The 72,089-nt window shown below is 39.6% G+C and overlaps 6 protein-coding genes and 2 pseudogenes across 6 annotated transcripts; 7 read left to right on the top strand and 1 right to left on the bottom strand.

The window, feature by feature from the left end:
* The first annotated feature begins 3,124 nt into the window (after positions 1-3,124).
* LOC142851288 (olfactory receptor 52H1-like) lies at positions 3,125-4,075 on the top strand. Its single transcript, XM_075975168.1, has one exon. The coding sequence runs from the start codon at positions 3,125-3,127 to the stop codon at positions 4,073-4,075; it is 951 nt and encodes a 316-aa protein (XP_075831283.1).
* Positions 4,076-8,616: 4,541 nt separating this feature from the next.
* LOC142851289 (olfactory receptor 52H1-like) lies at positions 8,617-9,531 on the top strand (annotated as a pseudogene).
* A 5,358-nt stretch (positions 9,532-14,889) lies between these two features.
* On the top strand, positions 14,890-15,843 carry LOC142850841 (olfactory receptor 52D1-like). The gene has a single exon (XM_075974742.1). The coding sequence runs from the start codon at positions 14,890-14,892 to the stop codon at positions 15,841-15,843; it is 954 nt and encodes a 317-aa protein (XP_075830857.1).
* Positions 15,844-19,946: 4,103 nt separating this feature from the next.
* On the top strand, positions 19,947-22,975 carry LOC142851291 (olfactory receptor 52D1-like). Its single transcript, XM_075975169.1, has 2 exons — positions 19,947-20,072; positions 21,980-22,975. Exons 1-2 carry the CDS (start codon positions 19,947-19,949, stop codon positions 22,973-22,975), a joined length of 1,122 nt encoding a protein of 373 aa, XP_075831284.1.
* Positions 22,976-29,532: 6,557 nt separating this feature from the next.
* On the bottom strand, positions 29,533-30,459 carry LOC142850842 (olfactory receptor 52P1-like). The gene has a single exon (XM_075974743.1). It carries the CDS (start codon positions 30,457-30,459, stop codon positions 29,533-29,535), a length of 927 nt encoding a protein of 308 aa, XP_075830858.1.
* An 18,534-nt stretch (positions 30,460-48,993) lies between these two features.
* Positions 48,994-49,983, top strand: LOC142850843 (olfactory receptor 52P1). Its single transcript, XM_075974744.1, has one exon. The coding sequence runs from the start codon at positions 48,994-48,996 to the stop codon at positions 49,981-49,983; it is 990 nt and encodes a 329-aa protein (XP_075830859.1).
* Positions 49,984-58,428: 8,445 nt separating this feature from the next.
* On the top strand, positions 58,429-59,370 carry LOC142851292 (olfactory receptor 56B1-like; annotated as a pseudogene).
* Positions 59,371-67,326: 7,956 nt separating this feature from the next.
* On the top strand, positions 67,327-68,292 carry Or52n4 (olfactory receptor family 52 subfamily N member 4). The gene has a single exon (XM_075974745.1). The coding sequence runs from the start codon at positions 67,327-67,329 to the stop codon at positions 68,290-68,292; it is 966 nt and encodes a 321-aa protein (XP_075830860.1).
* Positions 68,293-72,089: the final 3,797 nt, after the last annotated feature.

The following is a 72,089-nucleotide window of genomic DNA, read 5'->3' on the forward strand; positions in this document are numbered from 1 at the left end:
TTTCCTTCACTGTGTGGGTTATAGGGATCTAAGGCGTGGCAGCAAGAGCCATTATCTGCTGAGCCATTTCCCTGGCCCCACACCAATTTACTCTAGGTTAAGGCAATATCATAATAGGAAGCTACTGATTTCAAGTTAGAACAGCTAGTGTACTCAGAAAAAAATATTCCGAATATCTCAGCACAAGTCTTTTGGCAAGAGAATTGAGTTTACAGTATGTTCTGACTAAACCAAGATCACTTGGCACTGATGCTTTGACCCTTCACAGTTTCAGTGATGAGTTGTTGTTTCTTTTTCTCTTTGATGTATTCCCCATGACTCTTCCTTGCGACTGGAAAGGCAAATCTATGCTCTGATAGGCTGAACTTAAACTTCTTAAATTACTGAGATGTTTTGACTTTGTGGGTCTTCCAGAGTTTACTTGTTTATGAGTCAAAGGAGATCACATGGCCATCATTTAAGGGAGAACATTCTGGAGTGTCTGCTGTTGCACATTGTTCAAAAAAAGTTCTGTGCTTTTGGCAGTTTATTCTGCACCAGGCTGTGGACTGGGACTTAGAAAACTCATTCACAGGGCCTGTGTTTGTCAATGGCCACCTGCATTTCTTCAGGTGGTCATAATGTGGTCACCTCGGCTGCTCAAGGCAAGTGCCAATGACAAACTGTGAAAGAGTAACTCACTTATGTAAAGCATTGACTGGGGACCTAGAAGACACGTCACAAGGCCTAGGAGGCCCCAGGTTTCCTTTTACTGGGCAGAAGACTACAGATCCTCACCAGGTCTTAGTGCAGAATTGTTATGAATTTCTGCCAAGTCACCGCCTGCCCTTGGAATGGCTTTGAAACTTTACTCTGGCTAATTGCTTAGGTCTTGGATAAGTGCCAGCCCTCTCTGACCTTTGCCTTTGTATGACTCAGAAGCTGTAGATCTTCGACAGTGGGGGACTTCCTGGTATGGATGGCGCGATTATCATTCACTTCTACCTGAAAGAGAAACTGTCTGAAACAGATGGCAGAAACTGAGTTAGAATTCACAGGGCATTTTCCTAAGTGTGGGCTCTGTTTAGTGCAAAGCTAGATTCTCACAGGTAGATATCAGCAGACCAGAAACGAAAACTGTGGGGCAGAACTTCTCTATGATTCTTTACTTTTGCCCTAGGAGATGAGGCTCAGCAGACACTTTGCCTGGACAAACTCCTCTGTCGGATTTTTGGTTATGGAGGCTTCCTCCACACCGGCAGTGGAAGTGTCTCTCCTGCTAACCACAAAGAGGTGAGATCACTTAATACTTCGCAATAGGTTCTCGGGGCCTAAATTTTAAGACTTTTCCAAAAGCATCCTTGGGTTCATGACTTTCTCCTAAAGGTGGGTTAATAGTGCTTCCCTCTGTGGGTCTTAAATGATGCACGCTCTTCTTGTATTTGCATGCTCGAAACCCATAAATTAAATCCAACCACATTTCAGTCACTAAAGTGGAAGCTCCCACAGCACCAAGCATGAGAACCTGCTCTTTCATTCATTCATTTTAAAATTTATTTAAAAAACTATCTTTTTTAGCTCCATCCATTTTCCTTCAAAATTCAAAACATTGTTTTGAGTTAGGTAATCCTGACACAGAAAGACAATTATCACATGTTCTCTCATAGGTGGTTTTTAAACATAAAGCAAAGAAGACAAGCCTACAAACCACAATCCCAGAGAACTTAGACAACAGTGAGGACTCTAAGAGAGACTTACATAGGTATAATTTACATGGGAAGTAGAAAAAGACAAGATCTCTTGAGTAAATTGGGAGCATGGAGACCCTGGGAGAGGGTTGAAGCGGGGAGGAGAGAGGCAGGGAGGGGAGCAGAGAAAAATCTAGAGTTCAATAAAAATCAATAAAAAACTATCTTTTCTCGTTTTAAATGACAAATCCATTTCCTCCTCCTGCTCCCTCAACCTTTGGCTCTCAGCCCCATCCCACACCGCATCCACTCCTCAGAGAGAGGGAAAGGCTCCCCATGGGGAGTCAACAAATTCTAGCACATTACTTTGAGGCAGGACCAAGGCCCTCTCCCCTATATCTAGGCTGAGCAAGGTATTCCTCCAGAGAGAATGGGTTCCAAAAAGCCAGAACAAGCAGTAGGAATAAATCCTCCTCTCACCACCAGTGGCTGCACAGTCTGCCCCAGCCATACAACTGTCATCTGCATTCAGAGGACATAGTTTGGTCCTATGCTGATTCTCTCGCTCTCAGGCCAGACGAACAGTTTCATGGGTGTCCCACCATGGTCTTGATCTCTTTGCTTGTATTCTCACTCCTCCCTCTCTTCGACTAGACTTTGGGAGCTCAGCCCAATGCTCTGCTGTGTTTATCTGCATCTGCTTCCTTCAGTCACAGTCATGCATTCTTCTTTCATGAGCTTCCTCTTTGAGCACACAAACCCTTCACTGATTTTTACAAATGTTTTGTCTGAAGCACAGGATCTACCCTGGAGAAGGCAGTTGTCTTCTTTCTTCACAGATCATCTCCATCCAGTACAGCATTAAAAAAAAACCTTAAGATTTATTTTAAATTCTCTCTCTCTCTCGGTGTGTGTGTGTGTGTGTGTGTGTGTGTGTAAGTGGTATATAGACATGACTGCAATTACCTGTGGAGGCCAGAAGAAGTCAGATGCCCTGGAGCTGGAGTTACAGGTGATTGTGCTCTGTACTCCGAGGGAGTGAGCACAGAATTCTCAGTACTGCTCTGGAGAAAGGTACTCTATCGTCATCTCTGAGTCATTTCTCCACTCCCAGTATCACATTTTTAATGTATGTATTTTTATTTTTTCTCTATCTTTTCTCACTCCATTCCATTTCCCCCATCAGATGTGCATTTCCTCCTTTTAAATTGACCTATATTAAAGAGTTTAATTTAATTACATGCAATTTCTGACTCACATAGTGACCTTTTATAATATTTACTAATTGATATGAATACATTCTGAATGAAGTGAAGTCATTGGCAAATAGAATGGCAATGAGTACTTAGTCTCCAGGCATTTCTTCATCTTGATAATAGGAAGTGCTTCTGTGAGGAATGCTGTTCTTAAAGAATCTCTGTCCTCAGGCTCAAGAACCAGCAGGTCCCACAGAGGCCATGAACAACCTAAGCTGTTACAACCCAACTTCCTTCATCCTTGTTGGGATACCCGGGTTGGAAAAGTTCCACATCTGGATCGGGATTCCCTTCTGTGTCATCTATGCTGTGGCCATTGTAGGCAACTGCATCCTCCTCTACCTGATTGCCGTGGAGCAGAGCCTCCATGAGCCCATGTTTATACTCCTGTCCATGCTGGCCAGCACAGACCTCATCTTGTCCACTACCACAGTACCCAAACTGCTGGGGAACCTCTGGTTTGGCTCCCAAGAGATTACCTTCTCTGGTTGTCTCTCTCAGATGTTCTTTCTACACTTCAGCTTTGTAGTAGACTCGGCTATCCTGTTAGCCATGGCATTTGATCGCTATGTGGCTATCTGCTCGCCCTTGAGGTACAACACCATCCTGACCCCACAGGTCATTGTCAAGATCATGGTGAGCATCATTGTGAGGAGCTTCTTGGTCATCCTGCCAGTTGTTTTCCTTCTGAAGCGGTTGCCATATTGCAAGACACTTGTTATCCCTCACACATATTGTGAGCATATAGGGGTAGCCAGGCTTTCCTCTGCAGACATCTCTATCAACATCTGGTACGGGTTTTCAGTTCCCCTCATGATTGTCGTCTCCGATGTCATCCTGATTGCTGTATCCTACATCTTCATCCTCAGGGCAGTTTTCCTGCTCTCCTCCCAGGGTGCCCGCCAAAAGGCCCTGAGCACATGCGGGTCCCATGTCTGTGTCATCCTCATGTTCTACACACCTGCCTTCTTCTCCATCCTTGCTCACCGTTTTGGGCACAGTGTCCCTCGTAACGTTCTCATCTTATTTGCCAACCTCTATGTGGCCATCCCTCCTGCTCTAAATCCAGTTGTTTATGGAGTGAAGACCAAGAAGATCCAGGACAAATTCCTTCTTCTCTTCTCCTTCAAAAAGACACTGAGTGGGCTCTGAAAACTAAAGTTGGCAACATTGGTCTGGTGAAGCTTTTATTTCCTATTTATTTGAAATGTGATTGATCATTCTATCCATGTACAAAGAACAGGTGAAGAGGAGAGGAAAGAGACTTACCAGCCCTGTGGAAAAATCAAGGCCTCTTTTGCTTTAGCTCATACACTTTGGTGGATGTAGTTGATGATCTCTGAGTTAATTGAGCAACACCACAATCGACGTTTGCATTTCTTACTGATACATAATTTAAGGACTTGCATTTCCTATCACCCTTGAGTTTCATAGCTTCTGAACAAGGGCAGTGTGCTGTGCTTTTCCTTGTTAAGTACTTAGCAATTCTAATCCTTTCTGGTATAAATAATAAGTTTTTTGCTTACATTGTTCTTTATGTTTCCTTTACTTATTTATAAAATGAATAAAAAATACAAGCATCTCACTTTTATTCCTTTTTTTCTGTGCCCTTGTTGAATTAAATAAAATTGTCCCTCTTTTATTCCTAATTTTATTAATTGCATGTTTGAAGAAAAATCAATTTTTTTGGCGTATTGTAGCCCAGCATTTGAATTGGTGGTAATGGGGGCAATCACCAAGATGCCTATCTTCTCTGGACATTATAGAGTAGCAGGCATAGCTAATGACACTTGATTTCTGGAACAGGCCTTAGTACCTTAGGATTTTGAAGGTGAATGGATAGGGTGATACTTTCCCATACGAGGTGAGTCACTTTGTAACTTATCCTTTAGTGAGGCGTAGTGGCTCTGGTGGGTTCCTTGGTAGTACTTTTCCTCCCGTCCAGGAGTATTTAAATGTGGGGAGGTAATGTTTATGTCCTTCCAAATCTTGCAATTCCTAGAGGTAAAATGCCCATCTTGTTCTATTATGGTGAGATGCTGTGATCCAAGATTAACGGGGAAAGATGGGTGACTCTCATCGTTGGGAACAAGAATAACTTTACTCATAACATAATTGATTGTTATTGTCTGGTCAAATTAGTTACTGTGGTGTGTCAAGAGCCCGCCTTTATGCTTTTATACTATAACACTTAGTAAGACTGCATTAAACACCGGCCTAAGGATATAATTAAGAATACCCATGATTTCTTCCTTTTTAAGATTTATAGCTTTCATATGGTGAGAAAAATGTTGGGGATAGTGGATAAACACAAGTTTTCATCAAAAGAGTGGCATTTGAGCAAATCAAACAGGGACAGAGGGACATAGTAAACTATGATCTCACTTGTGGTGTGGAGAAGGGCCATATGAACTTTTCTCACCAGGTCTCCCCTAGGATTGTTGCAGCCCTTCATCTGGCAAAGGGAATTATTGGCTGTCTTCAGATCACTATCTAGGAACCACATATCTACAATGAGATCAGTCACACCTAGGATCTGGCAAGGTAGGGGACTAAGAGATTTACGGAAATTCTTCACTGTGTACTGCAGAGGGGATATGCACAAGAGAGGTAAGAGTGTGAGTAGAATTCATCCACTCAGGAAATGTGGCCTTAAGTTAGCTTGACCTTGTTGTCCTTGGCAGATAACAAAGAAGTGAACATGTTTTTAATAACTATTAAAATTACTTTCTATAAGTTTTCAGTTGAGGTGTAAATGCATATCATCTGAGCAATGCTTGTTTTCTACATTATAATTTTACTTGAATTTTACACTGTAATTACGGTCACAGGATAGCCTTGTCTTTTATTTTTTATTTTTGGATATGTATAACCACATCTTCAGGAATGTTTTTATATTTGAAGTCACTGGGAGAATGTGTATTTCTTGAATACATACCCTTAAATTAATCTTCAGGAATGATTTATGGTAAATACTTTAAAAAATGGCTATAACAGCTCCTTATAGCACCTGACACTTCCTAGGACTGGGTATCAATCAACCTTTGAGGGTCTTTGTTAAACTGACAATTGGCGCTGTTCATCTGTTAGAGAACACATTTAATAAAGAGATCGAATTTTCTTCTTTTATCTATTATCATATTCATATCCATTTTATCTAAGTTTTCTTTGGATCAATGGGCCTTACTTTTATAATCTGTAAGAATATTTTGAATATTAGTAGAGTCATATGCCTTCATTTGAAGTCAGCATTGGTTGCTGTACTTTTGACGTGAAATCTGTTATCTCATTTTCCTTACAGCAGCTGAACCATCCCATTTCTTTTCCTTTTTCTCCATGTAGCCAGGCTGTCTTTGAATTGGGGATCCTCTTGACTCAGTCTTCCAAGGGCTGGGATTACAGGGCTGTACTACCACATCTAGGCTTTTCAAGTTTTCTACTCTTTTCCTAGACACCATGTAGGTGTACATTTGATAGATGTGAGACACGCAGATAGTGCAGTTTATGCACAGCATTGGCATATCCAACAGGAAACCTCACACTTTCTTCTGAACCCTTTTGAAAACACCTTTGTATATCAGAATCTCCTGCATCTGGATCTTCAGATAATGGAGATACTGCCCAGAGTTCAGCATAAGTGAAAACCACTGTTGACACCAACCTCTTGTATCTTCCTTTTTGGAAGTGATTGGCTTCCCACCTTCTTTATGCAGTGGTTGGGAAAGATAGACCTTAGATCATACCTTTTCTCCAGAAACAGTAAGCTCCTGCTTCCACAGTCAGCCTTGATGACAAGTAAACTAGAGGGAGTAAACTGGGAGATATTTTAAAAATATGTTTTGCATTTTCTGAAAGTAATTTCTGCATCTTTTCCAAAATTTTAATTTAAAATAAACTAGATGAGTTTATATTAGGAAACAGATCTTGGCAAGAGTGGATGGTATGTGGGATGGAGCCATTGGTGTAGCGTTAAGTAGATGCTCGGAGTGAGCACTTGCAATGTTGGAACCATTTAGAGACGAGGAGGGTTCTTGTGTGTGAGGGAGATATAATTAAGATAATGTGTAGGGATGGAAAACCTAATTATGTTCAACAGTCTTTGGAAAATATCACAATAGAAATGGGTTGTGTCAATAGAAAGACCAATAAGGTAGTTTAGATGAAGAGGGCAGGCAGGAAATACTTAATCCCCAAACCAAGGAGGGACAGCTATAAGTCAGAAACTTCAGAATGTTCACAGTAGGGGCCCGGTTAATGTCACCTCATTAGTAGAGATCACTTTGGTGTAGTTTGCACAAACAATAGTTAAGGATAGAGTACTGTAGAATTCTAATACTAAAGGAGAAAAATAGAAATAATTAAAAAGGAATGGTACAGAGATGGGAGCAAAAGGGTTGTGTATCGGATCACAAATGTAACAGTTTTAAAAGATAAACTTGCAGTTACAATGAAGTTACACGAGGACGAGCCATTAAAAAGGTTAGACAGGGGCAAGAGTAACATTGTGTTGTGTTGCCAGGAGCCTGAGTATCTCTTGCTGGAATTTGCTTTGGTTGTAGGTAAGGGGTGGCTTCCATCTTCTTTTCTGAGACAGACCTGGCATAGTCACTGTCAGACTGTCTTCTTTTGAATAAACTCCTGTCTAGGAATATCTGAAGGGAAGAAGAAGCCACTGACACCTGCAGTTTGATGGAGGAAGCTTAGCAGCCTGCCTCTGCTTTTGGTCTGAATTCTCTACAGCACTGAAGAGAACAGGGCAGACTTAGAGGATATGGTACAGTTGAGTGTGGAGAAGTAGGGAAGAACAGGGACCGTATGGCCTGCTTTGCTTTCAGACCTTGAGCCTATCTTCATGAAGCCCGACTAGCAACTGAATAATTAAACGGACCTCTGACTAACATTTAACCTTCTTTTATAATTTTTTATATTTGTAGTAATTGGACATAGGACCTCATACATGCTAGGCAAGGGCTCTACCACTGAGCAGCCTACCTCATTTGTAACAATGAGGGGCCTGCTTGTTGAGGTTTCTATCCCTCCCGATACCCCACAGCCAGCAAGCCCCAAAGAAAATCACACAGAGATCTCCATAAGTTATAAAACTGATTGTCCCATTAGCTCAGGCTTCCTGTTAACTCTTGCAGCTTATATTAACCCATTATTCTTATCTATGTTAGCCATGTGGCTCAGTACCTTTTTCAGCCAGGCAGATTACATGCTGTTTCTTCGGTGGTCTGAACAGGAGTAGGAGGAATGGGCTTCCTCCTTCCTAGCATTCTCCTGTTCTCATCACCCCGCCTCTACTTCCTGTCTGGTTGACCCGCCTATACTTCCTGCCTGGCCTATCAGTGTTTATTTAGAACATGATTAACAAAATACAAACAATTCTCCTGCACCACTCTTTCAGTCATTGTGTGGTGTTATTTCATACATAAATTTCCCAAGGAAACTTTCTTGGGTTCCAATCAGTAGTCAGGATTGGATTCAGTCATACAACTTAAGTTTCTGGGAAAACATTTTAATGATGCATGTTAGATGAGTGAAAGTTTGGCAAAGGTTAATGAATAAAGAGAAAAGAGTGAGAGATTGAGCATTTCTGAAAGGAAAATGTATTGGGGAAGTTTGTGTGGATCATTGTAACTATAGGCCATTTTTGTTTTCAGTTTATGACAGTCATTTGACCCATGCCCATAATGGCCACATTAAACCTCAGCAGCTTCAATCCAGACTTTTTCATTCTCCTGGGAATCCCAGGGCTAAAACTGTTTCTCATATGGATTGTGATTCCCTTCTTTATTATCTACCTTGTGGCCTTTGCAGGCAACAGAAACCTTCTCTAACTCATTTTTTGGAGCACAGCTGCAGGGGCCCATGTTCTTTTTCCTTTCCATGTTGGCCGCTACAGATCTATGTAATACATGTGCTCCCCAAACCTTCAGCATCTTTTGTCTGGGTCTTCAGCGGGTCATGTTTTCTGGATGTCTTACCCAGATGTTTTTCCTCTACTTCAGTCTTGCTATGGATTCTTCTATCCTGTTGCCATGGCATTTGATCACTATGTTGCTATCTGCTTCCCCCTAAGATACACCACCATCATCACTCATCAGATTATTACTAAAATTGTAGTGGCAATTGTCAGCAGGGGTTTTGAATCATCTTCCCATCAGTTAAAGTGGTTGCCTTTCTGCCGAGTGCTCATCGCTCCACACACATACTGGGAGCACATAGGCATTGCTCGTCTGTCCTGTGTCAACTTCTCCATCAATATCTGCTATGGCTTTGTAGTACCTATAATGACTGTCATGTCAGATGTGATCCTGATTGACCTTTCCTACACTGTTATTCTTCATGCTGTCTTTAACCTTCCCTCCCGGGATGCCCACCAGAAAGCCCTTAGCACATGTGGTTCCCACGTTTGAGTCATTCTTTTATTCCACACACCAGCCATGTTCTCTGCACTTGCCCACCATTTTAGTCACAATATCCCCCACTATTTCCATACACTGCTTGCCAGCCTCTATGTAGCCATCCCTCCTGCCATCAACCCCATCCACTCCTTCTCTCTTATTTGCTCAGAAAGGGGGCAGGCCTCCATCTGGGTCTCTTAATGAGCTTGGTTTTACTAGATTCCCTTTGGACCCTAGTCACAATGACATATACATCCCAAGCAACAAGAGAAGCCATTTCTAAACATTCTAGTGAGTGATCACAATTTTGATTATAACTGTCAGCCAGTAACAGCTGCCATCTGCATTAGTGACTCAGCTTGGACATTAGTTCAATTGAGACTCTAGATAGCTATAGTAGATTATGGAAGACGGATATGTACTCAATTCATTGCTACACTTGGCTACGGCATATTGTTGTACTGAATTATTTTACCACATGTGATAAAATTAGGAGATAAGATAAAAATGAAATTATTTATTTTTCACCAGAGTAAGTACAAAGGTATCATGGTTGGCTAGGTTCAAATAAAACTTCTTCCCTCCCAGCAGTTTCAAATGATAACAGACTCTACATGTCTGCAGGGGATAGTATTATCTCTACCAAAGGCTGTGGGGATATTCTTTGTTAAAAAACAGAGAACTACTAAAAATGTATCTAATACATCTTTTCATCTGGAAAAGAAACTTCCAGGATTCTTAAGAGACATTTCCCTGTAACATTATAACTCTTTGCCCAAACTATACAGTAGACAATTTAGAAAGTATTTCTTAGGTGGAGACAACCCTAAAATACCCAAAGAGACTAGAGTTTCTAGAATTGCTTATGAACATAACATTATCCAGTGACTACTTAAAGGAGCATTGATAGGTATTATTCAATGAACAGAAAGTTTTGAGCTCATAACTCTCCCAACAGCAGAGGGAGGGCTCAAAAATAATTTACTAATGAGAACCCCACATGCTGCCAAAGTCCTTTTGAGGCACCACCAAGTAAAAGGCTCATGAATTGACAAATGCCAGAATCACCTAGTATCAGGCTCTGATACTTGATCTCCTGAGAATCACTTTTACTAAGAATGAGGCTTTAAACCCTACCAACTGTTCCCTGACCTTAAGCCTTGTTCTCAGTCAATACCTGATTGTCTGGAAACAGTTGAAGCAACATCGGGGTTGAGGGATGACTTAAAAGATGTGCCCATTCCATGTTTGGACAACACTGTCTTCACAGATGGGAGCAGTTTCATGAAGCTCTGCTATGCTGGAGCTGCCGTCACACTGGTTGACAGAACTGTCATCTGGTCCCAGCCATTACCAAAAGGAACACCCGACTAAAGGGCCAAACTGATAGCCTTGAACAGGCACCAGTAGAGCTTATCCAAATCATAAATCATGACACCAATGTAAGGGCTTTTTTCCAGCATAAGGGCATCTTGGCAGTTGGGAGCCAAGGAATGCCACAAAATCACACCAGACAACAAATCTCATGCAAAAGATGTAAATCTTTTATAGAGAAATGGGGAGAAACACAGAGTGACAGCTGCCTCTGACTGGAAAGAGAGACATCAGAGGTTTTCACAGATGGGTAGGAACTTATAGGGTCCTTGGAGCATGCACAGTGAGCTAGTGGAAAAGTACAGCACAGCCAGAAGTAAGTATTGCTTGACAATTAACTCTGAAACAAGGCCATTAACACTGAGTCATGGGGGCAGGAGTTTCCAAGTCTAGGAGCTGATGGTCATCTCTTCTTGAAAATAGCTAATATGAGGGACGTGGCCAAGCAACACAACAAAGCTGCAAATTCAACTCATTATCTATCACTTTGAATTCTCCCTGTACTCGGCAATTCCTTCCTTTTTACTAAGTCACTTTCTCCAGTAGTCTGGCTCATTCTGGTTACATTATTTATCCAAAGTCTGTGAATCTGTTTTCCTTTTAGTGTAAGGCTATAGTAACTTCTTCCTTTGAATTAGAAAAAAAAAATCATACTTTGAAAGAAAATCTTGCCGTGGCTAGTGTGTATCCCCTGAGATCATTTCTGAAATGTACATCTATTTTTAGCATCTGGGGCCATCAGTGCTTTGAGTCAAGCTCAGCCTCTCTGGACCAAGAACGCCATCACAATTTAGGGGTAAATAGGACCAGAACTCACATTCCAGGAACTGTTATTTGTGCTGCATCGACTTTTCTGTTGAGCGTTGAGACTGGGGTGAGTGTTTAATAAATACAATGGGCTGTAAATAAAGTCAAGAATAATTCTGTGAAAGCAGTAGGAGAGGTAGGGGAGGGCAGAAGAGATGACAGCCATGCAGAAATACTGATGCTATTCCTTTCTTTTCACTCCTCAGACTAATCCCCATTCTAAAGAAACTAGTTCCTTAAGCTCCTCAGTATTTGGGTAATTATAACATGTAACATATATCAACATTTCATAAGCAAGTGATGTATGTGTGTAGACACATGCACACATGTATGAATCCTTCATGTGGCTGTCTGAGGATTTAATCTCTGGCTGTCTTTCTTGTGATCTCAAGATAGGGTGAATGGATCTCTAAGAGAAGTCATCCTTAAAACAACGAGGTGAGTATTTCTGGAGTCTTTAAAAATCTTCATTGTACATATCATAATTCCTCATGATGTTATGAGGAATTACAGGTAAGAAAATTGTCTCTAAAGTGGAAAACCTTAGTCATAGCTTGCTCTCACTCACATCAGACCAACTGGATAAAAATAACAACTCTCATATTTTCTAATGGGTAGCATTGTTCTCGAGTTCTTAAGGCTCCACACAGTATCTCCAGAAATTCCAATTTATCTATGCAGTATTTAAACACAGATGATACCTTTTAAATTTAATTTACCTTATGTAGATAGCCCTGGAATATCATGTGTATAAATTTTGAAGTTGTGACAAGCAAATATATCCTTGCTGCAACATTTTCTTGTGAAAACTGCTGATTAAACCTACCAATAGAAAATTTCCTTTACTAAATTGTGTACTCATTCTTGCAACCTTGCTCTGCTCTTCATAGTGCACAAAACATGTTTGCTCCTTATGTACGAAGGACCTCAAATGCTGCAATCATTCTTTGATCCCCAAGAAAACTGAGAAAAACTCAGCAACTCTGGAAACTTGTTGGGGAGCTTTCTCATTTCATATACTGTGGGCATTTACGTAGCCCAGTTAAATGAGGACCAGCCTTGAATATGTTCGAAGTGAGACCTTGATTTGAGGAATAGTGAAACCATAGGTCCTGACACCCAAGGGCACAACTCAAGAGAGGACATACACTTTTCAATGTGAGCTTTACAAATGAAGTTATCTCTTTTTAGAACTAAGTACATAAGCCAATGAATCACACTTCCAAATCATAAGAAATAATAGTGAACATTTTAATTAATGTGCATCAAGTTATTTAGGCTACATTATGGATTTCACACACCTTCTGAATTATTAATATATGCATGAAGGACTATTATCTGTATTTTACTAAGGATAGTTGGCAATTTTTAAAAAGTTAGTACCATTAGCAAGTAACTGTAGCAGAGACATATTTTCACCCAGGCCATCTACATTTAGGCTCTAGTTTTCAGCCTGGACTATAGAACAAGAGCTGCTGAAGTCAAGCTGCCTGAAAGATGTTTAAAGAACTTGAAGATTTGGATTTGAAGAATAGTTATCATTTCTTCCAGGAAGACTTCTGTGCGTAGAAGCTGGCTGTGATATGTCTTTACAGTACACACCAAAGCAGCATTCTCTTCTCAGACGGGCATTCCTTGTTGCTTTAGTGTGTTTTCTTACTGCAGCTACATGTTGAATGTAGCATCAAGCTGTGAAATATCTGAGGCAGGCTTTCTCAAACCAACATGCCTTTCATATGGCATATTTCCCACACAAGTCTGTTTCTTTTTGTTTCGTTTTGAAGATCAGGTGTCTCTGCCTAACAGGCCAGTCACAAGTCTGTTTCTGTTTGTTATCTGACAGCTCTCCCACAGCACCCATCTGTCAGGACTGAGTGGCTCTGACATATTCTGCATTAAGTCAGGAAAGTCTAGAGATAGTCTATAAGCAAACTCATGCATATGCCATATCTAGAAACAGACATGTATTAGATAGATTCAGTTCAATTAAGTTATGTATTATTAATCTTAAAAGTTAATTAATCTTATATAAGCTATAGTATATTCAAGAAGAGGTGATAAAGAGCCTTTCCTGAAATATAGATATATACAGTGAAGAGAACATGGCAGAAACCACACATCTGAGGAAGGAATGCCTTATGTTGCTCTTAGAAAGCGTTCCCGGGAAGCACTTACCATTTTTCAGCAATAGTCACTTTTCCAAGTCTATTAGAAAATGTAACTGCTGAGCTCAAGGATTTTCTCATTGGTTATTAAGAATTTATTGATCTAGTGTCAGTAAGGCACTCATGCCGGACATGAAGAAAAATTAAGACTTTGAAACTTTACAGTGTAATGAAGTGTGTGTGGGGAACATATGTGTGTGTGTGTGTGTGTGTGTATTAAGCAATTAAAAATTTTTACAAGTGTGTGTGTATCACTATGTGTGAGCAGATGCCATCTGACTGACAGCAGGGTTAAATGACAGTGGAAATAGTCTTTGTGTAGAAAGAACGCCACATGAAAGGCATGGGGTTTGATGTTTCATAGCTCTCATGTATTTCATATCACTCGATATGATAGAAATATGAAGTATCTGGTAAAATGTATGGTGAAATATGCTAGGGAGGAAGGCAGAAGGGAGCATAAGAAGAGCCTTGCATGCCTTGTGTTAAAATCCTGAAAGACAAGATATTAAATATTCTATTTAGATAATGCATTTAGATTCTATTTAGGTGAATGTAATCGAGAAGCCATTTACAAAGTGGCATTCCATAGGTAACAGCAGCAGAAACTACGACAATCTTTGGATTGAAGAAATAAAAGGAAGATGATATGTTCACCAGAGATAACTAGAGCCAAATATGACAGTTTAGCTAAGGAAGCCAAAAGAATTAATAACACTTCTTCAAGAGAGAAGGAGAAATAAATGCCTACCCTTCATCTCTTTCCTCTCCAGCAGAGGGCTGCTATTTCCTGTGGTCAAATCCTTCCTCCAGTAAGAAACTGAGGAATGTAATCCATGCCAGTGACTCAGGGCCCAGAAAACAATACAAGATGGCAGAGGGCAAGCTAGAGAAATGGAATACAAAGTACCCTGCACAACATGGACACACTAAAAAAGGTTAAGTCTGCATCAACATTGACTGTATTCATGTTATAATGTTTGGGACATGATGTAGAAGTCTTATTAAAAGATGGAGATCAGAGAAATGAGATAAACATTGTTACTCAAAGCATTATAATAATATATAAGATGCAGGGAAGGCATGAATTTGAGCAGTATCCGTGAGAATGAAGGACAAGAAGTTGAAGGGCATTTAGTAGGCATAGATGGCATTTAGGATAACATCTGTTCATTTTCTGATGCTTTTAGGAAGAAGGTCTGTTCCCTGTATCATGATGCTCTCTGCCTCTGTCCCCAATGGCACTGCCTTCCACCCTTCTACATTTGTTTTGCTTGGAATCCCTGGGATGCAGGACCAGCATGTGTGGATTGCCATTCCCTTCTGCTCCATGTACATCCTTGCTCTGGTCGGAAATGGAACCATCCTCTACATCATTATAACTGACAGGGCTCTCCACGAGCCGATGTATCTCTTCTTATGCCTGCTTTCTATTACTGACCTAGTCCTATGTTCGACAACATTGCCTAAAATGCTAGCAATTTTCTGGTTCAGATCCCATGTCATTTCCTATCATGGCTGCCTCACGCAGATGTTTTTTGTTCATGCAGTCTTTGCCACAGAGTCAGCTGTTCTGCTGGCCATGGCTTTTGACCGCTATGTAGCCATCTGCCGACCACTTCACTATACATCCATACTCAATGCCGTTGTGATTGGGAAGATTGGGCTAGCATGTGTGATACGTGGCCTTCTTTTTGTCTTCCCCTTTATCATTCTCATTGAACGCTTACCTTTCTGCGGACGTCACATCATCCCTCACACCTACTGTGAGCACATGGGCATAGCCAAGCTGGCCTGTGCCAGTATTAAGCCTAACACCGTGTATGGCCTTACTGTAGCACTTTCAGTCACTGGCATGGATGTGGTCCTCATTGCCACTTCCTACATCCTGATCCTGCAGGCAGTGCTGCGACTGCCCTCAAAGGATGCCCAGTTCCGAGCATTCAGCACTTGCGGAGCCCACATTTGCGTGATTCTTGTCTTCTATATCCCTGCATTCTTTTCATTTTTCACTCATCGCTTTGGCCACCATGTGCCTCCTCAGGTACACATCATACTTGCAAATCTTTATCTCCTTGTGCCTCCTGTTCTCAACCCCTTAGTCTATGGCATCAATACCAAACAAATCCGAATGAGAATACTTGACCTGTGTGTAAAGAGGAGGTAACAATAATCTCTACATGTACAAGGGACAAAAGAGTTCTGGGCTTGAGGTTGCTGCTTCTGTTAATCTTACTTAGTAAGCCAGTATCATGTAATATGTGAGATTTTGAAGAGCAACACCTTCATATAGATGGATCTTCAGGTTTTGAAAAGAAAAGGAATAGATCAGGAGGAATATAGAGCACTTGAAAAAAGAGCCATGGAGATTAACTGTATCTCTATACAGAAGTTCGTGTGTTAGAAATAGAAGGAGAGTAGGGTATTGTAGCCTGTGAGATCAGCTCCCAGAACTGCACCAGCGTGGCAGTCAGAATGCCTTTAAAGTCGTGAGGAAGAATTTCCCATCTATCTACAGAGAAAAACATATACGTGCCATCTGACGGTTATGCTTTCGTTATTTCCAGCTCTTGTTCTCTGCTTCCATTCTCTCTGTTCACACAACCTATATACACATTCAACCACAAATGCTAGGCAGGAAAAAAAAAGAATCCTCAAGCAGATGGCCTTCCTACGCATTTCTTTGGAGTGCTGGAACTGAAGTAAAAGTGGTTGTGAGCTGTGCCACATGGAAGCTGGGAATCGAACCCAGGTCCTCACGAAGAATAGCCAGTACCTTTAACCACTGAGCACTGTAGTACCATTACCAGACCTTCTTGATCATCAAGGACATCCATCCTACTTTTTAACTTCAGTATCTTTCTTTTCCATTGGTGCAGCTTATCCATAGGTAGTTTAATTTATTCTGTGATGTTTAGTGAATAAGAAATATATCAACAGAGAACTTAAACTCTTACTTCAGTATCATAAAACTACTCATACCATGACCTTTGCCATTTTACCCATTTTCAGCGTTACAATGCAGTGACTTATGCTTACTATGCTGGGAGACCTTCAACTCTGTTTAGCAAGCTTTTCTTCACTACAAGTAGAAACGCTATTATCTGTCAGCAATAGCTACCCGTTCTTCAGTCTGCTCTGCCAATGAAGTTCACAGAGGACAATCTGTTGGAAGAGCTTTAAGAGAGTATGACTTATTTATCGGAATTGGGTTTCCATTAAAAATACTTATTAAGGAGCAACTCTATACTGGGTATATAGTCAAGTTTACAGGTAAACAGGTTTAAGTGCCAGACTTGAGGAAACTCACACCCTGGCTGGGTGGGGAGACAGTGATGTGATCTATGGAGAGCATGTCATTTGTAGTGATTTGGTATAAGAGGCACGAGCGTCTTTTATACTGTCAGCCATGTGGCGATTCAGTAAGGAGTTCCATTGATTACGAGTCAAGATCCAGCACTGAAACACTGAAAGTCATGTTTAACAATGGAAGGAACAAGTGATTAAGAGCATGTGAAAAAACTCAAACAATTAAAAAAGTTAGTAATATGCTAAGTGAGATTGTATGGGCTCTCTCTCAAAAAGCAAACACTCATCAAAATATATTTCTCTCTCTCTCTCTCTCTCTCTCTCTCTCTCTCTCTCTCTCTCTCTCCACACACACACACACACACACACACACACACACACACACCCATGATCAAGAGTTGTAGTTTACATTAGATAGCAAAGAGATACTTAATGAAATTAGGCTGTGATTATAGTAAACATGTTTCAGTGAATTGGACAACCCTCAGGCACTCACTAAAATATAATGAAATAAGATAATAAACAATATTAGTCATGAAACAAAGAAAAACAGTGATACAAATCTTAATTGTTCTGTTGTCTTGCCCAGAGGCTGTGTGTGTCATTGGTATGCAGAAAGGTGGCTGTGTTGTGCCTCTCTCAGGAATCCCTGCTTCTGAGGAGCCTTGGTTGGAGATTTAGTATAACACACACTGGAAAATGGACAAAGGTGTTGTCAGCTAAAACACTGGTGCAGGAATGAACATCTCAGAAAGAGGCTGATTGTCACCTGCACTTAAGAAATAATCTCCAGTAAGGATCAAGAGCAGCCCTTTCGTTTCTTGGTTTCTAACATAGTCAATACTCCTTTTTAAGATTATTTGGTAGAAGAAAAGCAGGCATTTGGTGAAAGGAGGTGGCGCTTACCTGTTGGAGATAATTTTAAATAACATCGATCAGTTTATCATATCTACCAGCATTATCAAAATAGTACAAAAAGAGACCATCCAATTTAAGTCTAAGATGAAATTAAGTTTTAAGAACTACCAGTGAGTGATTATTTTGATAACATAAATGTTTAGAGACACTGAAACCTTTATTAAACCATTGAGGCTTCTTATTTATCTGGTGATGTGTTTGATGAATAGCTTCTGAGTCTCAATTCACAGTAACAGTGGAAACAAACGCTTCATTAAAATTCAAAAAGCAAACACTCATCAAAATATATTTCTCTTGTACTGTAGAAAGAACAAAACTCTTATGATAGCATTACTTGAATTTGGAGAATGTAATGTTTAATTATTTCTACTATCATTTAAAAAATATGATTTTAAAATTAATTTTTTAGAATTTCATAGATGCATGTAATATATTTCGATAATATTCAGCCCATCTGTTGACCTTTTTAAACACACAAACAAATCTTTATGACATGCAGTCATCAAGTAGAGATCCTAAAGTTTAAATGGAAAAGACATCTTAATGGTTTTTATTATTTTGAACTAATGCCTTAGCGAAACCAAGAATAAACAGAACACTAGAAATGAATAAAAATGCAGTGTGTGAAGTCAAAAAAGAGTTGTGAATCGTGTTAAAAACACAAAGTCACGAAAATTTGTTTATGAAAATTTTACTTTTTTAAACAGAGTTTTGATACAATGATTCAGTATGGCTAAAGCTAAGAAAAAAATTTAAAGGTCCATATTTTTTAACTACTAAATTGCTTTCTTCACTAACTTGAGGTTCTAAAATTATTTTAACATGCACTTATAGAAATAGAAGTATATAGTTAGAAAAATAGCAACATAAGAATATAATGAGAAAATTGTAAATTCAGATTCATATTGATATATTAGTTTTCAAAACATGACCAATTATAACAATACATTACTAAAAGGGCTGGTATATTACGTTGAATTTGTAACCTCCATAAATTTTAACAGCTTTTATAATGAACATAATATTTTGTAGGGAATGTTCCTCTTTAGTTTAACTTTTCTCATTCATCTGACTCTTTAATGTGTGTATAAGTATATAAGTATGCTTGTGTGCCCATGTGAGCCATGGCTTGTGTATGGAAGTCAGAGGACAACTTCCAGAACTATTCTCTCCTTCTACCCTGTGGGTTGCAGGGATCTAGCTTGGATCATGAGCAGTGGCAAACACCTTTACCTTCTGAATCACCTCACTGGTCCCTAAATGTTTATATTAATTCTGTTATTTTTTTTTGATGTATGGACACACGTTATGGGATGTGTGTATGTATGTGTGTGTGTGTAGATCAAAAAACATCTCAGGTCATTAGGCACAGGCCTCTGTAATAATTCCAGTAAACAATTTGGTTCACTACATTGGAGTTGGGTACAGTTTTATTCTAGTTCTATTTTAAGTGTTTAGATATCTAAAATGAATAAGAACTCACAAACTAGGATATACTTTTAATTAATTTATTTGATATTAATCTACTTATTGATTTATCAGATGCTTATTATATTCCCATTATGTGCCAAACATTTCACAAATGTTTGGAATTATCAAAAATGTGGAGAAATTAGGCTTTAGTTTCTATTCTATTGTGATTATCCAGAGAACGAGGTTAATTTTTTTTTTCTGAAGAGGCTAGAGTCTTCTGGCCTATGACACTGGATTTTCTATTTAAGCTGCCTTCAGGAGTATGATGGGCCTCTGGATGTAAATGTGGGAAAGCAAAGCAAGGAGAAAGGATTCATTTGGTTGCTACCAGCAATCGGTACCTACCTGCCACTGTCACTTGTCAGGATCACCTGTAACACACAGGAGATTCATGGCAGAAATCAGGATTTCTGGATATTATTAAAACCACGACTTCCTTGAGGAAATTATAGCTGCTATGGCACATGATGAGGGTATACGTTCACAGTTAAGGCTATCTGCACTGCTCTATTGAAGGATGTCACGGGGACTTGATTCTAGTCCCCCTTTTGTGCCCTTGCTTCAATGTTCATGTCAATCATCTCTATTGTCATCTTTCTACTGGATCTGTCTGCAAGCAGGGCTTCATCAGAGTTTGACCGAGTCCAGCTTTTGTTGAGTTTTCCTGACTTTGTGATTTTGATTTTGTCCAATAGTGTAAGGAACAAATGAAGCCATCCTATCATCTTAATTCCTCATAGCTCCTTTCCAGGGTCACAAGAAGCTATAATCTACTTCTTCAGCAAAAGTCTTGAACACAGTGCACTGGATCAGCTGCAGCTCTCACTGTAGCTGGAGCTTTGCAGATCCCACTCACCCCATCTGCTCTGTTGGAAACTTTCTCCACTTCCTCCCTGCACCTGGCTTCACAGGAAGTATCCTTTATTTTCTGTCTGAATTCTGTATGTTTTCCCCCAGATTCTAAATATAGGTAAGAGCATTAAATAGGTTTTTCCCCATCTTATTTTATTTAGTATAGTCTCCCCCAAATCTATCTTTGTTGTGGCAAGAGTTAAGATTTTTTTCCCTTGGGACTGACAATGTTCTGACACGAACACACTCATGGTTTCTTTCACTAGTCACTCATTGACTCATTGTTAACTTTGATCTCCCTCTCTTCAATCAAGACTGAGCATTTCCAGAATTCCTAAGATCAACCAGCTTTGTCTTCTGGGAGTTCAGTCAATCTCCAGGTCAATTTTACCCATAACAGCTATGGGGCCTTGTGGTTCTGTGTTGCAGGATGGGGTTGTCAAGGAGCTAATTCTGGAGACCTTGGGGGCCTCTGCTTAGGTGGCTTAAAGAGGCAAGTCACAGCTTCTGTGTGCCCAAGCAGAGAGTGGAGAGATGCAGGGCGATGAGTGTGGATGCTGCTTAAAATCTTCCTCCACACGCACGCACACATGCACCTCGGAATATTTGCTGGAGACGGCTGAGACCAGCTTCCCAGGTTCTCACGGCCTCACACTCAGGTAAGAGCGTGTTCCTCACAATGCTCTGCACAGCAAGTTTACTGAGCTTCACTGCCCGGTCACCCAGGACCTACTTCCTCCCTCATTTCCATTGCCAAACTCTCTCTCACACACAAAACCTCCCTTATTTGCTAGAAATGAACATTCTTTACTTTTCAGATGTAGAATTTTCTATAAATTTGGAAGTATTCTTTAAACTATATTTTTTCTTGCTGCATTTTTTCTGATTTTTCTGGAAGTAATGTTTATTCTTTTTTGCATTTTTGTTCATTTTCTGACATGCTTTTTAGCTATGAATCTTAGTGATGATGTATCAATTCCATCATATACTCACCAACATTTAAGAATATTTTGACAATGAATCATCAATAGTTTTTCCTTATTAAAAGAATTTCTCACAGCATAGATTCTCATGACATTGATGCTGTCATATTAACACTGCATCGTTCCTGCACTCCACAGTATAGTACCATGTTACATAACATACACTATTATCATTTCAGATTACTGCACTCCGTATATACTTCATGGTATACTCCACAGTATAGTACCATGTTACATAACATACACTATTATCATTTCAGATTTCTGCACTCCGTATATACTTCATGGTACACTCCACAGTATAGTACCATGTTACATAACATACACTATTATCATTTCAGATTACTGCACTCCGTATATACTTCATGGTATACTCCACAGTATAGTACCATGTTACATAACATACACTATTATCATTTCAGATTTCTGCACTCCGTATATACTTCATGGTACACTCCACAGTATAGTACCATGTTACATAACATACACTATTATCATTTCAGATTACTGCACTCCGTATATACTTCATGGTATACTCCACAGTATAGTACCATGTTACATAACATACACTATTATCATTTCAGATTTCTGCACTCCGTATATACTTCATGGTACACTCCACAGTATAGTACCATGTTACATAACATACACTATTATCATTTCAGATTGTTTTGTGGATTTTAATATTCCACTTTTTTTCCTTTGCAAACATCTGATTTTTGCTTTTTGAAAAATTAAACCCAGGTAGCTTTTCATTGTTCTCTTCAGGTACTTCACCAGTGTGCCACCATGACACCTTGTAACAGCACTGGCCACCCTTCTTTCTTCATTCTCCAAGGCATCCCTGGGATGGAAGACAAGCACAGATGGATATCCATCCCCTTCTCCTCCATGTACTTCATCACTGTGATGGGGAACTGTACCATTCTTCTCACCATCTCCACTGAGCGCTCCCTGCATAAGCCCATGTTCCTGCTTCTCTTCCTATTGGCTCTCACAGACTTGGGAATGTCTACAACCACCATTCCTAAGGTTCTCTGCATATTCTGGTTTGGACAGAGTGAGATAAGCTATGAAGGCTGCTTGGTCCAGCTGTTCTTCATCCACTCCATCTCAGCCATGCAGTCATCTGTCCTGATGACCATGGCCTTTGACCGTTATGTGGCTATCTGCAAGCCCTTGCGTTATTCCACCATCCTATCCAATAGTCGCATTGGACTCATAGGCTTAGTGAGCTTGGTACGAGCAGTTCTCTTTATCCTCCCCATGCCCATCCTCCTACAGCGTATGCCCTTTCGTGCCAATCGAGTCATTCCCACCACCTACTGTGAACACATGGCTGTGGTGAAGTTGGTATGTGTGGATACCACAGTCAACAGGATATATGGTCTGGTCGTGGCCTTGCTGGTGGTTGGGATAGACATCTCAGCTATCGCTTCATCTTATGTGCTAATCATACGAGCTATCATGCATCTCTCTTCCAAGGAGGCTCACCACAAAGCAGTCAACACCTGCACCACGCATATCTGTGTCATGCTTGTCTCCTACACCCCCTCCCTTTTCTCCTTCCTGACTCACCGCTTTGGAAGAGGCATTCCACCTCATGTCCACACCATTCTTGGCAACCTCTACTTCCTTGTTCCTCCAATGCTCAATCCTATTATTTATGGTGTGAAGACCAAGGAATTCCGGGACAAAGTCACAAAATATTTATTTAGGATGAAGGAGCCTGTAATTTTTTCTCACCGTCACAAAGTTGTTTGATAATCTAGCAATTGTGAGAACTGTGAAGCAATGGCACGTGTATAGGGAAACTGACTAAGTGTAGAAATACATTAAAGTGTCAGGTTAGCAGCCAGGGTATTTATCCTTGGATAAAGAAGCTAAGGCAGGGGAGGATTTCTCGGTTTCAGTAACTCAAAGGCAATGCAATTATCCCTTATGGAATAAGATAATGATATCTGTTAATATCTAACAGTGTTGAGCAAACTGCTTATGATAACGTATATAAAAGCACTTTGGAGACCACAATACACTGAATCCAAGTGAGAGCTCATGGAACATTTTAGTACACAGTATCACTGAGCAACGTGTAAGTGGTTCATTCTCGATAAGTGGTCAAATAGAATATTAAGTATAATATAATATGTAATAATACTTTGCTAAGGCAAGTACAGTCAGGCTAACTGCAGAGTTTTGTGTGTGTATTTGTGTGATAGAGAGGAGGTTGGGAGATAGAAAAGGTGTTTAAGAGACGTGAAAAGGGTCAAGGAAGTTTGAAGATGAATTTGGAGTCATTGTTTTATTATCCCAGACTTGATCTAGCACTTGGATGATAGGATTAACTGCTTCCTTTTGACCCTGTGGTCTATATACTAGATACAAGCTCAGATTTCTAGAGAAACTTCAGTAGAGAAGGAAAAAGCTGGGAAACTCTTGTTAAAATGAAAAGGTTGATATTGGATTTAATTAATTTCTTTCTAACAAGAACCTCTGAGTCAATGCTTCTGTTTCTCACAACTGAATTCAGCGTGTGAGAAGACCTTCTCTCTTTTTTTAAAGAGCTTTTTTTTTTTTAAATAAGTTATTTTTACTTCATGTGAATTGGTGTCTTGCCTGTATGTCTGTTTGTGAGGGTGTCAGAAGCCCTGGAACTTGAATTACAGACAATTGTGAGCTGCCATGTTGTTGCTGGGAATCGAACCCAGGTCCTCTAGAAGGGCAGCCAGTGCTCTTAACTGCTGAGTCGTCTTCACAGCTCTGAGAAGACTCTCCTGTGAAGGGACAACTCTGAGAATGTCTTAAGAGCCAAAGCTGTGAAAGTGAGCTTTACACTGGAAATCGTTATGAATTCATGCATAACAATCGCCAGACATAAAACAATCTATGGACTGAGTACAGTCCCATGATTTATTCTGGGATTAGTAGCCAATTCATTCCATGGTTTGCCCCATCTATTTTGTTTTGCTTTATGTCTCAGTACATACTTGACTGGTATGAAACTTGCTATGTAGACCAGGGTAGCCTCAAACTCAGATCCACCTGCCTCTCTCTTCCCAATGCTGGGGTTAATGTGGTACATACTGAAATTATGGCCCACAGATTAAAAAAAAGTTTCTAATTTTTAGCACAAAAATCTGAAACCAACAGCTCTAGTTTATCCAGGTTGCTTTAGAAGGTGTTCTTCAGGAAACAAAATATATAAAACAATTATAGAAAGGGCTTCTACAGGTAGCATAGTTCTCAATTATTACATCTTTCTGAGTCTTAATTTTCATGCAAAGGATAATAAAAAATGGTGTCATTATTATTTTTCCCCATTACATTGCTATTAAAAAAATATGTATATTTGGTAAGGCAGTCAAATGTGCCAGAATATTTAATATAATATAAAAGCTTCCTTCTACCTATATGTATATATACATACATATATAATAGTTCTGTGATAAACTGAATATTTTTATCTGATATATGAGCGAGACAATATGTAAATCAAATATTTTTTTGTGATTGAAAGAAATTTTCACTGATTTGATAGACCAAGAATTTTAAAATGTTAATATATGAATTTTCTTTTCTCTCTTAAAGGCAGGGGCCACATTCATCTTTTTTTAACAAAATAGAATATAATATGATAAAACAAAAACTATCATATCAAAAAAATAAAAGTCAACAGAAAAATAAAAGAGCCCCACAGAAGGCACGAGAATCAGAGACCCACTCATTTCCACATTCAGGAGAGCCACAAAAATACTAAACTGAAAGCTACAGTCTGTATGCAGAGGACAGTGAAGACCTGTATAAGCCCTGTGTGTATGGCTTCAGTCTCTGGAATTTATGTGAGCATGGCTCAGTTGTTTTAGAGGGCCTCATTGTCCTGGTGTTCTCTATCTCTGTCTGTCTTCCTTATTCTTTTTGCTTCCTCTTCCATGGAGTTCCCTGAGTTCTGAGGTGAAGGATTTGATGGAGACACTTCATTTAGAAGATATACATTGAATATTTTAAACGTAAATGAAGTAAAAAGTTTACAAAGAATGAAGAGCAAAGCACTACTCATTTCCTAGGACCAGAAAATTAAAATCTTCACCAATGTATAGAAGATTTGGGTATTAATTGGGGACTGTTGCTTTCAGTTACAATGCAACAGAGCTGTCTGAAAAGCAGTTTAGTTTCCCAGCAATTCCACACTGACTTACTCAAGCACCCTTGAATTCACTGCACTCGGGAGGCAGAGGCAGGCAGATCTCTGTGAGTTCAAGGTCAGCCTGGTCTGCAAAGTTACAGAGAAACCCTGTCTCGGGAGGAGGGGAGAAAAAAGAAAAGAAAAGCATGCTCTTAATATGAGATAGTCACCTTAAATGTCTTCTTTGAAAGAGGATTTACATGAAGTCAATATCATCTTTGAACAGGACTGAATTACTATTTACAGTTTACACAAATGGGAATTGTTGTGTCCAATGGAAGAAACAGGGTTACTCTAGGATGACTTTAGCCTTTACAGGAGAGTCAGCTTCTGGTGAACTGACTGACTATTGCTTCTAAAAGGCTTTTTATTGTTATACAGTTTATACCTTAGCAAGTCAATTTCCGCATACCAAAACCTCTTATCTGAAGTTCCTCAAAGAGACAAATGGCAAAGCAGTTGACTGTCACAGGATATCTAAGTTTTCTGAGTCTTCCCACAGCTAGGTTTTACAAAGGAAATACTCAGAGAAGATCTATATACTTCAAACAGAAGGTAGTGGACACAAAGGATAACTTACACAAAAGGCAGATCAAAGCCAGGTGCTAATGTAATACTCCAATAAACTCTGATATCTAGCCAGTTGCAAAGCTCTGTGGGAAGGACTTCCCACTACAGGGAAAATTTGAAGTTTATGTTGTTTATTTGGTTATGTCTCTTTAAGACTATTCCACACCAACACAGATATATCTGTTTAGTTATTTCAAAGCTATAGAGCAGTGGTTCTCAACCTTCCTAATGATGCGACCTTTTAATACAGTGTTGTCGTAACACCCAACCATATAATTATTTTTGTTTCTACATCATAACTGTAATTTTACTACTGTTATGAATCATAATGTAAATATTTTTGGAGAAAGAGGTCTGCCAGCAGGGCCTCCACCCACAGCTTGAGAACTATTGCTCTAGAGAATGGTATTGTTATGTCTGTGAACATAGTTTAAGCAATCACTGTTTGCCTGGGGCCTTCACCCCAGCTCCTGGAATAAGCTCCCCCCCCCAGTTGACCCAGTCCAAACTCCACCTCCGAGAAAGCCTCCCCAGGGAAGGTCAGGACTACCCCCACAGGCTATTTAAACTGCCCCCCAAAGAATGAACACATTGCCTCTGGGTTTTGCATGGTCTTTCCGTCTCCATGTTTTTCCAGGGCCACCTGGGAGTAAGGTAATCTATTAAACATGGGCATTTTTAACTCGGTCTGATTCAGTCTGACTGGAATTACTTTCATCAGCAGAGAGGCTCATCTAAGAGAAAATACCTGACAGTCACTTATTGATAGATATTTATTTCCAGGGTTTTGTTGATTAGAAGACCCACATAAGGATTCTGTTATATAGATCTTCCATTCACTGTTTGCACAAATAAGAATTATTGAAGAATAAATATGTATAAATAACGCTATGGGAGAAAAGAGTATACACATTTTTCGTCTTTTCTTTGTTTTTTTTTTTTTTTTTTTTTTTTTTTTTTTTTTTTTGGTTTTTCGAGACAGGGTTTCTCTGTGGTTTTGGAGCCTGTCCTGGAACTAGCTCTTGTAGACCAGGCTGGTCTCGAACTTACAGAGATCTGCCTGCCTCTGCCTCCCAAGTGCTGGGATTAAAGGCGTGCGCCACCACTGCCCGGCTCTGCCTCCCATCTTGCTTTATTTTAGGTAAATATTTTCAGGCATTCCTTATTATTTTACTAAAGTGCTTAATATAAAAATAAACAAACTGCTATATAACATGAACAATGAAAAATTAATTAATTTATTTTGCTTTTTTGTACTGAAAGAAAAGTAGCTATGGAAACCTCAGATTCCAATTTCCTTTGCCATGCTCTTGCCCAGCCATTGGCTTTTTAGTAACTACTTCATTTATCCCCACCCTGCCAAGTTGAGATAATTTTTTTTTGTGTGATAAATGATAGAATTCTCTATAATGATCTGGGTTTTGTCAGACTTGCTATTTTATACAGTCAGAACTATGAAGTTATAAAGTCAGGAGTTCATCATAACATATAGTGATTGAAATTGAGGAAGCCCACAGGACACAGTAAATTGCTTCAGCACAAAATGAATTTCAGAAGAGTAGAATTGGATAGAGGTGTGTCAAGGTTTCCAAACTGTAGGGTAAGTATAATAAAAGAAGGAAGGTACTTATTTCTCCAAATACTTTGCAACAATTTATATTTCAACCAAGGCAGAGTTTAAAATATATTTTGTTATTGAGCATGAGGTGGTCACATAATTGTTGCCATGATTCTTGAGAGGGAAAGCTCTTCTAGTAAGTATTCCTCTTAGTCTTGCTTCACTACGTTTTTGGTTCTTGTGCTCTACAAATAGGAGTAACTGAACGGGAAGATACACTCAGGTGGGTCAGGATCTGAACAAAGCTGAACTGTTCATTTCCTGTATGGATGTGGGTACACCAAGAAGCCAAGCATTTTAAAGTTAATATGCAAGGCCTATTACTATAGAGCATGTGTTATAATTGAAAAACTGTATATAAAATGCCTGGGGTAACTAAGAGAACTACTCTAACATATGGTACTTCTACTGGAATCTGTGGGGAAAAAAGAAAAAAAAAGAAACAAATGTGTCCTTTCATTAATGAAGAAACATTTCAACCTTAACTGTTTCCCTGAATGTTACTTAGAGTTTCTTATTACTGAGTATATTTACTTACATGCTCAAAATTTTGCTCCTATAATTGTATCCTACAATCCTTCATAAATGAGATTATACTTGGAGGATAATGAATCATGAATTTTCTTAGATTGTACCCTGACATGCTGATCATTATGATGGCTGAAATTTAGCATCAGGTAAAAATCCTCTCCACAGTCTTGAAACTTCAACAGGAAATAAAAAGACTCGAAGAAGCACCATAGACCTGTGATAATGCTACAGTTTCCTCCCATGAAAATACCCCCAAACACTCCATAAAAAATGTTTATGTTATGAGTGAATTGGGTTCTGCTTTAATAGATTGACGAGTGGTTTCTCTAGCACCTTATGTGGAAAATGCATATATATTTTTGTTTTAGGCATCTTCCTACTCTAAGCAGGACCAAGTAAAATCCAGGGGAAGGGTGTTCAAACTGAAAAGCTTCTCTGCTCTAGCCTAAAAGAGTTGAAATTGCTGTAGAATTTATATGTCTTCCTCTAAGCAAAGAAGACATTTAAGTAGGCTAAGGTGATGGTTAGAGGGAAAGACCACAAACATCTCACTCATAATTATCCACTTAAGATTTTAAACACTGTGCCATGTGCTGAAATTGGGGCTCAGAAATGTAAGACCTTTTCTCCCAACTTTAAGTTCAATGAGCATATCTGTTTAACTTTATACTAAGATGAGGATTAAAAGTTGTCCTTATTTTTTATACTTTCATCTTGTGCACCTTATTGTAGACATGACATTTTATAATTGTCTTTTTACACTGATTCATGATCAGAAATTTTATTTATACAGTGTTTTAAAATACAGCAACAGAGCAATGCTTCATCACAATAATGTGAGTTGATCTTTATGCATGAGTTAAGCCACTCTTTGTGAATTCATGTGACGCTAAGGACATTTCAACATTTCAAGAACAAGTAGTTTCTACCTCACAGGCATTTTTTTTTAGGGTAGAGTTTTCTCTCACAGGAGTATTTTGAATTATGGATCTAGACTTGTTTTAATTTTACAATAAAACAGTTCAAAATTATATCTTTCTATAGTCTACAAATCTGGACTGTACATGTCATACACACACATTTTCACAATAATATGATTAGTCTTGGGAAAATTCCATATCACTACCAAATTAAAAATGACTGAATAACTACTCTCCAGCTCCTGAGCAGTTTCCATAAAATGGAATCCAATGAGAGACACACCAGAATCCTTTTAGCAAGAAAACAGTCACTAGAAATAAACAGAATTTGAGAATAGACACATAGGAAAAAAAAAGGGAAGCCAGTGCTTTGTGGTCTATTTTGTACAACTTATCTAGTGATATTACTGGGATTTGGATGGTTGTCAAAGATCTGGTCATATATCTTTAACATTCATTTAGTTGATGGATTGTTACTGGGACTCACATCCTGTAAAGCTCATCGGCACAAGCATTTGGCCACCTTGTCTCGTATCTCCTTCATTTTTATACCATAGATAATTGGGTTGAACATTGAAGGTACAAGAAGATAGAGATTGGCGAGAATAATGTGAGCGTGAGGTGGAATGTTGCGGCCAATGCGGTGGGTGACAGAGGAAAACAATGCAGGCACATAAGTGATGAGGATGACAAAGAGGTGGGCTGAGCAAGTGTTGAGGGCTTTGAAAGTAGCATCTCGAGAGTTGAGGCGCACCACAGCCTGCAGGATGAGGGCATATGAGAAGCCAATTAGAAGCAGATCAAGTCCCACTACAAGCAAGACCACAAAGAGCCCATAAATTCGATTTGGTCTGGTATTACTACAGGCCATTTTTACCACAGCCATGTGGTCACAGTACGTGTGAGGAATGATCATGCGACAGAAAGTCAGCCTTTGAAGTAGAAGAGGCATGGGCAGGATAAGGATCACACTCTTGGCGAGAGCCACCAGTCCTAGGCGTCCAACTAGAGAATGGCTCAGTATTGTGTTGTAGCGTAGTGGCTCACACACAGCCACAAAGCGGTCAAAGGACATTGCCACAAGTAGGGCGGATCGCATCACTGAAGCTCCATGGATGAAAAACATCTGTGTGAAACAACCATGCACAGCTATGTCTCGATCACCAAACCAAAAAAGGCATAGAACCTTGGGCACAAAAGCTAGAGTAGAGGCTAGGTCAGTTACCATCAGCAGGGCTAGGAGCAGGTACATTGGTGTGTGAAGTGTGGGCTCTGTGACAACCAGGAAGAGGATAACACCATTGCCAATGAGAACAGCCACGAGCATGGAGGCGAATGGAACAGAGAGCCACAAATGTTGTGACTCTAAGCCAGGCACACCCATCAGAGTGAAAGTCATGGAGCTGGAGTGGTTGAAGATTAACATGGCAGACACCGGTTGCAGTTGTTAAAGGAAGTTGAAATACCTGCCAATGAGACATGGTGTTGGTTGCTTTTACTGTTTTGGTTCTGATGGTTTTTTGACTTGGGACACAGAGGAAAAATATCACAATGCCTTCTTTACAGTCCTAAAATTCACAGCCTCTTTCAGTCCCATTACCAAGACCTCTTAGTGTTCACATAATCAATTTTTATGGAGTTGGGGTTTGATATAAAGGACATATGAAAGGTCTTTATTTTCTCCTTGGGCATTTCAGCAGTCTTATGCTTTAAACAACCTCAAGACAGCGAGATGACTTAGCAGGTAAAGTGCTCACTATGCAAACTTGATGACCTCCTTTAGATTCTTGGAACACATATAATGGTGGAAAGGGAGAGATGACTCCACAGAGTTGTTCTCTGACCTCTATACACACACACACACACACACACACACTCACACACATACATATTCACACACACTCTCATACACACACTCATACACATTCACACACACACATACTCATGCACACTTTCACACATACACACACTCAATAATGATAAATAAAACTTAAAAGGTTCTGAAATTTTGATTAATAATAAGAGAAACATTTTTATCTTTTAATGAAGGCTGAGATAACCTGATAGAATCTCATATTTTCATTTGTATGATTTGTGGATACGGAATGAAAGGGGGAGGCGTGGGTACCCTTCTTCACTCCTTGTTCCAGGAAGGCAGAACTGCTATGGAACTGTTTTTTGAGATCATTTAATTTTACATGTCATCCTTCTTTCAGAGATGTCTCTGGCAGTCACATCCTTTCTCTCTCTGGGCCTCTCTCTGCTTGGCAGACAAACTATGGAAGACAAGGGTCTATACAGGGTTACTATGAAGTAACTGCCTCCCCTCATCTCTTTAACTGTGCACATATACACTTTCTGGATAATTCCTTGAAGTATCACTCGCTCTTCCATTATATCTGTCCTTCATATATAGAATGTAGACTCGTTTATATTTAATTATGAATATGTACTTCAAATCAGCCTACTGGGTCCCCTACAAATACTCACTCATTCCTCAGTTTCATTATAAATCAGCAGGTATTTTCTTTCCAGGGTTCTAGGTAGTAATCAAATCAGGACAACATTCCACTACCACCAACTTTGGGGACAATGGAACATGCACGATGTGAAATACAAGGGGGATGATTTGGGAAGACAAAGGGACCAGAAATGGGAGGATAAGAGAGGGTGGTTGGATGTGACTAAGAATAAAACATGATGCATGAAAATGTAAAGATGAAACCCATTACTTTGCACAATAACTGAAAAATAAAGAAAATGTCTATGTAAGACATTATATTTAAGTACATTTCTTATACTTTGTTGGCCTTTCCTTATAAGAAAGTAGCAATCTCTATAGTACCTATAGTTTCTATTTTCAGCTTTGTCCATTTCATTTATTTTCAAAAGCATAGACATTTAATATAAGTCTATAATCTATGCCTGTGTGTCTATAGGTTGAAAAATTTAGTATTATGGTGGGAAGTGATATTCAGAAACTTTCTGAGCTGATACAGCCAATCATATCATATTTTGTGTAGTAAAAGCACTTGCAGGCTATCCAAGCTTATTGTGCTGAAAGATGATCAAAATGATTAAGAATGCAATGAGCTTGTGGGAGATTGGCAGAAACTGAGCAAATGAGGTGAGGTGAGCCCAGCTGCAGCACTAGGCATCCAGAGTAGTGACCATTCACGCTGAGTGCAGCTGAGCATAACTTCTAAGAAGCATAATCGTGATGACTGATGGTTCTTACAAGGAGTATCACCTCTTTGTTTTCATAAAGAATGGATCTGTGCTTCCCTTGGACTTCTAACAAGAAGTTGATATTTACTGGAGAGTATGTAAGAAGAGAGGGATGAGAGGACAAAACCAGGAAAATCCTTGGAAGAACAAATAGATACTGTCACCAATATTTCCAACACGTTAGAGAGAACACGACATGGGATGCATTTAGAAGAGGCCTTGTCTGCATGATAAGCAGACATTGAAAACATTTCATTCTGATGTGGGCCAGAACATCCCAGATGAGGGTTACCGAGGATAATTTATAAATCCTGAACAGCACAAGATGGAATAGAGGCACTGATCTGGCTGTGCTGTTTGAGCTCCTTTGTTATACTAGACGCCAACTGCTGAAACACAGGGCAGTTGTGTGACTCTGACAAGACTCTGTGACTGTCATGTGAGCAAACTGTACATCTGTCAGGATCTTTATACCTTCCTGTGTGAGGTAGAAATATAGAAACAGCTTATTGTAAATATTCTCTGCATAGTCTTTTTCTTTTAAAGAATTTAGAGATACAATGTATTTTGATTCATATTGCAAAACCTGAATTCGTTTGCTTTTCTTTCTATTGTTCCTTCTATAAAATTATCAAAAATCTCATTGTTTTTCATATATTTATCTGACTCAAACTGACTTTTACAACTAAAGTGCTTTGGGAGCACCGCCCCTTGCCTCTTACATTTGTTCTTTCAACCCATTCATAAAATCTATGCCATTGTTGAAAGCAAAAGAATACACAGAAATTAAGTTGCCACATTTTCAAACCTTTAAAAATGATCTCTAATCAGAGTGTTTGGACTAGATTTGAGGTACGTATTCAGCAAAAAATAATCAAATGGCACAAATTAATATTTTTATTGATTACAGAACTAAAAGATATAAACAAAGAATGGAAACAATAGTATGGACATAGAAATGAGAGGTACCATTAAAAATGCAAAGTTATGCACCATATTATTCTGTTTTACTTTCAATTTCTTCTGGGTAAACCAATGTCCTCAGGCCACAGGCTGATTATGCGCAGTCAAATGAAAGGCATGTTTGTGCATCTCATTGCTCATAGACAGCAGTTGTTGAAGTGGGGTATGCATGAGACCTTGTTCTCCATTATGCTGCCTAGATATTTGCTTCTTTCTCCTTTCCAAACCCAGCCCCACCAAACTCAACAGTCATCAGATCACTCCATTGTCAGTCCTCGTTCATTCTTCTTTCCTTAGCACATTTATTTTCTGCTTTTTGTACAGAAAAAAGTTGTTTCTTTGCTTTGTACTCTCTCTCTCTTTGTCTCTCTGTCTCTCTCTGTCTTTCTCTCTGTCTCTGTCCCTCTCTGTCTGTCTGTCTGTCTCTCTGCTAATCATTCTATCATAATTTTGCCTAAAATTAATTCATATCATAATGAAATAAGAGTCTTGGTCTTTGATTTGTTTTGGACTCCTGATGTCCACAGATCTCTTCAGCTTGCTCAGCTACTAACAATATTGAAACTAATCTATAGAATAACCACACCCCTTCTTTCTAATCTATAGAATAACCACACCACCTTCTAATCTATAGAATAAACACACCACCTTCTAATCATATTTTTTTAAATCAGCTTTCTTGGTTTCCCCAGTTTATTTTCCGAGCACATTTTACTCCATGACTTCAGTAATTTGCAATCCGAGGTTTTCCAATCCAAAGGTAATCTCGCTCTTTGCACACTACATTTGACCTCCTCAATCCAAAGGTGCTCTCGCTCTTTACACACTACATTTGACCTCCTCACCAGCTTTCCCAGCGTGGCTATGATGGCGCTCTTGTGTTTTGTTTCCACTCCTTATCCCCTTCATAGTATAGTAGACAACAACACAACCCTTGTCCCATCCACCTGGTCTGCTCCTCGCCTCTCGAGAGCAACTGGCCAATGGTCACGATTATGCTTCTTAGAAGTTATGTTCAGCTGCACTCAGCATGAATGGTCACTACTCAGGATGTCTAATGTTGCGTCTGGGCTCACCTCATCTCATTCATTTCAGTTTCTGCTGCTCTCCCACAAGCTCATTGCATTCTTAATCATTTTGATTATCCTTCAGCACAATAAGCTTTGATAGCCTGAGAGAGCTTTTACTACACAAAATATCATATGATTCGTTTCTTATTGTATATGAATCTATAAAAACCTCATTGCTTCTTAAGTATCTGTGTGAATGATATCAAACCACATATAATCTTGTTGTTCTAAGGTCTTTAAATTCTTTTAAAAAAACCTTTTCACTTAATATATTTTAATCATATTCTTCCCCATGCCCAACTTCTCCAAGATCTTTCCTCCCAACTCAACCAACTTCATGTTCTTTCTCTCTCTTAAAAGAAAAAAAAAATTGAAGTTAAACTTTTGAAACAACCTTTGTTTGTTTCTAAAAGCATTTATGGCTTCAAAGAGTCACAAAAATGAAGCACAGCACTGCAGTAATTACTAGGAGGGGCAACCGTTCTCATCCCTACACCCAGATAGCTGCACCCAGGAGTCCAGCACTGCAGCCTAGCAGCTCGAGTCTCTGAAGTCCCTGCAATTACTCCCTGTGCTGACATGTTGAGAATGGCCAACACAAGACATCGGGCTCATGGCACATGAAACTAGGTCTCCCCCCTTTCCTTTGCTGTCTTCTTTCACCTCACCCAGCTTGGTTCTTCTTTATCCATTAGATAAATTTACAAAGAGTGACAACAAAGTTTAGTAAATGTTGCAAACTAGATGGATAATAATTTGTTACACATGAAGGGGAACTTCCTTGTACAGGGACAAAGAAAATTGTAAAGAAGTCAAATTTGCCAAACTCTTTGGGGAAGCAGAGAGCATTCTAGATGTGGGTAGGTTGGTGAACACACATCAGAAACTTTAGATGTGTTTAAGAAGCAGTGAGAAAAGAAGTGTGATCTTGCTGCAACAACATGGAGGCTGGGAGGTAGGTTCACAAGTGTGTCTCTGATTGTCAGCATGCTTTCTAAATTACTTTATTGACAAACTCAGCCTCCTCCATCTTTACATTTTCTCTTTGCCTACACCACGAATTTTATGTTCTCTTAAGCATCAATTAGTTTAAGTTTCCTTTCTTTAAGAACTTCTTTCCATTAAACTTGTACTTATTAAGCACTCACAATGAGGCTGGATATGTAAAATACTTGCCCTATCATATGTCACATTTCTTCACCATTAACTCTACTGTGGGCCGGGCGATGGTGGCGCACGCCTTTAATCCCAGCACTCGGGAGGCAGAGGTAGGCGGATCTCTGTGAGTTTGAGACCAGCCTGGTCTACAGAGCTAGTTCCAGGACAGGCTCCAAAGCCACAGAGAAACCCTATCTCGAAAAACCAAAACAAAAACAAAAAAAAACAAACAAACAAACAAAAAAAAACAAAACTCTACTGTAAACCTTCTAATCTTTCCAAAGGGAGGCTGTGCTTTCAAGTGTTGGATGTCATTGCTGGATGACTAGGGAAGAAGTGCCAGTTAAATAAAAACAATGAGAGCTACAGGTAGACATTATTTAGAGAAAGCAATCTGATCAAAAGAAATGCAGTCTTTTAAAACGAAATTAAAACTCACCTGGAAACGTCCTATTACATTCTTATCAACCACCTTGCTCTTGCCAAGCAGAGCATTGCAATCACAAGGTCATAACATGAACGTGGTTTCCATTTTCTGAGCTGGGAAGAAAAAGCAGTCCTCCCTGTATTTCTTTCTGCAAGATGACATATAAGCTTCCTAGTTGCTAGGGGCCAAGGCTCTTTCACCATATAAGGGAAGTGTTGCAGCCTATGATTTCATCTTCAGGGAACTCTGAGCATAATGGCAGGTCTTCAGAGACCAAGTAAAGAGGTAGACACAGAATAACCCATTAGGAAATCCCACTGGAACTTTTATTAGAAGGCTAGCATGTCTTGGAAAGTCTCCAGAGTGAAGGGAACTGTCTTGACCATTCCCAGTTTCCATGTAGTGGAGTATTTATTGTTTATCACTTTTCTGAAGATAGGAACAACTAGCTACTCAGGTTCTTGTCACAGATGTCATGGTGCAGGTGTGGGTTTAAGTCTTCTATGGAAAGTAAACTCAGAGACACCTTGAGAATGAACTTGGTCCCTTCCAGCTGCAGGGGTCCTGAAGGACTGCACCACTTTCTCTCTGCTCAGGGCATTTTCACTTTCTCATATTCTCACTTTAGCCAGTTGTTTTGCACATTCTCAAAAACCCCTAAATGAAGCTTCTAAAAACACAATGCTAAGTGCAAATACCTGATTCAGGAGGTACCCCCAACCAAGTTTTGCATAGGGCTTGGGAAACCCTCAAACAAGATTCACATAGGGGGAAAACAGAAACAAAGAGTATCTGCTAAACAAAAGGTGACTTGAGGCAAGGTGCTGACACTCAAGAGCTAGGCCAGGAATAGCCCAGCGGGGGTTAGAGCTAGGTGCCCACTCTCTGGAGCCAGGCCAGGAGGAATTCTTCCACAGTTCATTTTATAATCTGGAGTTTTTAATTCAACTTTCTTCCTCTTTTGATTTTAACTAAGTAGTATTGTTTTTCATTTTTGCATAGTAAAGAGTTGCCTACAGTTCTTTCTGGAAATCTAAATAGTATTGAGGGCTTTTTTTTTTTTTAAAAAAAAGAAAACAAACTGTCTTTTTCAGTATATGTACCAGGTTCCCACTCCCTCCCCTCCTCCCATTCCCTCCACTTACCTTCACCTCCATCCACTCTTCAGAGAGGGTAAGACACATTGCTTTGGGAAAGGTTCAAGGCCCTCCCTACTATATCTAGGCTGAGCAAGGTATCAATCCAAAGAGAACAGGTTCCCAAAAAGCCAGTATAAGCAGTAGGGATAAATCTTGGTGCCACTGCCAGAGGCCCCTCAGTCTGCCCCAGCCACTCAACTGTCATCCACATTCAGAGGGACTAGTTTAGTCCTATGCTTGTCTAGCTGGAGTTGGTGAGCTCCCATTAGCTCAGGTAAACTGTTTAAGTGGGTGTACCCATAATGGTCTTGACCTCTTTGCTCATATTCTCATTTTTCCCATTCTTCGACTGGACTTTGGGAGCTCAGTTGATTCCTATTTTTTTCTGAGAAAATGCCATACTGATTTTCAGAGTGGTTGTACAAGTTTGCATTTCCACCAGCAATTCTCCTTACTTGACATCCTCTCCAGCATAAGCTATCATTGGTGTTTTTGATCTTAGCCATTCAGAAGGTGTAAGATGGTATCTCAGAGTTGTTTTGATCTACATTTTCCTGATGGCTAAGGATGTTGAACATTTCCTTAATTGTCTTTCTACTATTTGAGATTCTTCTGTGGAGAATTCTCTATTTAGTTCTGTACCCCATTTTTTAATTGGATTATTTGGAGTTTTGAGGTCTAATTTCTTGAGTTCTTTATATATTTTGGAAATCACTCCTTTGTCTGATGTGGGGTTGGTGAATGTTATGCTCAGATTTAGGAAGTGCCCCCAAAACCAACAAGGAGACCTAGTCCTGTCTTTTATTCTTACTTTTTATTATACTGAGCTTTTATTCTTACACAAGTTTGCAAACTCAGTCTCTCTGTGTGTCCAGTGTATTGGAATAATAGGAGAGCCCTGAGCTCAGTTAGAGTTGGGTTTTTATACTAGTAACAGTGCGGGTGAGGAATTTCTAAGGTTCAAAACCCCTAATTGGTTGATATTTGTCTAGGGGTATCTTGGTAAGTGTGTGTTGGAAGGTAATCCTATCTACAGTGGTTGGAACATTAGGATTTTTCTTTGGATGTCTGTTCTTAGGTGGCACCTGGGTAATCTCAGTTTGTGGTCCTTCCAACCAGGTATTGCTTCAGGGTAAACTACTGAGACTCGGGCCTCCATTAAACTTATTTTGGCTGAGTCCTACAATGTCAGGTGATAATGGTTGGAAGAACTTCCTTTGGGTGGTCTGTTTCTATTAAGCTTATCATGGCTGGCTCCTACAGTGAAGATCCTTTCCCATTCAGTAGGCTGCCTTTTAGTCTTACTGTGTCCTTTGCTTTACAAAAGCATCTCTGTTTCAGGAGTTCTCATTTAGTGTTGCTCACAGTGTCTGTGCTACTGGGATTATATTTAGGAAGTGGTCTCCTGTGCTCATGCATTGAAGGCTACATCCCACTTTCCCTTCTATCAGGTTCAGTGTGGTTGGATTTATATTCAGGTCGTTAGTCTATCTGGACTTGAGTTTTGTGCATAGCAATAGATATGGATCTATTTTCATTCTTCTACAGGTTGACATCCAGTTATGCCAGCACCATTTGTTGAAGATGCTTTCTTTTTTTCCATTGTATAATTTTAGCTTCTTTGTCAAAAACTCAGGCATTCACAGGTTGTGGATTAATATCCAGATATTTGATTTGATTCCATTGGTTAGCCTGTCTGCTTTTATGCCAATACCAAGTTGTTTTCATTACTGTAGCTCTGTAATAAAGCTTGATGTCAGGGATGGTGATGCCTCCATAAGTTCCTTTGTTGTATAGGATTGTTTGACTAACCTGGATATTTTGTTTTTTCCAAATTAAGTTAATTATTGTTCTTTCAAGGTCTGTGAAGAATTGTGTTGCGATTTTGATGAGAATTGCATTGAATCTATATATTGCTTTTGGTAGGATTGACATTTTTATTATGTTGATCCTGCATATCCAAGAGCTTGGGAGATCTTTCCACTTTCTGGTATCCTCTTCAATTTCTTTCTTCAAAGACTTAAAGTTCTTGTCAAATAGGTCTTTTACTTCCTTGGTTAGTGTTATTCCAAGATATTTTATGTTATTTGTGGCTCTTGTGAAAGGTGATGTTTCTCTGATTTTCCTCTCAGCTTCTTTATCTCTTTATCATTTCTGTATAGGAAGGCTACTGATTTTTTTTTTTGAGTTGATCTTGTATTCTGCCACATCAGTGAAGGTGTTTATCAGATGTAGGAGTTCTCTAGTAGAGTTTTTGGGGTCACTTACATACACTATCATATTATCTGCAAATAATGAAAGTCTGATTTTTTCCTTTCCAATTTGAATCCCCTTGATCTCCTTTTGTTGTCTTATTGCTATTGCTAAAATGTCAAGAACTATGTTGAAGGGATATGGAGAAAGTGGACAGCCTTGTCTTGTTCCTGATTTTAGTGGAATCGCTTTGAGTTTCTCTCCATTTAATTTGTTGTTATCTGTTGGCTTGCTCTCTATTGCTGCCGATAAGTATTGTTTAAATCTGGTTTTGTCAAGGAATATCTTGTTTTCTCCATCCATGGTGACTGAAAACTTTACTGGGTATAGTAGTCTGAGCTTGCATACATGGTCTCTGAATGTCTGCAGCACATCTGCCTCGGACCTTCTGACTTTTATGTTTTCCATTGAGAAGTCGGGTGTAATTCTGATAGGTCTATCTTTATATGTTACTTGACTTTTTTCCCTTGCAGATCTTAATACTCTTTCTTTATTCTGTATGTTTTGCATTTTGATTATTATATGGGGAGGGGATGTATTTTTTTTGATCCAGTCTATTTGGTGTTCTGTTAGTTTCTTGTATCTTTATGGGAATATTCTTCTTTAGGTTGGGAAAGTTTTTCTTTATGATTTTGTTGAATATATTTTCTGTGCTTTTGAGCTGGAGTTCTCCTTCTATACCTATTATTCTTAGGCTTGGTCTTTTCTTGGTGTCCCAGATTTCCTGGATGTTTTGTCTTAAGAATTTGTTGGATTTAATGTTTTCTTTGACAAATGAATCTATTTCCTCTATAGTATCTTCAACACCTGAGATTCTTTCTTCTATCTGTTGTTTTCTGTTGGTTATACTTGCCTCTGTAGTTCCAGATTTTCCATACTAGAATTCCCTTGGTTTGGGTCTTCTTTATTGACTCTATTTCATTCTTCAAGTCTTGAACTGTTTGCTTCACCTGTTTGATTGTTTTTCTTGGGTTTCTTCTAGGTATTTATTAATTTCTTCAAACTTTTTGTTTGTCTTTCTCTCCATTTCTTTAAGGGAGTTTTTAATTTCCTTTTTAAAGGTCTCCATCATCTTCATAAAGTTACATTTAAAATCATTTTTTCTGCTTCTTCTGGGTTAGAATGATCCAGTCTTCCGGTTGTATGTCCACTGGCTTCTGGTGTTACCGTGTTGCTTTTTAGGTAGTTGAAGGAATTCTTGCATTGTTGCCTACCTATCTTTTCCTTCAATTGATGCTGGCAATGTCTCTGTGTCTTGGTCCAATCCTTCCAGTTACTGTCCGAGTTTTTGGGAATTGTTCTTGGTCTGCTCTGTACTGTCGATATCTGTATCTCAGGGAGCCACTGAGGTTTCTCTTAGTCCCTTCTCTTGGTCTTTTCTCCTTGTTCACTCCCTTGGTCCACTCTGTGCAGTCACAGTTTATGTTTTAGAGTTCCTCTTTTGATCCTCTCCCTTGATACTCTCTCTTTGTCCTCTCAGTAGGAAACTCACCTGAGGGCTGGCTAGATAAGCTGAGGCAGGTAGGGGAGGGGCCCCGGGGTTTTGCCCCACTATGGAGAGCCTAGAGAGTGGGTGTCTAACCGGGTGGCTGTTCATTTACCTCTTGGTCTTCTCAGCATTGTAGCAAGCTGTGTTTCAGAGTTCCATCAAGGTTATAGGAGGATAGGCGAGTTTAGGAGCAGGATGGGACTAGTAGCTTGAAGGGTCCTGTGTATGGGGGTGGGTATAGGGACTACCTACCTGCAGGAAACTCTCCTGCTGGCTGGCTAGAGAAGCTGAGACAGTTTGGGGAGGGGCCCGGGGTTTTATCCCACTATAGAGATCCTAGAGAGTGGGGTGTCCTGCTGAATAACTGGTAATTCACCTCTTGGTACTCTCTGTATTGTAGTAAGCTGTGTTTCAGAGTTCCACCAAAGTTGCAGGATAGGTGAGTTTGGGGATGGAATGGGACTAGTTGTATTGAGAAAATTTGCTCTTTCTCACTACTGTGTATTTTACTAGTGGGCAATGATTGCTCAGTGTTCTGGTCAAATACAGAATTGCCTTAAGGAATTCCAAATTATGAAATTGTATATATAATCACTTAATAGACACGTATGCACAATATTCTAATTGTAACATAGCATTGAAAAAATATTACAAAACTTGCATATATAATCCATATAATATACATATAAACATGCATATGTATGATGATACATGTAATATATAATAAAAACATGTATTTTTGCAATGCTCAGGCATAGAAAGGATAGAATTATAGGGAAGAAGTTAGATACCAAACATAGACAAAGGTGTATGTTGTAGGCAATTTTAGTAAAATATCAACATTTCAACCATTTTTGGTAAATTTCTACACAAATTAAGGAAGAAACAGTCATCAATTTTTAAGCAGATTCATATAGAAACATCATGATCTTTTAAAAATTATTATTTGAAAATTTCATACACATATATAAATAAAGCATTTTGATCATATCTGCTCTTCATATCTGCTCTACACTCTACCTCTGAAAAGCTCCTTTAATATATCTCCTCCTGATGCCAAGTTCTTTTTCATGTTTTAGAAATTTCAGGTCAATAAAAGCAAGCAAGCATGTTCATGTAGTTTTGATCTGGGTGTGAGTGATTACTATTGAGCATTGGGATCTTTGAAGAAATGACTCAGGAGACACTTTAAGTGGTTGGTGAGCCTAAGCATCTAGTCTGAGAGGAACAAGCTCCAGGAATTGACTCTTCAGCTTTGAGTGAACATATCTGGAGCTAATATGAAACCAGTTCAAATCCAGAGGACACCTTCTGACAACGTTCCTTACCTACAGAGCTGTCCAGCATAGCCTATTCTAGAGTCAACCTCTATCTAGGACTGAAACAAAACACGAGTTGTTACAGACTGACATTGCGCTAATAACAGAAAGCAACACAACTTTCTTATCTTACTGTTCTAGTGGTGAGAAGTGAAGAGTGGGCCCCTACTGTAGAAGGACTGTGATTTACCATGTGAGGTATTAAGTTTTAGATACTTCATTATCCAATAGTATCATACTAAAACTATGAAGCCAAAGTTTTTCATCTTTATTTAGTTTCGGCCTAAGTGCTAAATAAGAGATTTTTGCTTACATGAATAATTCTTAGTGGGCATAGGGCAGTTTCTCATGCAGAATTTTATACAACTGCTTCTGCCTAGTAAATGTCAGGGTGGGAACATTCTTTCCATTTGAATGATATGTGATAGCATATCATTCTCTGCATAGATTTTTTTCTTAATCTTTTATTATTGAAGCTACTAATTTTGTCTTTCTTTAATATATATAGAAAAATAGGTTGATTCAACCATGCAAACTTTGCCACTCCATGAGGTGGAATCCACACCCACCACTTGCTTAGATAACCAAGAACCTGAGACTAGATAGCCCAGAGATCTAGGACAAAACCAAATCCTACTTGTCTTGAAAAAGGAAGTGACACATGATTCCTAATGATATTTTTCTATTCTCATAGATAAATGCCTTATTCAACCATCTTTAGAGAAGCTTCCAACTGCAGCAGATGGGAACAAAACCAAAGATCTACAGCCAGACAGCTAGTTTTTTAGACATGTGTCTCTTTTCCCAAGGAAAGTCCAAACTTCCTTTCAAGTTCTTTTTCTGACCATTCAGGACTAACTGTCCAGCCCCTAATCTAAAGTCATCATCTGATTAGGATGTTCTAGTATATCTATGGAGCCCCATTTGCAAAGGACCAATGTTGGTATTTTAAGAACTAAAAATTGCTTGTGTGTGAATGTTACCTCCCTCCATTTCACTCTCACAAGAGGCTATCTCTACTACTTTTGTATGAAATCACATTAGAAAAACAACTCAAACAATTCAGTCCAGCCTTGTCAAATTGATCTGCCACAGAGATGCTATTTCCGTAAAAGAGCCCCAGAACTTTGTAGACCTTGAGACCTTAGCACAAGTGAATCCATGATGGAAGTACCATTCAGGCCATAAAACTCAGCATGAAGACAGTGCCACCTGCCAAACTAAAAGAAAGGCCTAATCCATCAAAGTCCATAGATCTGGAAAAGTCTCTAAACATACTAACCCTGCCTTTTGATTTCTGTAGTTCTGCTTCTGGTTAGCTGTTTTTGTTAACTGAAGTATGTCAATCCCTGGCATGATTTTTGTGCTTAAAAGCTCATCCTGAGAAAGGCTCAATGTGACACTGGGATCTTAAGTATCGCCCTTTGTTTTTATTATTATTTAAACCCATATCCAAACAGTCTTCCCTGGTGACTATCCTGCAACAATTTCCTCCTTGGAATATGCTATGCAGGACGTTCCCCAGAGCTTGCTGAGTTGACTTGCTCATGGAAATTGAGAAAAAGAGTTTCAAAGTCCACCTCTGAACACAGCTTACAATATTAGCACTTGAAAAGTTGTGGCTAAATAATCAAGAGTTCAATACTTACCTACTTGGCTATATAGAGAATTCTGAATCAACATGGTGAGATCTTACCTCAACCAACCACCTAAACTGTATGCTCTTTCTTACTTCTTTTGTTTTTATTATTGCATTATTTAATTGTTTAATTAGTAGCAATGAGATGGATTAAAGCACTTAGCTGTAGTTAGATTTGAAATTTGGGGGCAGGATGATGTCCTAAGAAATGAAAGTTTCTCATGCCTATTCTGTTCTAGAATTTTAAGATATCTCACTAAAACCGATTGTTACTCTGCTCTCTTAAACACATCCAGAGTGAAATTAACTGGCAGCTGTGGAGGAACACCCAGTCAATTGTTGTTGTCTTAAATGTTCATTGAGATAGAGTAGAAGTTAGTTACATGCCTAGCATTCCAAGTATCAAAATTAATCAGACCCTTCTTAGAAAGGGAAATTTGGAGGTCTTGCTTCTCATCTACACTGTAAAGTTTTACAGAATCAGTAACTGCCAAGGTATAGTTTAGCAATTTATTTTTTAACAAAAGGTACAGGTAGGATGGGGATGCAGTAGAATTTGTATGTGGCTGGCTTAGAATCTCTCAGTAACTGATCCCCATGTTCAGGTGACCAGAACTCAGACCTAATTATAGCTGTGGCAAAAGCTCAAGATGGCCGAGTCATTTTTGGAAGGGTAAATAACAAGAGGAGCATTTGGACAGATGAAGAGGAGGCCATCTACAGTACTTCGCAGAAAGATCTGTAATTCTACAGTCTAGGGAGCCATGATACAATGTCCTAGGATTTGCAGGAGCTGTTTCTCTGGGATTAGGATGCTAAGATTCTCATTTGTGTTCTGAACGGGGTTTGGGATGTATAGTGGAGTAAAGTATATTTACAGTAAAGTTCTTTCAAATGTTTGTTTATATGGGGGGTGCTGGTGGCAGAAATAATTGAGTCCTGTGGAAAACTGGATTAGAGGTTTAAAGCAAAAGATCTCTTGGGCAAAACATTTTACTGAGACCAGCAGTGATGCATAGGTTCCCAGAAGAACATATGTGGAGATACAGGTTTAGTGGTGTTTAATGTATTAGCCTTCTCTACCTTTCTCAATTCCTAAGATAATTCCATGTGGTGAGAACACCATTAACAAGTCACACCATCTAGGTGTTTCAAATGAGTATAATTTCTTCCTGAGTTCTATCACCATCTTGCTGTAGCTTTCACAGGTCATATAAAGAAGAAAACAAATGGAGAGGCATCTCACAAGGCAAGCCATGAAGCAATGCTGAGCAGCAGAGGTCAGCCTGGGGACATTATAAATAGAAAACAGAAAGCACAGAGAATGAGACAGGAATAACCACAGAGCAAACAGATAGGTAAACATGTTCTAGACTCCTGAGGGAGTGGAACTGCATTAGAAATGGAAAGAGATTAGGATCACGTGATCACTGGTAGCTTCAGTGACTCTAAAACTTCAGATGCCCTTGGTTAATAGGCATTGAAATATGAAAAACTTTAAAAGCAAAACAAAACAAAGAGATGTAAAATTGCTTAAGGAATAGACTACAGCATTGTCTTCCCTGCAATACATTCTGACCTGGTCAACCAGGATTGAAAACATGATGCTTAATTTCCAAGGGAACACAGTAGCTCCCTAGATGCCAGTAAGTTTTAAACAGAGTAACCCACCAACTCCCTCCCTCCCCGGGTCCCTGAGGTCCATTTCTTCAGTATAACAGCCTCTGAGCTCTTCATTCAGGTGGCTGAGAACAAGACAGGCTCTTTGACTTCGTGAGCCTCTTCCAGGATGCAGCAGCACCTCTCATTCACACTCTTCCACAGGCACGTGAGTTTGGGTGGAAAGGTGCTCTAGGGGGATTAGCTATCCTTTGAGGGAAGTCTATACATGCAACTGGTTATGAGAATTTTGCTTCAAAGCAGAGGAAATGAGGAATTTCCTGAAAAATCATCTGGGTATAATCTGATTTGAAGTTTTAATTAGCAGCTTCCTTTAGCAGTTCCAGTTTGCTGGTAGGCTGAGTCCTTGAAACTAACACAATGGGGCTCAGGACAATAAAGAAAGAAGGAAGTTGCATGCTAACCAGATCTGTAAATGGGAAGCACTGTGAAGACAGATTAAGAAATTTATTCATTGTGATATTTTGGAAATTACTAAATAGAAAACAAATTAATTCTTAAGGGAAATTTGTTTGAGGTAGATGTTGCAGAGATCAACAACAAGAAATTGGGTAGAGGAAATCAGCCTAACTTTGGTGATTCATGATCTTGAGTCTCCCTCCCCCCAAACACACACACACATACATACATACTTCAATTCTCATAATTGACAGAGGCAGCTCAAGTGTAGCATAGTTTTGTTAGAAGTTCTATCGCTCTGGAGGCATTGTGTATAACTGCACAGTGAGACTTGGAATAGTGACTGGTAAACGGAGAAGTTCTACTGGGAAAGGGAGAACAATGGCAAAGATTCAGCAGTTCCACTAAGTGTTTTGTGCCGGTGAAGTGTGAAACTGCAGATGTGGGGGTAGAATGATGATCGTGGAACTGGACAGAGGATGAGAATGTGTGGCCCTGTGAGGGGCTAGCAAGAATAGAGTTTGGAGTTCTTTAAAAATGAAAAGATTTCAGGGCCTCTAAGCAATGCTCAGTTATGTTAAGTTAGGATGTTTAGTTAAACGATGTGTGATAATCTTTACTTTCTGCAGCATTAACAGGAAATCAAGTCCTAAAACATAGAGCCAGAGACCTACTGAGCTAAGAATAACCAGGCTACGCATACTGGATGTGGGTGAGTGCCTCTGAGAGAAGGCTGAAAATTAAGAATGTGTGATGTGTGGTGTAGACTCAGTTGGCAGAAATATAGTGAGCAGGACCTCTGGACTTCTGCAGTCTGACTCTAGGTCCATGATTTGTGCCAAGTAGAGACCTACATTAGCTCAGGAAGCAAGTCTGGTTCCCATATACTATAGCTGAGTGCCTCCAATTTGTCCAAAGTCAGGAAACTGATTTCCAAAATCCTAATCCGACATTAAAGGACATACAGGAAAATCTGTAAAAGGTATTTGTTCACGAATGTTTGCCTGATATTAGGACAAATTATACTGAGTATAGTAAACAGCATTTAATAAACAACTTATATGGTAAGTAGTTTTATTTTAATTACTATTTCTAGCTTATCCTTCAGGAAACTATAGGGATCCAAAGAGAAATACAAATGCCACTAGTGAGAGGTGAACATGAAGGTTTATTCCCAGTGGACTCTAACACTACGTACTGCATGAGATATGCTATAATCTCGCTTGACAATAACCAAGTAGATGTCTAGAAAATGCAAATCACATCAATAAAAGCCATATATTTGATCATGTCCCCAAACATCTTCTTGATGTGCATCTCCTTAGAGAACACAAACACCTGGCTCATAGGAACTGGACACAAAGATCTTTGTTTGCCTTGTCTGCAAGGCAAGATCTCATACACCAGTGTATGTGGGGTTTTTTTTTGTTTGTTTGTTTTTTTTTTAGAAACTCTCTGATCTAAGCCACAATGACCTCTCTCTCCTCGAGTCATGTGCTTTACTGACATTGATTAGTGATTAGATTAACTTTATCACCACACACCAATCTCCGTTTCTTTCGGTCATCCCCATGTCTTTGAGAAGAACAAATAAAAACTATCAGCAGTTGATCTTGTTTACCAACATACTTGGACTTCTGGGCCCAGTTTAGTTTTTCTTTTATCTCTTTTTATTGTATCAAATAAACACCTGTGTGGTAGGCAAGCAGCTTCTGAGCACATTTTCCCGTGACTCTGACCAAGTAGCTAGTTGGTCCATTAAAAATCAGGAATGTTTACACATCTCTTTCAACGTGTATTCAGAGTGAGAGAGTTGTGGCAAAGAAGCGGTTCCCTCCCCATGAGTTGTCTTCAACCACCTATACATCCTGGTCCTTTTGTACTGAATTTTATGTCATCTCCAGCATCTAGAATAGGCCAGTTATATATTGTCTTGCACATTGTGGTTGAATAAGTACACTTAGACTGCTACACAGTGAGCCTCTTGTTCCTATTTTGAAAACCCAGGCAAAATGGTTGTCCCAGAGATGAGTTGTTACTGTCTAGGTACAAATTGAGGTAATATTAGAAAACCTCTCCTCACCGCTATGGAAGAATGAGTAGTGTTTGATGTCGTTTTGTATTTCAGATGATCATGTACTACAGGTAGAGTGACAATAGAGGGCTGATGTGGGGGATGAAGGTGAAATTTTCCTTTCAGAAATACTTTGAAAGAGAGTTAATCTAACTATGTAAAAAGGAGGTAAAACATCTTATGGTGTTTCTGATGAGAATGGAGCAGCTAAGTGTTTAAGTTTCTGTGAACATTTATAGTAACTGTGAGTTAAAGATAGTCAGTCAGCAAGAAAATCAGTCAAAAGACCCAGAGTCTTTGACTATTTAGCCTAAGCTAAGATAGGGACAGTTACGTGGCCCTTTGTCTTATTATTCTGTTCATTTATATTTCATTGGAAATTACTAAAATTAAATAGGCAATGTAAATGTGATTGAGTATACACAAAATACAAATATCAGTATGTGTGTGCCAACAAAAATAAATATGTACTTGTACAAAAAAATGTTCATGGATTAATGGAGGGTGGAAGCTACTGTAGGTGCAACTTGAAAACTAATTACTAAGACCAGATCTCCAATCAGAAATTGTTTTAGCTTAGAAATAAAAAACTGATGTCATGGAGAGTGGAAACTACTGTAGGTGCAACTTGCAAACTATTTACTAAGACCAGATCTCCAATCAAAAAGTGTTTTAACTTAGTTATGAAAAATGATGTCCAACTTGACTAGTGAACTGTGTTTTTAGGACCAGTGGCTCCAAACTAATGTTTTCCTATATTGTGTGAGTATTTAGCTACATTCCCAGACTACGGGTTGTATTCCTTTCTTTGAAGACAAGAACCATTAACTAGACTGCAATCACAGTTCATTTAAGTAATGACTTGAACACTTTCTAATATTTACTTATTTTGTTACACACTCATCTGTTATGCACTATGCAAAATATTTGCAAATATTATTACATAGAATTCTCCTAACTCTAGGAAATAAATATGATTATGGTTATGACTATCATTTTAAGAATAGTAGTTTTCCAAACATTCTATAGCTAGTGAAAGCTATTGTGATATCATTCATATGTCCATCCTATATTGTCTTTCCAGGAAATATGATATGATATGGGGATTTCTAATCAGAGATGATGTCCAGCACCATAGGCCAGACCATGGAGTCTCCTAATCATACAGACCTGGATCCTTCTATCTTCTTTCTCCTGGGCATCCCAGGTTTAGAGAAATTCCATATGTGGCTCTCACTTCCAGTGTGCTGCCTGGGCACAGCCACAATTGTGGGCAATATAACCATCTTGGTTGTTGTTGCCACAGAGCCCGCCTTGCACAAACCTGTGTACCTTTTCCTGTGCATGCTCTCTACCATTGATTTGGCTGCCTCCTTCTCCACAGTACCCAAGCTACTGGCTATTCTCTGGTGTGGAGCTGGACATATCTCTGCCTCTGCCTGCCTGGCACAGATGTTTTTCATTCACGCCTTTTGCATGATGGAGTCCACAGTGCTGTTGGCCATGGCCTTTGATCGCTATGTGGCCATCTGCCACCCACTCCGCTATTCTACCATCCTCACTGATGCCATCATTGCTCGCATTGGGGTGGTGGCTATGATGAGAGGTTCCCTGCTCATGCTTCCATGTCCCTTCCTCATTGGTCGTCTGAGCTTCTGTCAAAGCCATGTGATCCCACACACATACTGTGAGCATATGGCTGTGGTGAAGCTGGCCTGTGGAGATACCAGGCCCAACCGTGTGTATGGGCTGACAGCTGCCCTGTTGGTCATTGGAGTTGATTTATTCTGCATTGGCCTCTCCTATACCCTCATCGCACAAGCTGTTCTTCGCCTCTCATCCCAAGAAGCCAGGTCCAAGGCTCTAGGCACCTGTGGCTCCCATGTCTGTGTCATACTCATCTCTTACACACCTGCCCTCTTCTCTTTTTTTACTCATCGCTTTGGCCACCATGTCCCACTCCACATTCATATTCTTTTGGCTAATGTCTATCTGCTTTTCCCACCAGCTCTTAACCCTGTGGTATATGGAGTGAAGACTAAGGAGATCCGTGAAAGGGTTGCCAAGGTGTTTCAGTGGGGACCAGGAACTCAGCTCAAATCATCTAAGTAATTATGAAGTATAGAAAATTAAAAACATCTTTTCAAGATTAAGAAAGTCTCAGTATTTGAAACTGGAAAAATATTATAATGTTGGGATAAGTTCTTCTGAATATTTCTGTTCATTTATAATATCCATAAATCGCAGAAGAGGGAAAGGTTTCTGTGTTTCTTCTCTTTGATTCAGAAAAGTGTAATATAAGAACATTCTTCCATCTAGATAGCAAATAGATACAGAAAAGCTTCCTCTGCCCTGGGCAGGGTCCACCTAGTTCATAAGAGCTTCTGTATAGCCATGGGGTTCAGACACTTCCTGGGCCTCTCTTAGCACCCCAAGCATGAAGTTCAAATTCACAGCATCTGGAAGGATCAGGAGACAGGACAACAAAGCTACAGCTAAAGAACAACAAGGACATTATTAAGTTTTTTCACAAATCCTTCCTTTCCCCATTAGACCCTCTCAAGAGGGAAAGAGAGAGGCAAATGGCCAATAAAAACAACGTGAGTGAGCAGCTGTACGAGGCTTCAACTGAGAATATTGCTTTTTTTTTTTTTTTTTGCTTTTGCTCATCATCTCGTTGTCTTATGTAGATGGGACATAAGACTCCTGGCCATTTACACATTCTCACATCCTCAGAAAGCATCAGTCTTAAGATAGAAAAACTAAGATCTCTCCTTTGAAAATTCCCATGCTTAAGAAAATAAATATTGTTAGTTTGGTACTTCAGACAGGCAGAGAAAACGGTTCGCATATATTTTAATTTAATAAAATAGCCAGTGCATTGTTTTGCAAAATGATATCACCAGTTTTTACTTTGCATTTCATACCTTAATTGAGATAACTTTAACTTATTTTAAAGAATTGTACCCAGTTCCAACTAGGCATGGTAGCACAGGCCTACAATCCCACCATTTTGGAAATGGAGGCAGTAAAATCATAAGTTCAAGACTAGTTTGCGTTCTATAGCAAGCCTCTCTCTCAGTTCTTACTCCCACCTTGAGAAGAGAAAAAGAAAAAAAAAGTACATACAAATCAAAATATGGCACTTCTTCCCCGAGTTAGGTTTTCATTCTCTAAATTGACACCTTGCTCGCACCAAAGTCCCCAACCATTTCTGTAACTGCAGGACTTACTTCCTGTACTCTATCTCAGGCCTGGGATTTCCGGTACTCTGTCTCAGATCCGGGACTTCCTGCACTCTATCTCAGGTCTGGGATTTCCTGCACTCTGCCTCAGGTCCGGGATTTCCTGCACTCTGCCTCAGGTCTGGGACTTCCTGCACTCTGCCTTATCCGGGACTTCCTGTACTCTGTCTCAGTTCTGGGACTTCCTGTACTCTGCCTGAGATCTGGGACTTCCCGTACTCTGTCTCAGGGTTTTTTTTTTTTTTTTATTGAGAAAAGGAAAAAAAAAATATCCGCCTCTTCCCAGCCTTCCATTTCCCTCCCCCTCCTCCCACCCTTCTCCCCCTCCCCCCACTCCTTTCCCCCTCCCTCTCCAGTCCAAAGAGCAGTCAGGGTTCCTTGCCTGTGGAAAGTCCAAGGTCCGCCCCCCTCCGTCCATGTCTAGGAAGGTGAACATCCAAACCGGCTAGGCTCCCACAAAGCCAGAACATGAAGTAGGGTCAAAACCCCCTGCCATTGTCCTTGGCTTCTCATCAGTCCTCATTGTTCGCCATGTTCAGAGAGTCTGGTTTTATCCCATGCTTTTTCAGTCACAGTCCAGCTGGCCTTGGTGAGCTCCCAATAGATCAGCCCCACTGTCTCAGTGGGTGAGTGCACCCCTCGTGGTCCCGACTTCCTTGCTCATCTTCTCCCTCCTTCCGCTCCTCATTGGGACCTTGGGAGCTCAGTCCAGTGCTCCAGTGTGGGTCTCTGTCTCTATCTCCATCCATCACCAGATGAAGGTTCATAGCCAAGAGGATAACTATATGTTTTTCCTTGGGTTCACCTTCTTATTTAGCTTCTTTAGGTTCACCAATTGTAGTCTTTGTGACCCTTATTTATGGCTAGAAACCAATTATGTGAGTACATTCCATGTTCATCTTTTTGGGTCTGGGATACCTCACTCAGACACTTAAGGTCATGCTCAACCTCCTTAGCAATCAGGGAAATGCAAATCTGTCTCAGGTTTTTGAGCTAGGGGTTTGCAACGCTTCCAAATAAACACTTGCCAAGTGCACAGATCGGTGTTTCTACTTGCTCACAACTTCTCATTTTAATGGGTCTCTCAGCACTCTGTGTCTGTGGTTTTGTTCATTGTACGTTTTTTTTGTTTTTTTTTGTTTTTTTTTTTTTTTTGGTTTTTCAAGAGAAGGTTTCTCTGTAGCTTTGGTGCCTGTCCCCGAACTAGCTCTTGTAGACCAGGCTGGCCTCGAACTCCCAGAGATCCGCCTGCCTCTGCCTCCCGAGTGCTGGGATTAAAGGCGTGCGCCACCACCGCCCGGCTCATTGTACGTTTTATAATGAAATATTTTTTTTAAAATTATACTCAGCTGCCTTCTACAATACCTTTCTCCATGCTTAAAATGTACACTAATTTCTGTACCATAGAATTAAATAAAATGACTCAAATAAACTACTTTAAATTCCAATCTGTAAATAAACTTTTGACATCTATAACCTTTCTTTCTTTCTTTCTTTCTTTCTTTCTTTCTTTCTTTCTTTCTTTCTTTCTTTCTTTCTTGATGTGTTCACTTTTTGTTACTTCCTTTAATGTTCAAGAAAGCATAAAATATGCTGGCAAAGGCTCATTCCATCATCCAATTCTATTGCTTTGGTCCACAATTTGTTTGAGTTTACTGATACTTTTTCTTCGTAGTTCATTTCCCTCTATATCCCTTTGCCTCTCTATGTGTACATGTGTACCGTGTGTGTGTGTGTGTGTTTGTGTGTGTATGCATGTGTGTGTATTGACAGAGATCAAACTTAGTCTTACACTCTTTACCAAATAATTGTTTAGCTACTGAATTATATTCTTAACCTATAATTATTGTTTTTTGAAAAAGATTCTTCTTAGCACATATGAATTTTATGCAATAAGTGTCATTGTAAAAATTTCAGACAGCTATATAATGAAATTTGATCATACTGACCTTACCCCATCACCTTTGCATTCTTCCACTCCTGCTTCCTTCTTCCTCTAGACTATCCCATCTTCTACTTTTAGTCCTAAAAAGAAATTTCTTTTTGGTGGCCCGATTAGTGCAACTAGGATTGCTCACAGAACTGTGAGTGAGGGGTTATTTGTCAGAGTATGGGCAATGTACTAGCAGTTATACCACTTAAGCAATGCCTTTACATTTCCCCCAGTGATTAAATGCTCATAGATGCGGAGAGCAATGGTATGGCCACTTGAACCCCTCACTCCAAACAACAAGGTCTTGAGAGCTTCTTCCTATTCTATGATGGAAGGTTGAAAGGCTCAATCTTGTGTAGTTCATCATAGTCAATAGGAGCTCCAGATACAAGACAAGTCCTGAATAAAAGACAGTGTTCTACATTTCACCTTTTCTTCATCTTACATTCTTTCTGACACTTTTTCTGAGATGTTATCTAAACCATGGAAGGAATCAGATAGATGCTATGTTCACGGTTGAGCATTCAAAGTCAATTATTCTCAACATCTTGACTAATTATGAACCTCTCTCATAACCACTGTCCACTGCAAAAGGTAGTCTTTCTGGTCAAAGCAAACGTAAATGCTTTGAACATAAACATAAATATTCAGAAGGCAACTTGATGGGCATATGATATGGGATTCACCTCTGTATACTGTGGTTACCATTAATGAATAAAGAAACAGCTTTGGACCTATAGCAGGGCAGAACAGAGGTAGGTGAGGAAAACTAAACTATTAATCTGTGTATCACCAGCAAAGTTTCAGCACATCTGACTCTGGCAGTGGCTCAATTGCCTCTCCCTGACTCTGCCTTCCTCTTCCCATGCTATAGACCAAGACAATTATTTATTCATTAACCAATAAAAGCAACACACAGACAGAAGGACCTCCCACATAATTTCCCCTTTAATGTTTAAATAAAAAGGAAGGCTTTAATATAGTAAAATTACATATAACAAAACAGGTATTAAACAAGAATGCAGTTACAATATTTATATCTACTTTATCTTTTATCATAATTGACAAAAACTATATCTATTTTCTATCTATTCTTCAACTCCATCAAAGACTCCAGAAAGATATAATATTACCTAAGTAAACACTAAGTTCATTGTAAGCAACTTTCAAACTCTAGAATTGACAGAGACATCTTGTTACCTGAACAGTGACCCAAAGTTCTTCTGTACTTTGGGGCATCCATCTTTAGTCTATAGGTCCATGGTATCCTGCAGACTTTTCCATAAAGTAGGAAATTTCAAATACAGTTCTGCCTATATTGGCAGTTTGTCAGTCATTTTCCTCTGTGTTCTGCAGAATGCCTGGCAGGCTCTTTCATGAAGCAGGAACCCTGAAGGATCATTTCACCTTTAGGCAGGTTCAGCAATCATTTTCCTGTGGGCCCTTCATGTACAGTTAAGCAATTCAGGCAAGAGGAGTTCCTTGCCCAAATGGCAACCAAACTCCATAAAGAGCCTCTTCATTGCCCATCATCCTCTTAAAATAGATTGGTGCTGCCAGGAGCAGATGTGTCTCACTGTCATGAAAAGTCTTAAATTATTAAAACATTTTAAATGCCATATTCTGAGCATCTCCATAAGATCTGAAGAATATCTATCTAATTGAAATATATCTCTATACATCTAGAAAATCTAACTAACATGACTACAAGCTTGACAATTATAGATGAGTATCTATTAACTTATATTTTTTTATGTATTACATTTTTAAATCAGCTACACAAACACAATACTTTAATCAAGAACAGAAATATATATATATATATACACACACACACATATATACAAACACAGTATAACAAACTTGACCTTAAATTTGTATCAATAAACCAACATCTATACTAATGCAAATTATTCATATCTATATCATATCCCCCTTTAAATATAAAGAAGTGTTTACAAGCAATATTGGGAATATGGGCATAGTTTTGTGATACTGCTTCTTGCTGTTTGGGGGCACTGTTAATCAGGTCTTTCATGGTGCATCCTGTGTGCTAGGTTCATCTTATTCAGCAGTCAGGCAAAGTAATTTCTTGAGGATGTTCAAGGTGACCTTTCAGGGCATTGTGTTCTATCAAACCATATTGGCCTAGAAGTAATTCACAGGTTTTCATCTTCCGTGGAAACAAAAGAAGAGCCTCATTTCCAAAGCAACATATCCTTAGACCCAAATTCTGAAGTCAAGATATATACATGCTTTATAATATACATGCTAGTTTTGCTTAGCAGCTCATACAATGAAATGTTTCTCTGTACTTAGCTCCTTCAGAGTCAAAAATTTCAAAGATAACAAAATAATATACATAATCCAGACTCTCTGTGAATTTTCCATTTTTGAGTGGCTTATTTTTCTTTACTCCTTTTAAATTTGACTTATCTGTACTCTGTCTGCTTAAAGACTTTTAAAAAAAAATGATTTACTTCTTTTCCAACTCTGTATACTCTTTCTCTTCTCTCTCCCAAGTCTACATACATTTATCCAACACTGTGAACCATTTAGAGGTCTTTTATGTCTGAATCTACCTTATTGTGAATCTGTAATTCTTTACTGTCTAGGAGCACTTCCTAAAATGCTAAGCACTTCTTAAAAACTTAAACTGCATCATTGATAAGGAAAATATAGCAGTTTTTGCTTGCTCCACCCAGTTCAGCATGACAGAGCTGCTTGCCACCTCTGAGAACCATGCACACAACCCTACTTCGAGGCACACAGCCGGTCCATGCCACCATTAAGCAAGCTGCAGCAGTCTGCTCACAAACCCCAGTCAAATGCTCTATAGCCAGTCCTCCTGCCTGAAAGAGTCAGAGTTTTCACTGGCAGTATGGCCCAGAAAGCCGGCATTTCAAAACAGCGTGGCTTTTTTCCCCTGCTACACCTGAATCAGGAAAACTTCTCTTAAAGGAGCTGTAGCACTCTATCAGCAAACAACAAGAAGCTGTGTTAAACTCTGTGTTTTTGTGTCTAGAATTAAGCTCTCTCAGATTTTTTCAGTGAATTTAGTCCACCACGTTGGTGTGCCAATTGTAGTAAGGAGGGGCTGCTTGTTCATCCTGGCCACCCAGAACCAAAATAACCACACAGAAACTATATTGATGGGCATGGTCGATTGATAAATAACCAGACCAGCTCAATTCAAAAGATTTTAATAATTGAGGGAAAACTTACACGACCAAAGATCCCGCCAAAGCCAGGAGCGCAGGAAACCAAAGAGGAAGCGGGGAGCACACCTGCAAGATTTATCTGTATTTCTTGGCCTTAGGGGGACACACCCCCAAAACAGAATGTGATTGACTGAGCTTCCCCATCACTATATTGATTAAAACACTGCTTGGTGCCTTAGCTCTAGCTTCTTCTTGGCTAACTCTTACACATTAATTTAACCCGTTTCTATTAATCTGTGTATCACCACATGGCAGTGGCTTACTGGCAAAGTTTCAGCATGTCTGAATCTGGCAGTGGCTCCATTGCTTCTCCCTGACTCCGATTGTTAACTGTAATACTTTCTTTGGCAATGGCAAGAATCAAGCCCTGGACTGGATGTGCTGGCACAGCTTTCTACCATGGTCTCACCCCAACCCACGTAACTCTGACCTTTAAGTTTATTTCTCTTGCCATAAATCTCTTGAATTATTGTAATAACACCAAGCCCTGTACTAAGAGATTGTTTATAATCAATATTCTGCTGTAATACTGACATGTGCATCATGATGATGGCTTTAAAATATCATTTAGAGATCCCCATTGTAGAGTTTATCTTTCTGAGATGGATCTATCTGTTTGGCTTTTTGTAGCTCTAGTTTGAGATGATTGCATTCTGTCCTTGTCAGTTCCAGGTCTTGTTCCCATACTGCTCACACTTTCTACCTTGTGGTTTGAGGAGGATTTAAATTCCTCATCATTCGCTGAATTTCCACCTTTGTTCTTAGCTGGAGAAGTTCTACATCTTTAGGTTGTAGCTGTGCATTCAGTCATTTCAAAGACTCAGTGTTGTTTTTATTTATTTTATCCAAACTGTTCTTCAAAGTATCTCTATCAGTGCAAACCTCTTGATAGGTTTGGTGGGTCTTATTAATTGCTTCTTGCACCACAGAATTTGCTTCTTTATCGGAGCTCTACAAGCTCCCCCTACCCAAGCACTTATTCTTTTTTTAAGAACTAATTTTCTTTCCCTACATCTTAAAACTACTTCTCAGTGTCTTCAAACGCAGTGGCAAGGCAAAAGATGAAGCAGTAGCCTCATCTCCTGAACGCATTGCAAGCAGAGTCATCACGCATCTTCTGTAGGCTTTTTCACGATTCAGAATACAGATACCATCTTGAACTAGTGCATCCATGAGAACCTGACCATAGAACAGAGGTCTGCACAGATAGAGCTTGTTATGCAATAACATGCAGCATTTGCACTGGGAGCTGAAGACATAAATGTCTCATTTGCATCTAGTAATTCAAGTATAAGCTAAAATATTAAGAAACTAGAAACTCCAACTGCAGTCAGGAATCTCTGCTCCCACCTCTCTCCCCATCCCGCCCATCCTAGGAGGATATGCTAAAGACCGTGGGAAAAGTCAGGAAATCACATTTGATGAATTTCATTGCAATACACAAAAGACATCTTCCTTTGTCACCAAATGAAAGGCTTTTTTTCACCCTGCTGTCTTCCCCTATACCAGGAGATCAAGTTCTAACAACAGTAAAGACATCCAGTAACACAGCTCTTACAGCAGAAAATCTCTGGAAGGTGATTCTTGGGTATCCCAAAGCTGTGCTAAATCTACTGAGTGGGGGGGGGCAGGACTAAAAAGCATTACCTTTACTCATTCTGCCACCATTGCATTGCTTGAATCAATAACCAGAGCTGTATTTACAAGAATTAAATATGAAGTTCATCATGATTTGATTATGAGGACAGTGTATCTCTCAGTGATGATTATTCAAACTGGAAGTAGACTTGCTGATTTTTTTAGTGTGTACTTCTGCACATGCTGTACAATATGTAATTGACTTCACAATATGATCTAGAGGCCCCCAGCTCTGCATTTTAAGAACCAGATTTATGACATATACTCCAATAATAAGTACTAGTAATCTTAAGTGTTCCAATGAGACAGCCCTTCCATAACAATGACATGTTTTTGCCTTTCAAATAAAGACTAGAAATGGGAGTTTTAGATGTAATTTTATAGAGTGTGTGAACTTCCTAAGTACACATTCATTGACTAAAAAGGAACCTTTAATATAGGAGTAAAGCATCATCTAATGATGCTTATGTTCAGAGAACACAGCATTGAAAATCCTATCTTTCCTTTTCCTCACAGGAAAATGTCTCTCAAACATTTCAGTGTTACCACGTTTCAGGTGTCTGAGTTCATTCTGATGGAATTCTCAAGCATTCACAGCTGGCAACACTGCCTCTCCCTACCATTGGCCCTGCTTTATGTCTCAGCAATAGGGACAAATGTTCTCATTTTCATCACCATCTATCAGGACCCTTCCTTGAAGCAGCCCATGTACCTTTTCCTGGGCATCCTTCCTGTGGTAGACATGGGCTTTGCCACCACCATCATGCCAAAGATTCTGGCCATCTCTTGGTTTGATGCCAAGGTCATTGGCCTTCCCGAGTGTTTTGCTCAGATTAATGCCATTCAACTACTTTGTAGGCATGGACTCTGTCATCTTTCTCTGCATGGCTTTTGATAGATACATAGCAATTTGTTATCCTCTCCACTACTCATTAATCACCATCAATTCCTTGATCTTAAAAGCCACCCTGTTTACGGTGCTGAGAAATTGCTTGCTCATCATTCCAGTGCCTGAGCTTGCAGTCCAGAGGAATTATTGTTCCAGAAATGAAATTGATCATTGCCTGTGCCCTCAACTTGGTATCACAAGCCTTGCTTGTGATGACAGGAGGCCAAATCGCATTTTCCAGTTAATCCTGATGTGGCTTGGAATGGGGAGTGACCTGAGTCTCATAATATTGTCATATACTTTGATTCTGCACTCTGTACTCAAGCTCAACTCAGCTGAAGCTGTTTCTCAGGCTCTGAGAACATGTAGCTCCCACCTCACCCACATCCTCTTCTTCCACACTATTGTTGTATTGTAGTGGTTTCAGTGGCTCCCCTGGCAGAGACCATAGCCACCTTAATCCCAGTTTTGCTTAATGTGATGTGCAAAAATTTTCCTCCTTCCCTCAATCTTATTGTGTATGCACTTAGGATGAGAGAACTCAGGCAAGGCTTCCAAAAAATACTTTGTTAAGCTTACAAAAGAAATAAAAATACAAAAGAAATAAAGAAATCTTCTTTATGATGTATGTAGACTTCAACTTCTCCTTAACTATGGTGGCATTCTAGACACATGATGAAGGGGGATGGAAAGTGCCGCCGAGACTCCCTTTGCATGATTTTTTTTTTAATGTAAAGAATCATGAAATTTAACAAATGGAAAAAGAAAAACATCCTTTCACAATTGTTCTAAACATATGGAAGGACTGTCCACTAGGCTAGCCAAATGATACTGGAAACAGAACTAGTGATTTATGTGTATGACCCAACGTAAAACCCAATATAATAACAAGTACATGAATTATTATAGGACGTGCTTGTACTTTGTTAGTTCCATGTTGGGAGCAAAGTCAGCCTGACTAATTAGCACCACCCGTGTCATGTGTGATGAGGACATAGAAAACACTTACGTGAGCATAGTCTGAGCAGACTGATGAGTGGCTGACCCAGAACAAAGAAGCAAATCCACTTATATGTGGTTGTTGTCTACTTGCCTCTCCAGATTTGCTCTCTGTCCTTCTGTGCAGCTCATTATCTGGAGATATACTCCAGTATATATTCATGTACTGTGAATCAAGCTCCCCTATCTTGGGACATTCAGTTGAAATAATGGTGAGTGAGAAAAAAATGAGAATTTGGGTTATTTTAGGTTCCTTGTTCTTCCGCTTCCAGCCACCCTCAACATCATATTTCTGGTAGGATGTGTCTCTTATAACAGGTCTCAAGGGTGCATCTGTTATAGCATGTGGGTCTGTCCAGAGATACCTTTTTCTATTTACCTTTCCATTGAGACAAAGAAAATAATAAAGAATCTGGGTATTAGTTGGTAAGAAGTATGTCTCGCTCCACTGAGCTATGTGGTCTCTTTTCTCCTGTGTGTGTGTCTGTGGACCCATCTGCTTGCATGTGAGAGAGAGGGGAGGAAGGAGAACTGTCTCTTCTTCCTCGATATAGGCCAGTATTTTCTGCTTCTCTGAGTGCATCCATGTTCAGATCTAGGGCCTTTCCTTAAAAATACTGAAATAGCTACAAAGTATTTACATAAGATGAAGAAAACACAATTATAGATGCTGACATACCACAGATATCACAGAATCCTAAAAAAATTATTTTGAAGTGTTTAAAATAATTTACCCTATGTGACATGTCCACAACAAAATTTCAAGTTCTTATTATGATGTAATTTCAGGTTTACAGCAATGTTGCAAGACTAGAACAAGAAATGCTTTGCTGTGCATGGTGGTGCATGCCTGTAATCCTAGCACCAGGGAGGAGAGACAGGTGGATCTCTGTGAATTCAAGGCTAGCTGGATCTACACAACAAGTTATAGTCCAGCCTAGGCTACATGAGGAGATCTTCCCTCAAACAAACAAATCAACAAAACAAAATAAAAATTATATGCACTATTCACAGGGATTTATCAAGCGTGTGTATATATATATATATATATATATATATATATATATATATATATATGCTCAAGTTGAGTTATCTTCTTTCCATATGTACTATTTTTCTGAGCTATCATAAGTGAATAGTGTTTATTCTTAAACACCTCACTGTGCATTTGCAAACATGAAGACAATGATTTATAGAACCATAAAAGCATTAACAAAGTTAAGGTACCAGGGGCCAGCCCCGGCAGTTGAGAGTTTCCTGAGAGAAGGTAAGAAGTCGGCGAGGGAGGAAGTGTGCCAAGCATGGTGGTGGTGAAGAGAATCCTGCAGCCTGCCTGACTGGCAATCAGATTGCTTCTTTGTTTATACAGATTTATAAGTCAAAGACAAATTCACGATTTTTAAAAAGATACAGATTATTATCATTTTTGTCTCCAGACAGGTGTTTGATTTTCTAGACCATGTATGGGGGTCGTGGGTTCAGCTACAATTAATAAGTACAGAAGAGATTTTTCTTCTATCATAGTCCTATAGCCCTATTTCAAAGCATCTATAGACTGTTTTTGCTAAGGAAATCATACGTTTTACATAACAGCCAGTTTCCAGGCTGACAGCACTGTAGTTTCAGAGAGCCAGGCAAATAGAGAGTATCTGAGCCAGTTCAGGTGAATCATCATGCTTTGAACAGTGTGCTATCAATCGTTAGTCAGAGTGCTACTCATAAATCAGCCTTTCATTGAACTTCTATTTCTCTAGGGCCATGCCCTGCATACTCCCCCATTTAGCGTGTTACTTATTCAGCAAACTCTGAACATAATGTAAGAGGAGACCTTTGATCTGTAGTCAAATTTCCTGGTCAGTTGGCGCTCACCAGTCTCCTTTATGTTTACATTGTTCTAATTGTCTTGCTTGGGTTTGCTCAGGGCCGGGTGTACCAAGAAGATCCTGGAGTCATGGCCTCATAAAAACATTTCTAGTATCTCTGTGCTTATTATCATAATCTCCAGGACGTAAGGAAGATTTCTGAATAGGGTCAGATAAAATCATCCCCCTAAAAGCCAAAGGAGTAGTAAGTTTAGGATTTTCCTAAAGAGACCCAGACATAATTTCCTCGGGAAGACAACATTAAACGAATTATAACGCAGAATACCCCCAAACATGCAGCATGCAGTGCCCAAATTGACAGCATGACAGCGAAGGCAGCAGTCGGCTCAGCTGGGCTGCAGTTGTGGCAAGCAGCTGTGCTCACTTCATGATTCTCGCCGTTTCCAGTGGATATTGCTGTGCCATTAAGGAAATCGCATCAATATTTTAATTTAGTCCACATGGATCTTGTTTAGATTTTCAAAGTTCTATGATATCATTGGTGAAAATGCTTTGAGAAACTATTTGAGATTCAATAAGGTACAAGATCAAAAATTCCATTTGCTTTTTACATCTTCATGAGACATTTCTTTTTATTTCAGCTTTGCAGTATAATGGGCAAACGTGTATTTTTGAAGTATGCAGTATGTATTTTGATATGCCTATGTGTTGTGAAGTATGACCATACTCAAGCTAACTCATGTCTCATCAACTTTACAATATTCACTCAAAGCAGTTCCTACTCTTCTTGCTAAAATGCCACACAACAGCAGTGTGTCATTCAAGAGGAATCATGCAGACTCCCACCACATTTAGGATTGGTAATATAAACTAAAAATTATGTATTTATGTGTATTTATTTATTTATATGTGTGTCTGTGTGAGTGTCTGGGGTAATAAAATCCCTGGTCCTCGTGACTGAACAAGTCTTCCTAACTGCTGAGTCATCCCTGCAGCCCCAGTAACACAACTCTTTAAAGCAGTTTTCGAGTACGTAAGCAACAGCACAGATGACATGGATGAGCGCTAGCAGCCTGCCGCAGAGGGGCATGTCCCATTGTCATCAAACAGCAGTCACTCAAGTCCAAGAGGAGCCTATTTACTTAAATTTATTCTTTGAAAATTTCATACAGGTGACCATGTATCCTTTTTGTTTGTTTGTTTGTTTGAGACAGGGTTTCTCTGTAGCTTTGGAGCCTGTCCTGGAGAGAGCGCTTGTAGACCAGGCTGGCCTCGAACTCACAGAGATCTGTCTGCCTCTGCCTCTCAAGTGCTGGGATTAAAGGCATGCACCTTGATCACCCAGCTTGTAGCTTGATCATAACCACCCCTCACATCCCCTCTGGTTTTCCTGGATCCCTCACCTCCTCTCCCTTCCAAACTCTTGCTCTCTCTATTTCCTTTACTTACTTTTAGCACATTGAGTTGTGTTAGTACAGCCCATTAACATGTGAGTGTGAGTTCATACACTGGGGCATCGGGCACCAATCAGTGTCCACACCTATGGAAAAAAGTGACACCCTTACCCAGTAGCCATCAACTGGCCAAATACAAACAAGCACCCACTCAGTAGCTCGCAAGACCCCTCTACCTTACTCTTCTATCAAATAGGAACAATTTCCATTTTTGTTGAATATTTTTTGAGATAATCTCACTATTTAGTCTAGGTTAGCCTCAAACTTGAATTGTTCTTGTCTCAGCCTCCCAGGTGCTTATTTCTGGTAGCACAGACTAAACATTTTTTTTATTTTATTATAAGGACACTAAGCAAATACATAAAATAAGTTTAAACATCAATACAGTGTATGAATTTTATTCACATTTGTTTGCAATTGCAGGCTTCTTATTAAAAGTAATTCTATAATTGTATATATTTTTACTGTAAAGTGTATAAAAATTTGCCCACGTAGATGCCGATAGACATGTGATTTCTCAAGTTTAGGTTATGCTACAACATTGTAGATTATGTTGCAATTGGTGTTCTACTTGTTGTATTCTGGTGAATGTAGGCGTACACTTTATTGGAGAGAGAACTGGAGTTTACATTTATTTTTCATTACAAGATACACAAAAAATAGCTGTTAGGATTTACTCTAGTGGTTCTCAACCTGTGGGTTGCAACCCCTTTGTAATCTCACATCAGATACCCCACATATCTGATATTTATATTACAGCTCCTAACAGCAGCAAAATTGCAGTTATGAAGTAACAGCGAAATAGTTTTCTGTAAGAGTCACCACGACATGAGGGAATGTCAGTAAATGGTCACAGAGTCAGGAGGTTGAGAACAAACACTGCCTTACATTCCTGCTGTGGGTAGTGTGTGACGGTGCCAGTTCCTCTTCGAGGGCAGCACCTGATACGTCTAGGCTTTTGATCACCTACGTGTGCTGGAATGCTTCCTACATCACGAGAGACTCAATCTGAATTTATTCTCCAGGTAACTAGGAAAGCCAATGGCCACTGGCATTGTTTGTTGACATGTTTGTTCTTCTCTGCCTTTTTCTTTTTCTTGCCAATTTTGACAGGGTGATTTACATACCTGGTTATGTATGCACAGTCATACCAGCTCCTCCTTTGTGTCGGGTGTTTTTGTATTTTGTCTTTTTATTACTAAAATATTAAATTTTTATTTACTCCAGTCTGTAATTTTGTGAATAACATTTTTGTGACTTCATTTCAAAACCTTGCCTACTACAAATCACAACGAAGATACATGTTTTAGTTTTCATAGCTGGTTCTATTGTTTTTCTGAAACTTACTTTGACAAGAGCCATCTAAGACAGGCTGATCTCTGTGAATTCCAGGACAGGCTCCCAAGCTGCAGAGACACCCCACCAAACAGAAGTCCTTTCTGAAAATCACAGTCCCCCCAACCTTCAACATTAACAACTCACACGCCATACACACACCCCACCACAAACCCCTAAGCACACATCCATCCTCACGCACCCGCATACACAAGCACAGTCCGATGTTCCTTTGGGAATCATAGGCACTGAATTTTAATTCTGCCACAGTTGTTAAAGCATTTTTAACATTCATCAGGCTCTGAGCTTCCAACTGGATATACCTGTGTGAATTTTTTATGCTGTTTCACGGCAGATGGTCAGGGTTTCCAAAAGAAAAACTAGTGAACCGTAGAACGCCATTTCTGTACTCTAAACAATTAAGTTGGAAGTGAAGTTTGGAAGCAAATAGAGAATTTGGGATTTAATAATTTTCCTCTAGGGTGAGAAAAAATATGAGATATGATTAGAAATCACAAACATAGAACATTTTTCCTACGAAGAAGCAAAACTAAAAGAAAAATTCCAAGCAATTCTTATAAAAACAAAGGAGGCGGTGAAAATGCCCGTTGTGTCCCTTACACAATACAGTGTTTGTTGAGGTCATTTACATATAATTTTTATTTAGAAATATCACAGAGAGTAGTACACTAGAAGGCAGTTTCTCCCAGGGCATCCAGACTCAATCCTCTAGTGGACCCAAGGGAATGAGGAAACAATTACTGCATCACTTTTCAAACAAAACTTGTCTAAGAGACTCCTGACTTCCTCTCCTGGGGCCGTTAGTCACTGGGACTGGAGGGATGGCATCCTCCTTGTCTTGTGGGTGTGGGGGATGCCCCTCAGTGGCCACACTGCCTAGCCCGATTCTCAGGATTCAATAAGTATCCCTTACAGTTTGGAAATGGGACGTGCCGGGTGTGTGGCGCTCACCCAGGCTTTGGGAGGGTGGCAAGGGCATCTCTATACTTGTGTGTGTGTGTGTGTGTGGGCGGGGGTGGCTTCATAGACACCACCAGCAGCGCTCGCGGTGGTAAAGCTGCCCTGGACGGGTCTGAGCCCTCCCTTGTTTTAGCGGGACACGTCACCTGTGTGCCTGCGCTTTTGCTGCAGGTCCTGCAGAGCCCCTACATCTGTGAGTTTGCCTGGTCTGCTCCAGCCTCAAACAGCTCCAGTGCGTTCTCGGGTTAGGTGAGAAGACCTCGGCGTTGGGGGACCCCGGACATTGGGGTACAGAGTGGGGGGCGTAATCCGACGCCACTGAGAGGTTACGGGAACTGGGGCGCAGGACCACCTGGGTTTGGGTGTTGGGGACTGGCTGCAGAGACCAGGCAAGCACACAGTTGTCAACCTCAGGGCGCCACCGCAGCTGCGGGCCACCTGAGGCAGCTCGGATCCCAGGCAGACAAGGAGCGGGTGGGACACAGATGGGAGCTCAGGGTTTGGGAGGGTGGGAAGAATGGAATTCAGAGCACAGGCTGTGCTGCCACAGAACAGGAGGTAGCTAACATGCCTTTAGGTCCTTATTGGTGCAGCAGCCTGCCTGGGTCTGAGAATGGCAAGTGCTCTAGGCAGCTGCTCTCCTGGAACTGGATAACAAAGATGGAGAAGGTAGATTCAGTTTCCTGGTTAGTGAACCAGAAGGGAACGCACATGAGTTTTACAGGGATCTGCATGCTGGCTCGTGTGAGCAGGATAGAAGGCTTTACTGAAATATAACTTTTATTTTTTATTTATGGCTCTCCACCCACAAGCACTCAACTAAAATGACTTCTATTTTTATGATTATAAAAACATAACTCCCCCATCAAAAACCATAAACCCAAACTGCAGAGACTATAGATGAGAAAGTAAATATCAAAGGTGACAGCACATTATTGAAAAATACATATTAAATGAGAAATATAATACTATAACAGGTGCAAAGACATGATAGCCTTTAGTGAGACATAGTAATATTAAGAGTATATATAATGTATGCATACAGAAACATGTTAAGAAATATGCATATTTAAACAAAGGCAATGGAAAATCTCAGAGGACAAAAATGGTAAAAAGGGATTGGTAGAAAGAGTAAACCAAAGGACTCATCATTTTAGGCACCATTTGCTGCTCTTGAACTGTGCCAAACATTTAAATTGGAAAAAAGTTAACATAGCTCAGGATGTTAAAAGACAATAATGAGAAATCATAAAGAATGAGGAAACTCAACTAAAAGTTCAACTGACTTGTAAGATCCTATGGTCTACTGAGGACTAAATCACTAAATTATTTTCAGAATCCTTTGAATAGCACTTCAATAACTAAGGAGCAACCTCTATTACTGATTAAGAACAAGAAGTTCAAAAGTCCAAGTCCTAAGATCCTGAGATGATGAAATCCTTCTTTCATCTATATTTTTTAAATTTATTTATTTCAGAGTCTTGCAGTGTGTCCCAGGTGGGACTGGAGCTCTTCTGCCTCAGTCTCCCCAGTGCAGGGATTATAGGCATGCAGTCAACAGGCCAGGACCAAATTGTTCTTTAAGATCATGCCTATAGGAAGATGTGGATTGTCATTAACAGTTGAGTAAGGCATCCTTTTTTAAAAAGTCTCTTTTAAGAAGTAGTAAAAGAATACAGTGGATTGTTAATCTATCAGGATGGAAATTTATCTTTCAAAAATTTAGAGTCAGGATCTGATCAGTAACAATCTCTTGAATGAGTCACTGAATTAACAATAAAGAACAATACAAACAAACTGTTCCTTTAAAATTACTTGAACATTAAAATGCATTGTATGGTTTATACTGACAGTAATTGCGACTGATGTCATCTTTTGTCCCTTCTTTAGAAAACCTACACAATTGTAGGCAGTTTCATGGTGGTGCTAGCCTGGTCATGTCAGTGCAGAATAACACACATCTGAGGCCAGCTTCCTTCGTTCTGAATGGAATCCCAGGCCTGGAAGACATGCACGTCTGGATTTCCTTCCCGTTCTGTTCCATGTATGCAGTGGCTATGGTGGGGAACTGTGGACTCCTTTACCTCATCTTCTTTGAGGAGTCCTTGCACAGACCCATGTACTACTTTTTAGCAATGCTTTCTCTAACGGACCTTGTCATGTGCTCTAGTACGATCCCTAAAGCCCTCTGCATCTTCTGGTTTCATCTTAAGGAAATCGGATTTGATGACTGTCTGGTCCAGATGTTCTTCATCCATACCTTCACAGGGATGGAGTCTGGGGTGCTCATGCTCATGGCTTTGGACCGCTATGTAGCCATCTGCTACCCGCTGCGTTACTCCACCATCCTCACCAATCCTATCATTGCCAAGGTTGGGTTTGCCACCTTCCTAAGGGGGGTGCTGCTAATTATCCCATTCATGTTTCTCACTAAGCGCTTGCCCTACTGCAGAGGCAATATAATAAATCATACCTACTGTGACCACATGTCTGTAGCCAAGTTGTCCTGTGGCAATGTCAAGGTGAATGCCATTTATGGTCTGATGGTTGCTCTCTTGATTGGGGGCTTTGACATCCTGTGTATCACTGTCTCCTACACCATGATCCTGAGGGCAGTGGTCAGCCTGTCCTCAGCAGACGCTCGGCAGAAGGCCTTCAGCACCTGCACTGCCCACATCTGCGCCATCGTTTTCTCCTACAGCCCAGCCTTTTTTTCTTTCTTTTCTCACCGCTTTGGGGGCCACACCATCCCTCCATCTTGCCACATCATTGTGGCTAATATTTACCTGCTTTTGCCTCCCACTATGAACCCTGTTGTCTATGGAGTGAAAACTAAGCAGATACGAGACTGTGTCATTAGGATTTTTTCAGGGTCTAAGGATTCCAAAAGCCACAGCATATAAACACGCTTTGCCAGGGGGACAGAGAAGAATTACACAGAATTGCCTGTTAAGGCAGGAGCTGATAAAAAAAAAAACAAACCAAAAACCTAGTAGATGTTCTTCCTTCCTTCCTTCCTTCCTTCCTTCCTTCCTTCCTTCCTTCCTCCCTCCCTCCCTCCCTCCCTCCCTCCCTCCCTCCCTCCCTTCTTCCCTCCCTCCCTTCTTTCCTTCCTGGTTTTTTGAGGCAGGGTTTCTCTGTGTATCAGCCCTTGGCTGTCCTGGAATTAGCGCAAGTAGGTCAGGCTGGCCTCGAACTCACAGAGATCCTGCTATCTCTGCCTTCTATGTGTACCCACCCCCCAGCAGCTTCTCACTCTTTTGAAAAACTAATCTAATGGATAGAGCAGATTTCATTTGACGAAGCCCAGTGAAAAATGAATAGAGCACGAGGATTTTAAGTCTTGTTTGCAAATATCAACTTTAATTTCTACGTTATTTGCAAGCTTCTGCTTCTTCTAGAATATGTATGTATGTATGTATGTATGTATAAAGATATGAAATACTTGTATCTTCAAGTGCTTCTTTCTTCCTGAAAAAGATAGGGATATTTCCCATAAAGTCATGAATACTATACACTTTAAATAGCTAGGCATCTTCATAGGATCTTATTAGGCTCACTAAGTTTCACCTATCCAAGCCACTGGCATAATTACTTCAAAAAGAAAACCTGACCATCCCATTTCCTTCAAGAGGACCATAAAAAGCTTGCAGTCTAGAAAGAGAGCTAATCCTGTGAATCACATATAAAAAAATGTATATATTTTCTTCTAGAAACATCGTATGAGAAACTATCAAGTGGTATATTTAAGTTTTACCAGATTGTGAATACAATAAAATTAAATGTTTCTCTAATATTTAAAGATTCTATTAAATTAATTAAAATAGTACAGAGAAATAGTATTTTTATATTTAATGTTTCGTTAGCTAGGCTGATTTTACAAGGAATACAGAGCAACCACAATTTTTATTCATATCTTTCTCTTTTCAGGAGTCAAGAGTCATCAAGTTTCAGCCATTCATTCCATAAGTCCTTCTGTAGTGTATCACATTTAATGCCCTGGGAGATGACACCATCTTTACAATAGTTGCTGTAGACTATTGCCAAGGTCCACAACTAGTCAACACACTGCACAAGTGCCTATACGGTGTCCAGTCCCAACGGATAGAGCCAGATTGTAGCGTATACACCTAAGGCTCAGGGAAAACAATGGAAGCTGGGGTGGGAAGATTATAAGACCTGGAGGATCAGGGCACTTGCTGCTAGATATTACTTTCTAGACTTAACAGGGAAGGTGCATCCATGAAACCCTAACAGCATGGTTGCCTAAAACAACATCTTCCTAATGTAAACACCAGTGGGCATTCCTGTGTGAATGGGGGAAGTTTCACAAGGCCATATCCCAAATGAAGAATTACTAGCAGCCAATGGTTTCTGAGATAGGAGAATAACTTTTTCCCCAGGAACCATCCCCCTAATAGGTTATTTAATACCAACAGGTTAGCCATGAAACATGTCAGCAACACTAAGTGAGTTTGGTAGATGTTTTATATGTAACAATATGTTTTATATGTAACAATAATTAAAGAAGAGTTCATGGATTTGAGATATGATGGGGGAAAAAGGGAGGAGTTGGAGAGGAGGTAGAGATGAATGGAAATTATGTAAATAAAGCACTACTATATGAAATTCTTAAAAGAATAAAAATTATTTTTAAAAATTGTGGTTGGGTTGTAGCTTATTTGATAAAGTGCTTGTCATGTAATCATAAGAATCCTGAGATTCAGAACTAAAGTAAAATAGCTAAAAGCGATGGCATGAGCTTGTAATCTCAGCACTGAGGAGCTGGAAAGAGGAGGCTCCTCATGACTGGCTGGACAGCTATCTAGTCTAATCGCTACATCCATAGATCACCACATCTTTCAACCCTCATCAAAAAAGTTGCTTTCAGTAAAGAGAAATTAACTCAGATACTGTGCTAATTATTTAACTGGTCACTAAACAGGGAAGGAGTAACTGTGGAGTGCTGAGCCCTAAATGGAAAACAAAGTATATTATCTCACTCCTATACTCACCCACGAGTCTCAGGGGTTTTCATGAGTGATGGTGTGGAAAGATTGCAAGAAAGACACAGTGCAGGACGGATACACATATCAACTCACGGACACTGTCATAGCACATGGAAGACCTATGCAAACTCAAACCAGACGAGTGTCAGCATGGATGCGGAGACAGGCGCACAATCCACCATGAGCAACTATTGAAATCTGATGACTTGCAGAAGAGAGTCAGCTTTCTTTGAATTGGTAGGCCACCACGACGCAGGACAAGACACATTCCCAAGAGTAGTTCGGCAGCGTGAAGTGGACTTGATGCTGTTTGTTTGCTTGTTTAAAAAAATAAAAAAAGAAGAAGAAATCTCAAATTTAGGTGAGTTGGGAGATGAAGGTGGAAGGGGTGGATGTGAGAGCAGTGGGGTAAAGGAACTGAATATTATCAGTTTTTACAGCCACCAGATACAAGGATTTTCTGCATGAAATACACTACACCCATGAAAAAAAGATAATTTTAGTTTTCTTTATTAGTCTGAAAGTTGAAACAATCTATATGCTCACCCAGTGCTGAGGGATAAATAAAATTGAGGATTATCAGTACCTACCAGAGGTTACTCAGTCATAAAGAAATGAAAGATTGATACTTGCAATAACGTGCTAGACACAAATACTGCATAATGCCATTTTATAATAAATATTATGAATAAATAAGTAAGTGACACAGAAATCAAATTAGAATATTTTTAAAAATTATTTTTATTTTATGTTCATTGGTGTGCACATGTCTGTGTGAGAAGCCCTGGAACTGGATTATAGACAGGTGTGAACTGCCATGTGGGTGCTGGGAAGTCAACCTGGGTCCTCAGGAAGAGCAGCCAGTGCTCTTACTCACTGAGTCATCTCTTCAGCCCTAAAATTAATGTTTTCTGAGGCAAACAGAAGGGGTAATAACAATGATCATTTACAACTGTCACGTTTCCACTTTAGATACTAGGAACACCTTTGGGCTGTGGTGATAGTTGCCCACCACAGAGAGTACACTAAGAGTCTGAATTAGGTACATCAAAGAACTAAATGCCCAACACAGTTTTCTGTGAGCACCACCATTGTAAAACAATGTGTGGTAAATATGTTTTAAAATATGGAGGCTGGAGAGATGGCTCAGCGGTTAAGAGCACTGGCTGTTTTTGAAGAGAACACCCATATGGCAGCTTATGACCTTCTGCAGCCCCAGTTCCAAGGAATCCAGATCCCTCTTCTGACTGCCTTGGGTGCCAAGTACAGGAACAGTATATTTATATACAGGCAAGCAAAACACTTAATACACATAAAATAAAAACAAATAAATCTTAAAAGACATTTTCTCTACATGATTTTTATTTTTTTCTAACAAAATAAAAGAAACTATATAAGAAAATAAAATTATTTGTGTTTTAATATTGTGTCATTGAAGCGTCTACTAAGATCTATAATTTATGTTTATTAAACTGAATAGTAGAGTAGGGCAGATGACAGATGGATCACAGATGTGCATTGACTGGAAAAAGATAATTTATGCATCCTATAACAAGGTTAATTTTATCTCCCTTGAAATACATTTACATTTTCACAGACTTATAAAAATATGTAACTTTATTTATATCTTTAAAGAAATATAAAATTAAAACCTACTATTGATTTAATATTGCAATTCTCACCATTGCCAT

This window comes from Microtus pennsylvanicus, chromosome 5 (genome assembly GCF_037038515.1).
Source record: "Microtus pennsylvanicus isolate mMicPen1 chromosome 5, mMicPen1.hap1, whole genome shotgun sequence".
Taxonomy (NCBI): domain Eukaryota; kingdom Metazoa; phylum Chordata; class Mammalia; order Rodentia; family Cricetidae; genus Microtus; species Microtus pennsylvanicus.

Bases quoted from the DNA above. Each gene is read 5' to 3' on its own strand.
- LOC142850842 (XM_075974743.1), bottom strand. From the start codon at position 30,459: ATGTTAATCTTCAACCACTCCAGCTCCATGACTTTCACTCTGATGGGT.
- Or52n4 (XM_075974745.1), top strand. From the start codon at position 67,327: ATGTCAGTGCAGAATAACACACATCTGAGGCCAGCTTCCTTCGTTCTG.
- LOC142850843 (XM_075974744.1), top strand. From the start codon at position 48,994: ATGTCCAGCACCATAGGCCAGACCATGGAGTCTCCTAATCATACAGAC.
- LOC142851291 (XM_075975169.1), top strand. From the start codon at position 19,947: ATGTCAATCATCTCTATTGTCATCTTTCTACTGGATCTGTCTGCAAGC. The intron at 20,073-21,979 runs GTAAGGAACAAA...TGTTCTCTTCAG, and splicing joins TTTTGATTTTGTCCAATAGT to GTACTTCACCAGTGTGCCAC.
- LOC142850841 (XM_075974742.1), top strand. From the start codon at position 14,890: ATGATGCTCTCTGCCTCTGTCCCCAATGGCACTGCCTTCCACCCTTCT.
- LOC142851288 (XM_075975168.1), top strand. From the start codon at position 3,125: ATGAACAACCTAAGCTGTTACAACCCAACTTCCTTCATCCTTGTTGGG.